The following is a 72,089-nucleotide window of genomic DNA, read 5'->3' on the forward strand; positions in this document are numbered from 1 at the left end:
CCCAAGGAAGTTGTCAATGCTCCATCCCTGGTGGTGTTCAAGGCCAGGTTGGACAGAGTCTTAGGTGATATGGTTTAGTGTGAGGTGTCCCTGCCCATGGGAGAGGGGTTGGAACTAGATGATCTTGAGATCTTTCCTACCCTAACTATTCTATGAGTCTATGGAAACTAATATTTTAATAAAATCTTTACCTACTTTCCCCCCCCCCTCCACTTTCTCAAAGGTTTTTCCTTCTGTTTTTCACAATTTCTTGAAATCATAATATCATTTTGGTTAGAAGGTGCCACAAAGAGTATCCAGTTCCAACCCCATTGCAATGGGCAGGGACACTTTCCACCAGACCAGGTTGCTCACATCCTTTTCCAACCTGGCCTTAAACACCTCCAGGACCTACAACGTCTCTGGTCAACCTGACCAGTGTCTGACCGCCCTTATAGCAAAGAATTTCTTCCTAATATCTAGTATAAGTCAACCCTCTTTCTGTTTAAAACCATTCCTCATTGCCCTGTCACTTGATAGCCTTGTAAAATGCCCCTCTCCAGATTTCTTTTAGGCTCCCTTTAGGTATTGGAAGACTGTCTCCTCAGATCCTTCTTTTCTCCAGGCTGAACAAGCCCAGTTCTCTCAGTGTGTCTTCACAGGAGAGGTTCTCCAGCCCTCTGATCATCTTTGTGGCCCTCCACCAGGCTTGCTCAAGCAGATTCATGTTCATCTTGTGCTGGGGGACCCAGAGCTGAGCAAAGCACTTCAGGTGGGGTATCACAAGAGAGGGGTAAAGGGGGAGAGCCACCTCCCTCAGCCTGCTGGCCACTCTCCATTTGATGTAGCCCAGTTTGGCTTTCTGGGCTGTAAGTGCACACTGAAGCCTGCTCATCTTGAGCTTCTCATTGATAAACACCCCCGGGTCCTTCTCCTCAGGGCTGCTCTCAATCCATTCTTTGCCCAGCCTGTAGTTGTCCTTGGGATTGCCTCAACCCAGGTACAGGACCTTGAACCTGGCCTTGTTGAACTTCATTAAGTCCACACTGGCCCACCTCTTAAGCCTGTCCAGGTCTCTCTGGAAGGCATCCCTGCCCTCCAGCATGTTGACTGCACCACACAGGTTAGTGGGACTGACTGGTCTGTAGCTCCCCGGGTCTTCCTTGTTTTCCTTTTTTAAGATGGGGTTATATTTATCTGTTTCCAGCTGTCATTTTTTGAGTTAGCAAACATTTCTTGTTTTGCTTCACATTGTGAAACATCTGAATAGAAGAGGGATGTCTTTGGTGGCCTTATTGGCTACATTTTGATTCCACTTGATTCTTGGTATGTTTTTATATAGGAACATTAAATATACTCCATAGTCATTTGGAGCCTTGTACATGTGTACATGACAAGACATTGACCCAGTAGTCCAAATATTGTCTTCTGAAATAGAGACATTATGTGTTGCATTACCAATTGAGGTGCTTTACACTCAGAATTTCAACCTCAGCTACATGAAAAAAATACCAAACACAACATAACATCCCTCCAAATATATAAATATATTAATTATCCTTAAAAATATGTAACAAAGGGTATTATCAAAAATCACAGAAGTTACTAAGGGAAGAGATGTTACATTTTCAGGGAAAATTATTCATTAATTGTTGATGTAAGTCTCCGACAGAAGAATTTGCTGATCTTGATTGTAATTCAAGGATTATTTCTATTTAAAATCTGTTTGCTTTAAAACTAAAACAGCGTCTTTGAGGTCCTGCCCTGCAAGACCCATGAAATATACCTTATTATTGCTGGGTTGCTGCTTCCTGGTAAGGGAGTTTCAGGACTATGGTGAGTAGTTGAGATTCAAGAATTCTGGGTTCAGTTTTCAGCCGTTTCATATGCTTCATATGCCTGCACCAGTATATGCACACCTTCACTTTTCTCATGTAACTTTAAAGATTTTATCTACATTTTCTATATAGATTCCTGTAATGATGGGAGTATCCCACCCTAATATTGTAGAAATTGCCCTCTGAAAGTGCTTCACATCCTTTCTGCAATAAAGTTTAGAAGCATCTTAGACATCTAGGCTGAAGACCCAAATTTAGGCAATAAAAGTACATTCCTCAAAATATATTATTTACTGATGAAGCCTATGTTCTAATCTAGTCATGGCATCTACTTTCTTCTTAAATGCTAAAACTATCTGAGAAGAGTACAAATCATAATGTCTTTGTGGCATAGTTTTCAATTTTTAAATGCTTTTCTTCCAGCCATGTCTATTTTTCTTATTTAGCATTATTATTTACACATATCATATATGTGACTATTATTTCTATGTGTATTCCTTGTGTTTGTATTATTTATATTATTGGTAATTGTTTGTATTATTTTTTGCTCAACACCATCTGTCTGTCAGTATCCATCTGCTGTCTCTTGTTTTAGGCTTAGATTGCAAGCTTTGGAGCATGATTCGTTTTTATTTTCTTGACCTATTACAAGTTACCCTTGGGTACTACAGTGCCTAGGAAATAAAGCTCCACCACAAAAGGTGGTCTACAAACAAAGAATAAAACAATAAGCCATGCTCCAGTGAGGTGGGATAACAAGTAAATACAGACAGACAGATGGCAGAGTACAGGAAGGCAATGAGACAAAGTCAGTCAGCATGGTAGGCACTCCGTTACATCAACCTTCTCATTTTCAATGTCTTTTGTAGACACCATGAGAAAAAAAAAGATGATATTACAGGAAACTCCTTTCAGTGAGGAGCATGTCTCTGAACAAGAAAAAAGGTGCTTACTAAAAAATTCAGTGAGTTGGGAAGTGAACTTGAGATAAGAAATGGGAGTAAGAAGATTATAGAAAATGGAAAAGGTCATAGAAAGCTTTCAAAACTGAAAAAAGTAACATAATTTGGTGCCATAAAGGAGCACTAAGAAAACAGTGCAAAACTGAGCAGGAAGATGGGCAAAGCAATGAGATACAAAAATTGTATTTGCAGCAAAATTTTCAATGGCTGTGAGCTGGCCAAGACAACAGGGACTGCAGTCAGAGAGGTGGAAGGTACAGTCACTAAGATAGGAGACAAAGGTAACTGGAAATGCCTTGGACATTTAACTATGCTCTTAATACCCAGAACAAACTGCAATTGCAGAAATAGTAGGTGTATGTAAACAAGATAAGCTTCTTGAAAAATCTACATAATTTGTCACGTTTAAGCACTGTTAATAGAAGACATTAATGATGTAAGAATAATTCTGCTCTAAATGCAGGGGTTTGGTACAGAAGTACATGGTGAAATAAACAGCTTGTACGCATCCCCAGCAGTCTGATGACCATGTCTTGATCCTAATTCTTTCATGGACAGACCACACAAAAGTGTCAGTCTGAATTCCTCAGATTATCTTCTCTGTCCCAGTGTCTTCGGTAATTTATAACATTTTCCATCACTGCCATGCATTATTTAAATCTGTGAATCATTTTGAGATAAAGACAGAAACTGAGTGAGAGGTTGAACAGAGCCTTGGTAAAAAATATAGTTTCACTGTACTCACATGACATGTCTGCTCTTCCTCACTACATTTATTTATGATGGAGAACATATGAGAATTGTTTCTGTATGTCACAGATTCACTTCTTCATGGTTCCCTTGTTCAGATGCAGTGTGCTTCCTGAATAACTGGATCTGCAAAGGAGAGAGTTCAGAGTCAGTTTACAATAGTTACAGAATTGTTCATTAATCAAAAATGAATGGCTACTCTTGCTATGTTTCAACTGGCAACTCATTATCCTAAACCAACCTTTTTTAAAAATTATTTTTATATGGATTCCTAAAGAAAAATGTATCCAAGTGTAATCTAAAGGGATTGGACTGAGGAATATTCTGTATCTCTAGTGCACAATATGTTAAGTTCCCATACATGTTTAAAAGCAGAAGGCACAAGGTTAGGGACTTGGCTGTATTGAATACACATTCAGGACAAGGTATCTCTAATGTATACTACAAAATCACAGAATAGTTGAAGTTGAAAGGGACCTCAGAAGGTCATTTCAACCAGCCTCCTCCCCAGTCAAGTTGGGCCACCTGGAGTGTGTTGCCCAGGACCGTGTACAAGCAGCTTCTGAATATCTCAAAGGATGTAGACTCAAGAAACTTGGGAATCCATGCCATTGCTCCTTCACGGTGAAAAAGCATTTCCTGTTCAGACAGAACCTCCTGTGTTTCAGTTTGTGCTCCTTGCCTCTGGTCCTGTCACTAGGCATACGGAAAAGAGCCTGTCTCCCTCACCTTTGCACCCTCCTTTCAGGTATTTATATACATTATGTAAATACATACATTAATAAGATTGCCAATGAGCCTTCTCCTCTCTAGGGTAAACAGTCCTAGCTCTCTCAGACTTTTCACACATGAGAGATGCTTAAGTCCCTTAATCAGCTTCATGGCCCTTCACTGGACTCTCTCCACTATGTCCACGTCCCTTGTACTGAGCAGCTCAAAACTGGACACAAAAGTCCACATATGGCCTCACCAGTGATGAGTAGAGGGGAAGAATCTCCTTCCTTGACATGCTAGGAACACTCCTAATGCAGCCCAGGTTACCAGTATCCTTTGTTGCGTGAAAGGCCCACTTTTGGCTCATGTTCAAGTTGGTGTCCAACAGGAACCACAGGTTCTTTTCTGCCAAGCTGCTTTCCAGCTAGGTGGACCCGGCTTGTACTGGTACACAGAGCAGCTCTCCTTAAGGTGCAGGACTTGGCACTTCCCCAGAGCTCCATGATCCCAACAAGATCATAGCTCTGCGAGTACACACAGCTGTCTATGTCAGAATATTTATTCCATTACTATGTACTTGAGGCTGAAGAGGCACCTCAGCATGCTGAGATCCTGAAGAGGCCTGGGGGGATTTCTCTATGACTATGCCTTGTAAACACTTTCTAGCTCACATGTGAGTGCTGGAGATAACCTAGCTGCTTAAGCCCTATTTTATCAACTGTGTGATCTCTTCCCACCACACTACCCAGTGTTGTTCCCTACAAATCCTTTCCATCTCTCTCTTTACAGGACTACTTGTGTCTCTCCCCTCTCATTATCAGCTTAAAGCCCTTCTTATGAGGTAAGACATGATATTAGAATCATAGAATCATAGAATAATTAGGGTTGGAAAGGACCTTACGATCATTTAGTTCCAACCCCCCTGCTGTGGGCAGGGACACCTCACACTAAACCATCTCACCCAAGTCCTCGTCCAACCTGGTCTTGAGCACTGCCAGGGGTGGAGCATTCACAGCCTCCCTGGGCAACCTATTCCAGTGCCTCACCACCCTAACAGGAAAGAATTTCCGCCTTATATCCAATCTAAACTTCCCCTGTTTAAGTTTTAACCCGTTACCCCTTGTCCTGTCACTACAGTCTCTAATGAAGAGTCCCTCCCCAGCATCCCTCTGGGCCCCCTTCAGATACTGGAAAGCTGCCCTGAGGTCTCCACGCAGCCTTCTCTTCTCCAGGCTGAACAGCCCCAACTTTCTCAGCCTATCTTCATACGGGAGGTGCTCCAGTCCCCTGATCATCCTCGTGGCCCTTCTCTGGACTTGTTCCAACAGTCCCATGTCCTTTTTATGTTGAGGAAACCACAACTGCATGCAATAGTCCAGGTGAGGTCTCACAAGAGAAGAGTAGAGGGGCAGGATCACCTCCTTCGACCTGCTGGTCACGCTCCTTTTGATGCAGCCCAGGATACGGTTGGCTTTCTGGGCTGTGAGTGCACACTGAAGCCGGCTCATGTTCATTTTCTCATTGACCAATAGCCTCCCAGGTCTTTCTTAGCAGGACTGCTCTGAATCTCTTCTTTGCCCAACCTGTAGCTGTGCCTGGAATTGCTCCCACCCAGGTGTAGGACCTTGCACTTGGCATGGTTAAACTTCATGAGGTTGGCATCAGCCCACCTCACAAGCATGCCAAGGTCCCTCTGGATGGCATTCCTTCCCTCCAGGGTATCAACCGAACCACGCAGCTTGATGTCATCGGCAAACTTGCTGAGGGCGCACTCAATCCCACTGTCCATGTCACCGACAAAGATGTTAAACAAGACCAGTCCCAACACCAATCCCTGAGGGACGCCACTCATTACTGGGCTCCAGCCGGACATTGAGCCATTGACGACAACTCTTTGCGTGTGGCCATGACTCTTTGTGTGCTGCTAATGAAGTGGATTGCACCTCTCCCAAGCAGATATTGATCTGCAAACAGATGTCCCATGATCATAGATCCCAAAACCCTGCAGCTAATTACTGACTTCCTTTATTAGTGCTCAGCGTTTCTCTTCACTGGCAGGATTGAGGAAAACACCACCTGGGCCCAACCCCATAATTCTGTAATCACTTTTGACAGTGTCCAGGTTTCCCCTGGCAGAATCTTTTGTGCCCACACAAAATAAGTGCAGAGGGTGTGGTAGTCAAGAGGCAAGGTAATCCCTCTACAGTGTCTTAGATCCTGTCCTGGCAAGCAGTAAACCTCTCAAGTTAACTGGTTGTGTTGACAAATAGGTGCCTTCATCTCCCTTAGCAGGGAGTTGTGTGTCCTGATGACTTGCCGTTTCCTCCTGGTAGTCTTACCCAATTCAGAGTTAGGTGACCAGGTTCTTTTCCTGTAGGCACATCTGGCTTCTCTTCAACTTTGAGGACAGTGACCTTATTCTGCAGTTGTAATCAGTTAGGTGGGGCAGGATTTCTCTTCTTTGTTCCAGCTTCTATCCTTCCCCTTTTCCAGAATTTTCATTTAAACTGATGTAGGGGTAGACACTACCTGCTTCTGTTCTACTGATGGAGTGTGGGGCTTTTCAAGCTGCTGAGTGTCAGAGAATATCCTGTCTGTTTACATTTCATCTTATCTGACAGTCATTTCTTCCCTTAGTTCCTGCATTTGGCATACCAGTTCCTCCATGGCGATGCACCTCCTGCAGTCCAGAGATGCATCTCTCCTGGTCTCTTAGACAGGCCCCAGGCATTCCTTCCAGCCTGGGATGTGTAGGGCTGCATTTTATGCCTGAGGCTCAGTCTCTGTAGTCTCTACCCTTGTGGGACAGGTGCTTCAGCATCTACTGAGGACACTGCCCTGTGGCATGTTACCACCACAGTATGAGACTACTACAGCAGCACAGTTTCACTTGAGACCCCCTTCAGCACCCCTTTCTTCAAATACTTCCAAGCAAACTGCAGTGTCTGTTGGCTGCCTCTGTTAGCAGTGCTCACAGCACATTAAACTTACATATTCCAAATTTAAGAGCATCAAGGGATATGGTTGTTCCAAGTATAACTCAAAATAGAACTTGATATTCTCAGAAAAGTTAAAGAAAACCTTGCTGCTTAGCTTCTTACAGGTCTCTTTCTGTTTCCATAACTAGACCTTGTAAAAGGAAAGAGTTCCTTCTTTGTAACTATGTCTGAAAGTCCACTGAGGAGGTGCTCAATTACTTTGGTGCTTAGAACATAGATAAGACTGAATTTTCACACCTATACATCAGTAAGTTAGCAAGAAAGGTGAGAATTCCCTCATTCCAGTTATGTTTAAGTTCATTTGAAGAAACGCACAAAGGAAAACCTCAAATAGAAATTTTGTTGAAAGGGAATTGATGTAGAGGATAAACAAAAACGGCTACTAAAAGCACAGGAAGAAACAGTAAAAGATAGGGATACTAAGGGAAATAAAAATGCAAATTAAGTCACAATAAAATGTCATAACAAACTGAGTTATGGTATAGCCTCTAAGAAAGCTAAACATCTGGAAAACATTGTTCACAAACTTAGTTATCCTTACTTCTGTAGATTTATGACTCTTTGCAGCAAAAAAAAAAAAAACCCAGATTGTGTGAATCGTTAATTCATTTTCAAATCAAGGGACATTTTTCTCTATATAGATAATAAAACATACAGATAGGCTCCTTCAGTTGAAGTGGGGGGACACCCGTGAATTCTTCAGTGCTACCTCAAGATATGACAGCAACTTCCAGATGTTTTTCTTCCAATAGAATATTCATCATGCAAATGATCATAGAATCATAGAAAAGAATCATAGAATAGTTAGGGTTGGAAAGGACCTTAAGATCATCAAGTTCCAATCCCCCTGCCATGGGCAGGGACACCTCACATTAAACCATGCCACCCAAGGCTCTGTCCAACCTGGCCTTGAACAACACCAGGGATGGAGCATTCACAACCTCCCTGGGCAACCCATTCCAGTGCCTCACCACCCTTACAGCAAAGAACTTCTTCCTTTTCTTCAGTCTAAACTTCCCCTGTTGAAGTTTTAACCTGTTACCCCTTGTCCTGTCACTACAGTCTCTAATGAAGAGTCCCTCCCCAGCATCCCTCTGGGCCCCCTTCAGATACTGGAAGGCTGCCACGAGGTCTCCACACAGCCTTCTCTTCTCCAGGCTGAACAGCCCCAACTTTCTCAACCTTTCTCAACCTCATACAGGAGGTGCTCCAGTCCCCTAATCATCCTCATGGCCCTTCTCTGGACTTGTTCCAACAGTTCCCTGTCCTTTTGATGTTGAGGACACCAGAACTGCACACAATACTCCAGGTGAGATCTCACAAGAACAGAGTATAGGGGCAGGATCACCTCCTTCGACCTGCTGGTCACGCTCCTTTTGATGTAGCCCAGGATACAGTTGGCTTTCTGGGCTGCGAGTGCACACTGAAACCGGCTCATGTTCATTTTCTCATCAACCAACACCCCCAAGTCCTTCTCCACAGGGCTGCTCTGAATCTCTTCTCTGCCCAACCTGTAGCTGTGCCTGGGATTGCTCCCCCCCAAGTGTAGGATTTTGCACTTGTCATGGTTAAACTTCATGAGGTTGGCATCAGCCCACCTCACAAGAGTGTCGAGGTCCCTCTGGATGACATTCCTTCCCTCCATCATATCAACCAAACTACACAGGTTGGTGTCATCAGCAAATTTGCTGTGGGTGCATTCAATCCCATTGTCCATGTTACTGACAAAGATGTTGAACAAGACTGGTCCCAACACTGATCCCTGAGGGACACCACTTGTTACTGGTCTCCAGCTGGACATTGAGCCATTGACCAGGGCTCTGCGTGTGGCCATCCAACCAGTTCTTTATCCACCGAGTGGTCCATCCATCAAATTGATGTCTTTCCAATTTAGAAACAAGGATGTCATGTGGGACAGTGTCGAACACTTAGCACAAGTCCAGGTGGATGACATCAACTGCTCTACCCCTGTCCATCAGTTCTGTAGCCCCATCATAGAAGGCCACCAAATTGGTCAGGCAGGATTTCCCCTTAGTGAAGCCATGCTGGCTGTCACCAAGCACCTTGTTGATTTTCATGTGCCTTAGCATGCCTTCGAGGAGAATCTGCTCCAAGATTTTGCCAGGCACAGAGGTGAGACTGACTGGTCTGCAATTCTCTGAGTCATCCATTTCCCCCTTCTTGAAAATAGGGATTATATTTCCCTTTTTCCAGTTGTTGGGAACTTCACCTGACTGCGATGATTTCTCAAATATGATGGCCAGCAGCTTAGCAACTTCATTTACCAGCTTCTTCAGAACCCGCGGATGGATTTCATCTGGTCCCATGGACTTGTCTACATTCAGGTTCTTAAGACGGTCTTGAAAGAGATCCTCTCCTACAGTAGGCCTAGGGTCTTCATTCTCACAGTCCCTGCATCTGCCTTCCAAGACTTGCGTGGTGTGGTCAGAGCATTTGCCAGTGAAGACCAAGGCAAAGACGTCATTAAGAACCTCAGCCTTCTCCAAATCCTGTGTAGCCAGTTCTCCTGATAGCTTCCGGAGAGGGCCCACGTTGTCCCTAAACTGTTTTTTATTTGCAATGTAATTATAAAATACCTTCCTTATCTTTGACATCCTTAGCCAAGTTTAACTCTAACTGGGCCTTAGCTTTCCTAACCTGATCCCTAGCTTCCCGGACAACATCCCTGTATTCTTCCCAGGCTGCCTGTCCTTGCTTCCTTTTAGAAGCCTCTTTTTTCATTTGAATTTTCCTCAGCAGCTCCTTATCCATCCAAGGAGGTCTCCTGACACTCCTGCTGTACTTCCTTCTAGTTGGGATGCGACATTCCTGAGCTTGTAGCTTTAATATCTACCAAGAGTCTTGGGCCCCCCTGCCCTCAGGGGCTATATCTGATGGAAACTTACTAATGAGCAGGAGCACTTTCCACTAGACCAAGTTACGCAAAGCCTTGTCCAGCCTGGCCTTGAACACTGCCAGGGGCATCTGATAGAATACCTCTTATGGGGGGTGTTCTTAGGAGACAGATGTAAATATGTCTTTGTGGGTATGTGATTTTGTGCGAATTTCAATACAATGCATGTGGTAGCCTGAAGTACCCCCCAAATCATCTCATATTTAAACTCTTTTAATTTTACTTCTATTTTCTTCATTTTCTTCATTTTTTTCCCCATAAAATTTTTACTACTAACATCTACCTTTCTCTACTATTTAAATGAGAGTCTGTGCTCCTCTGAGGGTCAGCTGGGAGGTTCAGATTTCCCAGATGGTCAACTGGGTGTGGTTTTTGTCTTGACACCACATAGGTTCCAGAAAGTCTACACATGGAAATGGTTATAATACAGGCTTTACAGGAGATTTACACCTTTCTGAACTGGCAACTGGAGGACAATCAGGCTCATTTGAAATAACTCAAATGGCACTGGATGCCTATGTTCAGCTATCTGAGTTAAGTTATAAAGCCGGCAAGAATTCAGCTATAGCTCTAGATTCTTAATGGTGGGGTTTTGCATATGATGCAGGTAGGTTTCCTAAATTCTCATTACGATTCATTCACCTTTAACTATCTGTATCTGTTGCCACTGGGCATCATAAGTTGAGCTCCTACTTCTAGTGAGATGAGCATGCATCTCAGCTCTCATTTCCATTCTGCTTACTTTTAAGAACCTATTAAACTCCTGTGCCAGAAAAATAAACGATAGGGATGAGGCATACACACCTGGAAGTATGGAAAATCAGTAACATAGAAAAACAGTGTTTAGGCAGCTTTCTGTATTGCCAAATAGGTGCAATTTGTTAGCCTAAGGTAAGCACTTACAATCAGAAGGACATATACGGGCTGTTATTGTGAACCTGGGTAATGACTGGCACATGAAATTGTAAACCTAAACCCTCTGGTAGGCTGTAGTTATCTCTGTGTCTATTACGTTTGTTGTTCCCTTCATGTCTTCAGCACAGTTGCATTTGGTTCAACTTTCACTTTACTTTGCTTTTACAAAGTAATCTAACAAGCCTTATGATTCACTACGGAACCAGGCGAGCTACCTTCATGACATGAAGTTACATGACATGGACTCTTATGGTCATTCTCATGTGGGATTTACTATAGCATAGAATCTCGCTGCTCTAAGAGACTAATTTAATTGCTGTCATGACATATCTTGATCACACCAGGACAAACAGTATTAATATAACTAATGTCTTTGTTTTGATTACAGAATAATGTTTGTTCCAATATATTATCTAATACATATAAAAAACACAAAGAAACCAATCTTGTAATTTTATTTCCTATTGTTTTATTGGTAAGAATGGCATGAAATCTGCAGTTTCCTTCAGATTCAGAAACTGAAAGAAGACAGAGTGAAAGTAAAAACTGTAGTTCAGTTGTGGTACATGGTGGGAGCTGAACTCTAAAGCAACCAATTAAGAATCACTGGTAGCTTGTAGGGGGAAATTATGTGATTAGCAGGACAAACCCCTTAATAAACCATTTAATTTGTTCTTTCCTCCACTAAAGGAACATTTTCTAGAATGTGGATGTATATTAAAGCAAACATATTATAAATATAAGGAATGTACTTGTGTATGTGCATGCACATGCATGCATACTTGTTTATATTTTATATGCAACCATAATAACCTATCTTATAATTACATCTAAATGAATTATTTATATATTTATAAATTTATGTATTTAAATATAAGCTTCAGTTTATGTATATTTCTGTGTTCTATAATGAAAAGATATTATGTCTCTTGGCTAAGTATTTATAATAGATAAAGTTTAGTTTGGTAGCATTGATGGATCTCAACATGGCCTTACTTGACTGTGGATTATGCAATATAAAACCAGCAGAACCCCTCTTGAAAGGCTTATGATCTCAATAATCAAGGCAGATAAAAATTCTAGCAAGTTAATAAGAATTTTTATAGGAAAGAACAAGAGAAATAGTGTACAGTGTGTCCTTATTTACTTTTCACGTTGTAACCTCACCGCTCACTCTCCTTTGTCTTGCTGCCTCACCAAGTCTGCTGCACTTGATTTATGACAAGTTCTCTCTGGTTTTATTACCAGCCATGAAGCACCACTGCCTGTCTTTGAACACTGGATGTTCTAAAAAAAAGTAAAAAGCAACTTAACTTACTATATTTGCCCTACAGTAAGTTCCCAGCCCTTTCTACCCCCTAACAATGGGAGAATTTCTCTTGTGCGCCTTATAGACTCTTTCTATAGCTGCATTTTTTTATACCTATGTACTTGGTCACAAAGTATTGCTATTCTGCACAAATGGTAAGGCTACAAACCACATGATTCCAGTATGTTTTGCTATAAAATAGATTTATTAAATACAGACTATCCTTTTCATTACTAGACATTTAGCCTGTGAAGCAGTCCTTGAAAGGGAAGAGAAAACATATGACAACTATTAATTTGCAAGAGCTGGATCTGCTTCAGTGAACAATAGCATTACCTGAGATAGTCTCAAAGTCCAATAGTGAGCTCATAGGTCAGACAATACCAGACCTCCTTCAAATAAGCGAATGGTTTTTCTCAGGCACTTTGTATTTCTGTAAAAGTCTAGTCTGTGTGTTGTCTTGCTCAAACAAATAAGGAAGGCAGGAATTCTAGAGAATGAGAAACCTGTGGAAAAATAAAATAGAAGAAAAAGAAATCATATAAATTTCTCTGGACCTAAACTGATGTCTCCAGTTTAAGTAAATTGTTAGTAATTTACTGCACTAAGAGAAATAGCTGAGTTCACAGAGATGTGATAAAGATTTAAGATCATAAGTGCCTAAGTGCAATGTAAAATCTAGTGGGAAAACTCTTCAAAGGCAAATCAGTTACAAAAACTCCCTATTGCATTTAATAGATAATAAATCGGATTCCTCTGAGTTAACCTTTCACCTGTATATTTCAGGGAAATGCAAGGATTTTTTTTCAGAAGACTTGCATAGGAAGGAATAAGAACTAGAAGAATGATAGTTTAAATTATTCTACAAGTTATGACATGGATATAATGACATACTGTGGAGAGTTCTAACTTCACCATGCAGATATTTTGTGTATGTAACACAAAAGGTCAAGGGGTCCTTTAACATTAAAATTAAGAAAAAAATGAAGCAGTCTTGACGTATGGCTTTTATAATGAAAATGTACTTGTTATACCTTTATTAATTATAGATCCCTTTATTAATACAGTGAGAACACTTAGTAGAAGCATGATGATAAGAAACACACTGTCATTGTAAACTAATCATACAGAAAAAAAAATCATACAGTGCTAAAAAGAATTATCTGTTCCCCTGCAAAGACAGTTTGTTGAAACTTACTTAGTTTCTATCACACTTGAAGAATTTCCAGCAAATCTCTGAATGCTAACATTTGTACTTCTGCAATCTGAATCTTCTAAAAATGAAATATTTTCTGAAAATGATTTTCAAATACTATCTCAGTTTTACTTTCAATATTTTTGTGGGGTTTTTCTAATGCAATTTTTTTTTTTTCTACTAGTCAAGGCAAAATTAAATTCTAAGTGTTTTACAGACTTTGTTACAAGAGCACTAACTTTGCTGGTTGTATGCCAATATGTTGTAACAATTTGCAGATCAAATTTAATTACTGAGATAAAAAAATCATATGGATCAGACTTTAATTCCCCAAATTGCTCCTGGACATCTTTCAAGAAAAAAAAAAAAAGGCAAAATTTGGCTTATCTGTTATTTGTAAGATCTTTTTTGCATAGCTATGTTTCTCAGCAAGCAGATAAACATCACATCTCTCTAGTATGGAACATATGACAACAAGCATTTCCATCTCCAGATGGAAAGGATAGGATTTCAACAGCTTATATTTCCAGCTTGCTGCCTTATAATTTTGTAGACCCTGATTCAGGCATGCACGTAAATTTATCTTTAAGCATCTGCCTTCATCTCATTAAGCACATGTTGAAGTCTTTAAGTCTTTTCTTGAAAAGGGATGCTTTCCGGAAAAGAGATCTTGAGTGATGCTATTCTCTGCTTCTGACACTGAATTTAGTCAATGGGTCTTACAAGCTGCAATTTAGAAAAAAAGTTTCTTAATTTCATATTAGCTTACTACATCTGGTGAATTTTCTCTTGTTTTTTTTTTTTGGGGGGGAGAGGGCTTTTTGGTTTTTTTTTTGGTTGTTTTGTTTTGTTGGTTTTGTTTGGTTTTTTTTAAGGGATGAAATGAATTCATGATGCTTGCAATTCTGTCTCACATGCTTCCTTCTGTATTCTCCTCTTCTATTGTTCTAATGCTTCCGCTAAGCACACAGGCTTTGAATGTTATTGATTCCCTCAGATTTTAAAAACAGAAAGAGTTTAGTGAGAACAGCTAGTTTTCTTCCTCATATTATACATTCACAGAAATTCTCTTGCTTTTTATTGCAGTTGTTGGGTCATAACACCACCTTTTTTTGGTGTAACCATCACAAGGAGAAAATAGGTCATGTTATAGTAAACATCAGATCATTTGCAGCTGCTGAAAGTGTTTAATAAGGTAGAAGTACATAGGCAACAATAAGGACAAACATCTGTTCTAGTTTATATCTAACTCAGTGGCAGAACTGCAGCTTGTAAGACTTCATTGACTAAATTCACTACTAGTAGCCCAGCTGCCTGTAATCTTTAAAGGGATCTTTGATACTAAGAGTCACCTGATTTGACAGTATCAAATTTTGGCAAATTTTATATAGCATATAAGCAGTAAGATGAATAAGAAAGACTACAGATGTGATATTTAAGGTAAGTTTGACCTAAAAGGCTATTCTTCTTAGAATGAGGCTGTTATATTGTTTCCCACTGTAGGAGAGGATCAGGTTCAAGATCATTTGAGGGACCTGAATATATGTAAAATCCATGGGTCCTAATAAGGTGCACACCAGCATCCTGAGGAAATTGACTGAGGTAGTTGGTAAGCCACTCTCCACCATATTTGAGAAATCATGGCAGTCTGGCAGTCCACAGTGAGTGGATAAAGGGAAACATACCCTATTTTTAAAAGAATAAAAAAAAGAGGACCCTAGGAAATGCTGATCTGTCAGCCTCACCTCTCTGAACAATAAAATCACAGACCAGATCCTCCTCAAAAACATGTCAAAGCACACAGAGGACAGAGAGGTGATTAGAGATAGCCAGCATGGCTTCACTAAGGGCAAATCATGCCTGACTAATCTAGAGGGCTTCTATGGTAGAGTGACTGCATCAGTGGACAGGGGAACAGCTGTAGATGTTTTCTATGTAGATACCTGTGAGACCTTTGATACGATTCCCCATAACTTGCCACTATATTGTAGAGATACTGGTTTGATCAATGGACTGTTAGATGGGTAAGGAATTGACTGGATGACCACATCCAAAGAGTTATCATCAATGACTCAATGTCCAAGTGGAAACCGGTAATGAATTAAGTCTCTCAAGGGTCCATACTGGGACTAATATTATTTCATATCTTCATCAATGACATGGACAGTGGGATTGAGTGCACCCTCAGCAAGTTTGCCAATGCCACCAAGCTGAGTGAAGCAGTTGTTTAGTTAGAGGAAAGCAATGCCATCAAGAGGAACCTTGACAGGCTTCAGGAGTAGGACCATGAGAACTTCATGAAGGTCAATAAGGCCAAGTGCAAGGTCTTGCACCTGATAGGACAAGACCCAGTACCAGTAAGACTGGGGGATATATAGATTGAGAGCAGCCCTGCAAGGAAAGATTTGGGGATATTGGTGGATGAAAAACTGGGCATGAGCTTGCAATGTGCCCATGTGTGCCGTATCCTGGGCTGCGTAAAAAGAAACATGGCCAGCAGGTTGATTCTCACCTTCTGCTCCACTTCCATAAAAGCCCACGTAGGGTATTGTATCCAGTTCTGGGCTCCCCAACAAAACACATGGACCTGTTAGAGCAGGTCCAAAGGAGGGCCATGAAAATGGCCAGAGGGCTGGAACACCTCTCTTATGAAGAAAGGTTGAGACATATGGGGGTGTTCAGCCTGGATAACGCCCTGGGGAGTCATACTGCAGCCTTCCTATATATAAAAGGGGCTTATAAGAAAGATTAAGACTTTTTACCAAGGCCTGTGGTGACAGGACAAGAAACAATTGTTTTAAACTTAAAGAGGTTAGGCTTATACTGAACATAAGGAAGAAATTTTTTTATCATGTGCATGGTGAGACCCTAGAATAGGTTGCCCAGAGAAGCTGGATGTCCCATCACTGAGTGTGGTGATGGTCAGTTTGGACAAGTCTTTGAGTAACCTTATCTAGTGAAAGATATCCCTGCCCATGCCAGGGAGTTGGACTAGGTGATTGTTAAACACCCTTTCCAACTCAAACCATTCTATGATTTTATGGTTCTATTAAATGAAAAGAAAAAAAAAAAAAAAGGAATGTAAGAAGCCAACCGCTTACCAGTTCCATACTTATTTCTGATACTGAATATGAGTTTAAAGCATAAATGTGATACTGCGAACAAATCTCTTAATCCTCATTGATACAGAGCAGCTTGAATCTTGGCAGCACGAGCAATATCACAGGTTTTGAGAAGCACTGCATGCATCAGTGCTACCGTTCAAGATATTAATTCCTCTTACTTATTCTTGAAGACATATTGTGCAGTGAAAGTGACATCACCTGCTAAAAAGCAGCCCACCTGTATGAAAACATAATACATTAAAATAAAATCAATCCAAACCCTGTAACACTAAAACTGGTAAAACATCTGGACAACTAACTACAATTGTGGGGTAAAGGATATGAAACCTAGTTTCAGGATAGTCAGGATGAGCCTGATTAAATGATAAAGGACACACACAAATGGAGTTCTAATCTCTACTTCGCAAATCGCACTTCGACACTCTCATTTATATACTTTGCATTATCAATAATCTATCTTAGCATTTTATCTCTCTACTGCATCCCCTTTCAAGTCTATTACTTTTGAATTACAATATCATCAGGCAACACAATGCCTGCTAGTGTGTATATGCTTTGTCAATAGAGAATGAAGATGATGTCACTCTAAAGTCAAGAGACATCTCCTCTCTATAATCTCTGCAGCTGGCAGTCTCAGACCATTCAGGAGAGCTACTGATCTGCATGGAACTCTCCCTCTGATTGAAGCATGCCTGATTATACTTGAAGTCCTCTGATTTTCTGGAATATTTAATCTGAGGTTTGGCTATGATCCAACATGACTTCCTGAAATATGATGTATGAAGATCAAATGATCACACTAAAATTAAATTTGTGAGCTTCTTCAAACAGCACTGATCCTGTGCTAGTGTTGACATATTTGCAGTTTTGAAGAGGTTTGGTCCTGAATGGTTCTGTTCCTTGCATAGGCTAAAAGTGAAAAATATGTATACCAAACTTCAAAATGTTAATTCCCTCAAGAGGGGAAATTGCAAAGGGCTTCACTCTCTTTTTTATTTATTAAGTAAATTGGATACACAAGTTTGTTATGAGAGCCATTCAAGAAATATGAGCTACAGGACCTTCATTCTGCGAAACCAAAGACCATTATCACTTACCTGGAAGGTGTTGGTTCTTTATAACCTGTTCTTTATTACATCTGTGAATCACTATCAAAGTTTACACAGTTTGAAAGAAATACAGCTACATACATCAGTGAAATAATTTGATCACTGATTGTATATTTCCTTTTCTAAATAGTTTATGAATGGTTAATAAACACTTAGAGTTTATGTATATGTGCATATAATAATATTTACCTTCTGCCATTTGTGTATTTTATATATATAAAACTTAAGTCCTTAATTAACACCCTTCACTGTTGTATTTGAGTGTCTTTGCATATACTGAATAGAAACAGAAGGCTTTGTGAATTTGCTGGTGCACTGATATTGCCGAGGTCAAAATCCAGCTAGGCTATTGTATTTTTAATTGCTATTTGGTACTGGCTCAGGAAAAATATATTTTTGGCACTTGTGAAATGAATTTTATAATTCAAGGTTATTTACCTTTTGGATGATGTAGCAAAAGTTACTCACTGATTTAAGCATTCTTAATCATTTCTTAATCAGTTCTGCAGTATGGAAATTTCCCTCCAAATTTAAAGTAGATTTAAATTCTAGTTGGAGTAATATTGAAAGAGCAAATTCACCTCTAGTTACCATACTGTAAAGGAGTGTTCTTTATTTTAGATCAGCTCATAATGAATTGATTCAAATCAGTGATTAAATGCCTTGTTAGCACTAACTTACACAAATATGAAACTTAGAATTTATTAAGATGTAGCCTTAAAACAATACAGAGTTGGATACAGGACTCTGTTCATGTTCACATAGAGATAAATACATATGTACTGCAGAACTAAATGTTTAACAGAATTATATAAATTTTCTTGTGTATCTTTATTGCCTCATCTGTTCTGCTGCTGGTGTCCCATCAAACCCAAGTTTTATTTCAACATTCTTAATTCTTCAGTTGCTCCAAGTTGATTCTTTTGTTGTTCTTGTTGTTAAATCAAATTGCCATTAAAATGTTTCCTCCTTCTCCTTACAGATTTGGCATTTCTTCTCTGAAGCAGTTGGGCTTGAGGCCAAAGCTGTGGAAGAATCAGTACTGAATCAGAGTTTTTAAACACAAACATCCTGTGATTTTAAAATCTATTATAACATTTCTTAGCAGAGCTAGAAATGGGAGCTTGCTTTCTTGCCCATTTTCCCATTGGGGTGCCCAATGGCAGCTGGGTTAGAAAACTTCATTCTTTACAATTTTTTAAAATTTTTTTTACAAATTGGACTTCTTTTTTTTTTTTTTTTTAATAAATTTCAGTTAGCAGGTAATGCAATATTTCAGTAGGGATGTTAGTGGTAATCGAGATAACTTTTTAATAAGCCTTCATCATTATTCAGTTCTTTTTATTATTACTGGATATTTCCGTAGTGACTGTGCACCTGGGAAATGGGAGAGAATTTCCATCTCTTGAAGCCTGACAAAGGACAGCTACAGTTTGCCAGAAATGATTACAGTGTGCTATGAATTTGTGCCATTTATGTTTTCATTTTGTTTTACTATAAAAAAAAAAAAATTCTCTGTGGAAAATATATGTATGTTTATGTTACTATAAAACAATATAAAACACTTATTGCAGTTTAGCTGACTTTATATTTTTACAGAAAATAGACACTTTGCTTTTCCTAACTTTCTCAGCCAAGCTATACTACATTACTCTAACATAGCTTTTCATGTTTAATATCCTTGTGGGGGAGGCTGAATGAAAAGAAGGAAAAATTGCCCATGCTTAGTAATCTTAGCATTTAAGTTGTCCCACTAGATCTTAAAATTTACACTTCATTAAAGCAGAGGCTGTGCTTGAAGGACAGATTGTAAGGAGGTAGGAATAGGAGAAGCAATGAACACACCTTACTGAGGTTAAAATGGGGTAAAACAGCTGAGTTTTGCTCTTTAGAGTCTGATTTTTTAAAAATATTTTTTAGCTTGTTGTATCCCACAAAGCAAGAATGAGCTTTGAAATGGAGCCTGAATCCTCATTAAAAGACAACAGTATTTAAGTGCTTTGTTTAAGAATTAGTGGGTTTGAGTGATGGCTTCCAGCATGGTTGAATTAATATGACATCAGTATTTTATTAATAGTTTGAGGGTTTTATCTTAGTTCAGAGATTAATAAAATAAAGAAGGCACAGTTGATATTTAACAAGCAACTTGAATTCCCTTTGGTAATTAATCTAAATGCTTTTACAGGGACTTCGTCTAAAAACCCTCCCATTACTACTTAATATTTCCACATCATCTTCACATACAGCAGTAGGTAGTCAGCACCTGAAAGCCTGATCATTTCTAGTGAGAGATCTAAATAAAATTTTTATGTATACTTGATTTGCTTGCCTAGGCATAGAGATCTGAGGTGCCCTAGTGTCTGAGACACTGAGGCTATAAGCTAGAATCAAGCCTTGTCCTCAAAGTGGCAAAAATACAAACACACACTAGACTCCTGTGTGTAACCAACTGAAACTCCTTAGTGTATTCCAGTAAAGCCAGTTAAGTTTTTTACAATGTCTATTATTTACCCTCCACACAGAGGTCAATTGAATCTTGGGCTGCATCCAAAAGAGCATGGCCAGGATGCCAATGAAGGTGATCTGCCCCTCTACTCTGCTCTGGAGAGACCCACCTGGAGTACTGCATTCAGCTCTGGAGTCCTCAGTACAGGAAAGACATGGACCTGTTGGAGAGGGCCACAGAAATGATCAGAGGTATGGGACACCTCTCCTACAAGGAAAGGCTGAGAGATTTGGGGTTGTTCAGCCTGGAGAAGACTCCATGGAGACCATATTGTAGTCTTTCAGTTCTTATAAGGGGCTTATAAGAAAGATGGGAAAGACTTTTTAACAGGGTCTGTTATGATAGGACAAGGGGTAATGGTTTTAACCTAAAAGAGGGAAGATTCAGGCTGGACGTGAGGAAAAATTTTTCACAATGACGGTGGTAATGTACTGGCACAGGTTGCCCAGACAGGTGGTGAATGTGCCATCCCTGGAGACACTCAAGGCCAGGCTGGATATGGTTCTGAGTAACCACATCTAGTTAAAGATATCGCTGCTTATTGTAGAGAGATAGGTCTAGAAGACCTTTGAAGGTCCCTTCCAACCCAAACTATTCTATGATTCACGTTTGTGCCTGAAGTAGGTGTGGACTGATTGCCAGATGAGCAATGCTCATTTAAAGCTAAGTTGCAATAGCGCATAGGCTGGCTGTACATCATTGTGCCTGTATGGGATTGTCTTCACTTTTCTCCATTTATTTAGTAAATACAGACTCCACTTAAGGGATTTGGATGGCTAATACATCATCCTTTTTATAATATGCATCAATTCATTCTCTAAAATGGCCTGAGCTTTTGACTCCTTGCTAACTATATTATTAATTTATCTATCTGCTACACCCTCGTTACAGGAAGGGAGTAGGCAAATGGAGAATCCGTTGACATATTGTTTTCCTTTTCTAAACAGAGTGAAGATAAATACTTGGTAGTTAATGCTACTTCTAACCCTGAGACATGGTTCAAGGCCAAGTTTTCATGCACTAATTGAGCCATTTCAGAAAAGCTTGCCTCCTGGAAGCCACTTTCTGTTCACTGGAGTGGCCAAATAAACACAGTCTGTATGATTTGGCTCCCTTGACTAAATTATCTCTTTTGGATGCTTTGACTACCCGACCAATCCAGCTTTCTTAAAACAAAGCAAACATGACAGTATGGACTGTGTTTGGGTAGAGAAAAAGGTCCACTTTAGAATAAAATTCTTGGAAAATCGAAGTTGAAAGGCTTGGTCCTGTGTAATTTTTTTTTATCTTGTGGTGATTGTTTGAGAAAAACAGACTTTTGAAGGCTCTCCTCTGAGCAACACCACTGGAAGGGGATGGATGGAGGTGAAAAATATTAAAGAAACTCTGGGTTTTGCTGTTGGAAAAAAAAAAAAAAGGCACCAGAAGGAATGCATTTAATTTCTTCACAGTGACAGATTGGGTATATTTCCAGGGTTTGTTTTTTGTTTTTTGTTTTTTTTTCTGACTTCATACTGTATAAATAGGGAGAATCTTTACAGATCTTTTAAACTGGAGAGCTGGGGACATAAAAGTTTTCTGCAAGTCATTATTTGTGAGTAATCACTTTTTATTCATGTTCTTTATTGGGTTCTTGCTTTCTTACTATGATTGTACAATAATGCTGGATCTGTGCTGTACCTAACAGAGGTCTAGGTCCTAGGCAAGCTTCCTTAGGAGTAGTTCCTAGCTTCCAGACTGGGCTGACACGAACTTGACATGAACTTCCAGAAGTTCATTCTGCCTTACAGTTGACCATTTTTTAAGTTATCTGGCTATGTTTCCACCAGGTAATATTGGGAGTCTGGTACTGGGCAAGGGATTTAACTATAGTGTAGATAAGTACACCCTGAGGGAAATTCTTCTTGCTGATCTCTTCTGGCTATTTTTTGTCAGGAGTATTTCCAGACAGTTCAAAGCCAGCCCCTAAACCACTTTTAGAGATAAAGGATATGTATAATAGCTCTTATATACTTTAAATCATTGTTGCAGTTCAATTTCTACAGCAGCATAAGAGCAGCCAACATGCTCATTTAAAACAAGATATATACAAGTGTTCTTAAAATATCCTTACTATATTATATTTTTCAAGTATAGCTTTTTGAAAATCACAAGGGATCAAATAGTTTCTTATTAAATTTCTTATTAAATTTTTAAAGTGACTCAATGAATGGATGTTACTCCAGTTATAGAACACATATTTCACGTGACCAGTATGTTGCATGCCTCTCACAATTTCTTTCATGACCTTTTCCACAAACTAGACATTCACTGAAATGATGTCAAATCAGAAAGCATAAACTCTGGATTCAGATGGTTTTATTCTGTTAAAAAATATGTCAGAACTTCATTTTAACTTTCTAGTATCTGACCCTTGGATAACTGAATAATCCATTCCCTCTGGGTTGGAATTAATACTGGAAGAAATGTGAAAATAAGCATTTTCTTTGAAGACATTCAATGTGATTAGAGCAAAGAAGTTATCTCTGTTATTAGGACACATGACGCATTCATATTCCCCTGTTTCCAGAAATAAACATTATGGAAAACATGTAAGGCACCTAAGTCATCTATATGGCTAAACTTAAATGGTTCCTCTTTTTTTGCCTGAAACAATGGAAACATTTAAATTTTGGGAAAGCAATGAATTCGCTTCTCCAGGGCTGATATGAAATTACTGAGTTCTCTGTAGTTATAAAAAAATGTATCATCTGGTATCAACGTAGATCAGACAACAGAAGAAAATATATTGTGAGAGGAATTCTTAGCATACTTTCCTCATTGGCTTTCTAGTGATTGAACTTGCTAAATCACTATTCACTTCTTCAGGCAGTCCTTTGCCATTTCTTACTGTCTTTGGACCAAATCCTACCTTCATCTTTATCTGTGTGCAAATGCAAAGACAACAGATCTACCCACATACAGACAAAAGGAATTTTAGCCACGTAGGACCTAGTGAATGCCTACAGTTAGACATGTTTTTAGCAATGTTCTGATTACCTTTACAGAGCAGCAGAAGAAAATATTTTGGACAATGATGAGTACTGGATTTTATTTCCTGTAATAAATCAGGATAAGGCTAGAGACAAGCATATGGCTAATACTCAATGCTCAATATCTAATGCTCCTGTCATAGAATCATAGAATCATAGAATCAACTAGGTTGGAAAGGACCTTTAAGATCAAGTCCAGCCATTACCCTGTGACTGCCAAGATCACCACTAAACCATATCACTAAAGGCCTCATCTAGACGGATTATGAACACTTCCAAGGATGATGATTCCACCACTTCCTTGGGCAGCCTGTTCCAATGCCTGATCACCTTCTCTGTGAAGAATTTTTTCCTAATATCCAATCTAAACCTCTGCTGGTAGGGAGAAAAATGCAGGAAATAGGGCAAAAGAAGCAGCATTAAAAGCAATTGCTGCACAGAAATTGCATGGGGGGGGGGGGGGAATAAATAAATGTTTGAATAGCAAATGTAAAAAAATTAGCAAGAGCAAAAATCCAGTCTTCACTTGTCGAAGAGACCCCAGCTACAATATCCACAGTGAACCTGGCTTTCAGGCAGACAGCCCCTGCAGGAAGAAGTTCTTACAATGACTGTCTTTCAAAGGGAGTGCTCAAGGAGTCAGGATTCCCTTCCCAGTGTTTCTAAAACAAGGTCTTTGCTCTTTAGACACACACAAAAAATAAATAAATAAAATGGTAGCTTTATGTCCCCCTAATGGGTTGCACATTATTAAAAAAGTTCCCTTAAATATACACACCGCCTCCTTTTAAACTTCTCTACTCGATTACTATGGTATCTTTTTGTCTTGTATTTGGGAAAAGCTAATAGTATCCCTGGACTTCTGATCTATGTATATTCAAACATCCTCCTCTTAAAGTCAGGGGAAATTTTCAACATACAAGAAATATGAGATTAAATTCACTGGTTGGTAAGTCTTCTAATTATTAAAAAACTCCTCAATTATTCAAACTCTAATTATTCAAAAACTCCTCAACTCAGACTATATCACTGTTGTAATCTTGGATACCTGTGCCAAAAGTTAATTTCTGAAAACAAATTAATATTAGACAAAAATGCATTCAAAAGAAATTATTGTGTGCTTTGTTCTTTTAGCACATTTTGTCTTGGTTGATGTATCTTTTTAGAACAATCTTCTGTAGAATTATCAGGGGAAGTAATCCTCCCTCCCCAGCTGATCACTGTATAGGTGGTCCTTTCATGAATTTTTATTTGACACATTTTCCATTTTGCCATCTTGTTCTTACTGTGCAAAATGAAAAGCTTTTACATCTCAGAGAAAGTTTCAATGACAAGTACAAAAGACTAACAAGAGGAAAAAACCCTGCATATAACAATCCAAAGGAACCCCTTGTAGCATAATGTCCACAGTGATGTCAGCTTCAAAACATCCTCCATTCTGAAGAGAGGAAAAAGCCAATTAGACAAGTTATCCCAAAGCAATGTCAAAAGCCTACAAATTACAGTAGCTATAAAACCCAACAGACTTCTACAAACATGTAAATTAATGCCATTGAAAAGCAATGTAATCAGGTCTCATTTATCATTATAATATCTCCTGATACTATAATTTCTGCTGAGACCCGATAGCAACCTATGTACATCATAGGCAGTTTATTTAAAGAGATAACAACTGCTACTCAAGTGGCTCCAAATGCAGTTGTTTTAATTGCCCCAAAAGTAAGCAAGAAAACTGAAATTCAAAAAGTGACCTATTGCACTATTTGCTCAGGCTAAACTAGCATCAACTGTTTTCATTTCCAAGGTGTGTGGAATAGACTAAAGAGCAAGAAACTTTGCTTTTCCAAAATTACCGCAGGTTTTAAGTCTCATCTGAATCTAGCTTAATACAGGAAACATCTGAAAACTCACAGATAGTGTGCTTCGAATATTTCTGAGGTAAGAGATCATAAATTAAATATTACACTTCAGTCAGGGCATACTCCTGCCCTATGCTAAAACTGTTACTTCCAAGTGCAGCCATCTATTGTGCTCTTTCTGAACTATTCATGATAGATAGAAGTCATGGTTGAGATTTTTGGCTGCAACAACCTCTAAATCCTAGGGGCTCTCTAAGGGTGAAACAATATTATTTTTTTCAACACTATTTCAAAAAAGTGTTGAAAGAGAAGCCTGAAATATCTGAATGAATTCAAAAAGACTGAGCTGTCAGAATCCTTACTTTGTTTTTCTGATTATTCCCTACATCCCTCTGTATAAGTTTCAAAACCAGACAACACTGTCTTACTGCAAGTCTCTGCCAGTGAAGAGCAGGGAGTAAAGCAGAGGAGAAATAAGAATGACTCATCTTAGCTCCAGTAGATTTTGTTTCCTTACTGGCAAACAAAGCAAAATCAATCTCATCTTTGCCTTTAAAGCATTCAGACCCTATTTTTCCTTATCAAGCATTTGGATCTGCTTGTTTTCCTTCTGTGGAAATCATTGGTAGCAAAGGTATGTGGCTTAACTTTTGAGGCTCTGTCAGATAAGCACTCAGTGTAGCTCATCCACACTTTTCACAGAGACTTCTACTCTGCATGCATAAATACCTGTGCCTAAGCCTCTGTTTCTGCAGTTTGTTGAGTGGCATGTTAAAGGAAACCTATTTTCACTATAAATCAAGCTTGAATACTGGATCAAATATTGAAATACCTGATGTGCCAGGGTAGAGAGCAGTAGGGAGGATGTCTGGGGGCAGTTCCAGTGTTGACAAACTGGATTTGCCATAGCCATCTTTGAGTTTATTGGTAAAAATTATAATTAGTGCATTATTCCAGACTAAATACATATATATATATATATATATGCATCTTAAGATCTTGTAAGAGGTATGAGAGAGAGAGATTAACAGTGTTTTACATAAACATAAAACATTTAAAATTTGATTTCTAAAAACTGGATCCTGCAGATATAACAGATTCTAAAATCAGTAGCAATTTCTTTTAAAGACAGCTAAGACATTTGGGACTTATACTGCTGTTTTAGAACAAATGCCTTGAAAAGCTGTTTTGTAGAACACTGGTCTGTTTTAATTTTATGCCACTTGGTGCTAAGTAAACTGGGGTCAGATTGGTGATGTCAACTTTTCTTATTCCAAATCCCAATTTGCTTTGCAGATTTGGTATTCAAAATTTTATCTTACTGTAGCTTTCTCAGGATTATCTGATTGAGTTTTAAGCTTTGGCACAAATATTCTCTGAGAGCAGTGAAGAGATGGAACATATGCTTCCAAAAATACCTTAGGAATAGACAGAACATGTTAAGAGGCCATAATTACTCACAGCCAGAAATCTTTGCCTCTGGGGAAAATAAGCTTCCTGAATCTCATTCAGTGACAAATATTGACAAGCTCAGTGCCACACTCTGCTTTTCTGACACAGTTTTGTCTAGGAGGCAGAATTGAATAACATCAAATCAAGGGCAACTTGGATAATGCTGTGGTTTGGGAAGGAAAATCTTTCATTAAGTTCCTGGTAAATGAGAGACAAATGCAGTGCACATCATCTTGTAGACAGCTTAGTCAGGCTTTATCAGTGCACCTGGTGGGCTCCTTCACGCCTCTAAAGCACAGTTAAAAAAAAAAAAGCAGGAGCACACCCTATGGGTGCAATCTCTGTTGCTTCTTGTGTGAGATGAACAGTGGGGCAAGGCTTTCTGCACACCCCTCCTGGCCCATTTCTCACCATCTTTACAGGCTCTGATTAGACTCTTTTAAAGGCATCCTGCTGGCAAGGGCTCACATGTGGTGCTTATAGAGAGGAAGTGAGAGACAGTACAGGGGGTGAGGGGGTGAGGGCAAAAGGCCATGAGCTGTGGAGAGGGAAGTGATCTGGGTTCTTGGTATTGCAAAGGGGGAAAGCACACTGGGATCTGAAGCTTTTTGAAAGATATTTTCCTGTGTTGAAAGCTATAAATATCTGGCCCTTTAGTGCTAAAACATTTTAGCAGCAGTGGACTGTCTTGACTTCTGTAATGATTGACTGTTTTTTTTTAGGCTGGATAAATTGGATATCACTGTTTTGTTAACTGAAATAGATACCCCAAGACATAGAAGGTAGCTTTGCACAAGTCAGTTCATCTTTCCATTCCTGTATTTTCTTGTTTGATTTGTCCAGTCAGATTACAAGCTCTAGATATATTCATGTATATGCATATCTGGATTCCTCATATTATCAGACTGCACTCCTCACTGGCATTTCTACAAACTATCCAAATACAGACAATTCCTGCCTTTTATTTCATAGACTTGTTTCCCAGACCCAGGGTATTTGGGTCTTTTTCCAGTTCATCTACAATCATAGAAACATAGAATCAGAGAATAGTTTGGGTTAGAAGGTCCCTTAAAGGTCATTGAGTCCAACCTGCCTGCTTAAGTGAGCAGGAACAAATTCATTTTACTTGTACTAAGCTGCCAAGTGGTCCAAGAATTAGAGGTTTCTGATTTTGTTTTACTTTATTCAGCAGCGATGGCCTTGGTTTTATCTTCCCTATTTCGAGGTGCCAACATAATCTTCCTTCATGTAGGTGAGGGTCTCTAAGTCGAAAAGAATTATGTTTTTTCCACCTGCCTACATGTGTGGCTATATAAAACCTTGCTAAAATTTACTACCTCTATCAGTCTCTGAATATTGATGGCAGTATGTCAGCTTGTGAGTAAAGCCACCCTGATATGGGTGAATTAAACCACTTTCTCTAATCTGGTATTTTGCATTTTGTTTGTCGGGGCAACCCCCTGGTATACAATGGGTGGTTTTCATCAGGGTCCAAAGCTTTTGCTATTTTATTTTACCTCAAAGCATATTAAAATCTTATTCAGTAACAGGATATTTATGAATATCAGAAATGGCTATTTTTTATTAATAAATAAATAAAAGTAAATCCTATGCAATTTGGAAGAGCTTCATTCCTGAGTCATGGCTATAAGTACTCAGTAGGATGAGACATAAAACATCTTCTAATATTTTATAATATTTGGCTGAAAAATCCATCTGATCCTGGTGCCTATCTAAAGCTCAGAGATGGAATTTCTTCAATTTCAGATATGAAAATGACTGCATGTATACTCTATTTTCAGCTGAGTGCGTGTGTATGCCTTTGTGAGTGAGACAGAGACTGACAGAGTTTTAAAGGCGCAGTATATATATTTACTATATATATGTGTCTGTTATGTACTTTAAGATGCACAGTATAAGCAGGATTCTGATTCAAAATATGAGGATCGGGAATATTGGCTCACATTGATAACTATCCATCCTTCTCAGTTTGTGCCTCCCTATATGAAACAGATGGTTTGATATTTTGTAGTGATATAGATAGTAAGCATTCCCTTGTCCCAGGCCAAATCTGCCATTGGCAAATTCATTACTGCTGTAAATTATAACTCAGTTGTCAAATTAAGAATGTGACTTTATAGGAGACCTTGTAGCACAAAGCAATAATTTACTCATCTTATGATTGTATCCTACTAATTTTTGTTGTGTCCTTCAGAGAGATGCCTTTCCCATGCTGCAAGGTTAAGAGACTTACTTCTCTCTGCTCCCATTTTTAACTTGTCTCTAAGTTCATTTACTCCTCCCTGGATTTATCTGTTCTCTGTGTTTTGTCAACCCCACTGAGAGTATCATCTTTCTGCCCTTGGAGTTAAGAAAAGCCACTGAACTTCTACTTCACAAAAAGAAGAAGAGAAATATACGATCCTGCTAAGATAACAAAATGGTTCTAATATATTATTCTTTACCTCTCAAAGACTATCGCTTACTGCTGTGCATAAAAATGAGACACAGATCTTTTCTAACAACAGCTATTAAATGAAAAGAATATCATAGGTACCACATTTAAATGCTGTCATACAGCTGTGGATGGGAGAAGAAAGTTACATGGTTCTATCTTTTAAGAAAGGGTTGTGACATTTTCTTTCTCTTTTTCCTCATTTACACTCTCAAAAATAAATAAATGTGGTATTTACAAATGGTCAGTCTGTTCAGAATGGAAATTTCTTACTAATTCCCTGCTTTCCTATAATAAATAAAAATTCAAACTGCTATTGTCAAAATTAGGGAGTTAGAAAGAAAAAAAGAATTCAAAAACTGTAAAGTAGAATAAGAAGATAACATATAAAATAAAATGATAAATTCTTGCCAAATAAAGAAACCATTTGGGAGTTTTAATGCTGAAATCTTCTCTGTCTTTAGTGGTAATAGTATATAGGTGTAAATGATGCTTTACACAACTAGTAAAAACCTACTGTGATAAAATACTGCATTAAAAAAATACAATAAATATTTGGTTTTAAGGGATTATTACCCATGGTTCCTGATCGAAAGGTATTAAAAAGTGATTTATGAGATGGAAAATATACAAATAACTACAGCGTTTCTATGATGTGCTCTCCAGAAATTCAAATATTTCCTATGGATATCTGTTTATATACAATGGGAAGAGGCTAGCCTGGACTTGGCTTATACCAGGCAAAAGAATATGAATAAAGGGTACATGGCTTTCAAACTCAAATTCTCCTAGCAGCAAATGTTACATCACAATCACATTAGCATGATTTTATCAAAGCACTGTATTAGAAGCTCAGGTTGAATTTTTATGTCCACTATGACCTTTTATCCTCCATCCAATTTTCATCATGACTAGTTTCTGTTCTCCTACCAAACAGCAGCAGGCTTCTCTTCACTGTCTTGGGAGGCTGGATCCCACTCCCAAAAGGCAATGAGAATAAGGTACACTTATGTTAGTTTCTCTACCCTACTGTGTTAAACGCCTACTCAAAAGCCTGTATTCTCAAGCACCCATATGCTATATCACATGAATCCTCAGTTGCATACTATAAAATCTCCCTGCTTGTAAGCCACAATAGCCCCACACATTACTGAAAAAAAAAAAAAAAAGAAAGAAATAATTACCTCTCTTATGAATCACAAAAGTCCCAGGGAGCTCCAGTATTAAGTGTGATGTAGTCTGCACAGTTTGCACATGGTCAGTTTGCTCCAGAAGTGTCAAATGTTAAACTATGTGAATATGTTGTTACTCTGCAACACCTGTTTTTAAAGCCATAGGTCAACGCCTACCTTTCTTTTATGAGTAACACAGGCATAGCTTGCGTAGTTGCATAGTTGTGTGGTAGAAGTGCCTCCCCACAAGAGAGATGCCAAATGAAGGGGAGTTGCCTTGCAGTGCCAGCAACCTCTCCCATAGCTTGATTCACTGTCAAACACCTCCAGGTCCACACGCCATATTATCATCTGTTCGTAGCCCAAAGCTGCTGTTCTGCCAATCCGTCTTTCCCAAACCCACATATTTCCTTCACTTTTACCTCAGCACTGAATTTTGGGGCGGAGTGATGCACATTTATCACTATGCCAGCTAAATCATTCAAGACACATGAAACCAGGAAAAAGATCCAAATATAGATATGGCCCTGCATTTATTGCTTAGGGAATTAGGTGAGACTCTATCAGCTGTAGCAACAAGTAGGAATAGAATCATAGAATTGTAGAATAGTTAGGGTTGGAATGGACCTGTAGATCTAGTTCCAACCCCCCTCCCATGGGCAGGGACACCTCAGACTACACCATTTCATCCAAGGCTCTGTCCAACTTGGCCTTGAACACTGCCAGGGATGGAGCATTCATAACTTCCCTGGGCAACCCATTCCAGTGCCTCACCATCCTCACAGTAAAGAACTTCCTCTTTATATCTAACCTAAACTTCCCCTGTGTAAGTTTGAACCTATTTCCCCTTATCCTATCACTACAGTCCCTGATGAAGAATCCCTCCCCAGCATCCCTATAGGTCCCCCTTCAGATACTGGAAGGCTGCCACGAGGTCTCCACACAGCCTTCTCTTCTCCAGGCTGAACAGCCCCAACTTTCTCAGCCTGTCTTCATACAGGAGGTGCTCCAGTCCCCTGATCATTCTCATGGCCCTCCTCTGGACTTTTTCCAACAGTTCCATGTCCTTTTTATGTCGAGGACACCAGAATTGCACACAATACTCCAGGTGAGGTCTCACAAGAGCAGAGTAGAGGGGCAAGATCACCTTCTTTGACCTGCTGGTCATGCTCCTTTTGATGCAGCCCGGGATACAGTTGGCTTTCTGGGCTGCGAGCGCACACTGAAGCTGGCTCATGTTCATTTTGTCATTGACCAACACCCCCATGTCCTTCTCCACAGGGCTGCTCTGAATCTCTTCTCTGCCCAGCCTGTAGCTGTGCCTGGGATTGCTCCTACCCAAGTGCAGGACTTTGCACTTGGCATGGTTAAACCTTAAAAGGTTGACATCAGCCATGTCAAGGTCCCTCTGGATGGCATTCCTTCCCTCCAGGGTATCAACAGAACCACATAGCTTGGTGTCATCGGCAAACTTGCTGAGGGCACACTCAATCCCGCTGTCCATGTCAGCCACCAAGATGTTGAACAAGACTGGTCCCAACACCGATTCCTGACGGGCTTCCTGGACAACATCCCTGTGCTCTTCCCAGGCTGCCTGTCCTTGCTTCCACCTTTCATAAGCCTCTTTCTTCCTTTGAGGTTTCCTCAGCAGCTCTTTATCCATCCAAGGAGGTCTCCTGGCCCTCCTGCTGCACTTCCTTCTAGTTGGGACACAACGCTATTGAGCTTGTAACAGGTGAAGATTGCCTTTTGCTTGCAGACTAGACATTTTTATGTTCTGTTCTGTTTGGAAACGTCTTTCACTGGCTTCATTTTTGTGTGGAGCACAGTACGCTTCATCAGGCGAGTACATACTGTAGAGACAGGTTTAGGTATACACTTGGTTTGGAGACCTAGCAATTAAGCTTGAGTGGCATCTGACCCCTGACACTTTTAAACACTAAATTCTCAAATGAAACAGGAGGGAAAACACACTCAAAAGCACAAGTGAAGCACGGAGTGCTTTTCTGCAATTCTTCTTATAGGGTTAAGCAACAGGATATCAATAACATGATGATGTGATTGAGTTTTATGGAACCTTTACATCTTTTTTGTTTTATTTTGTTTTAGTTTAGTTTTGGATTTAGCAAAACTACTGGGAATTTCATGAGACTTTCTGTTTCCTCTTAACTTGAACCACTGATTTTTCAAGGGAATTGTAATAGAAAATGTGCATTTCTGACTAAATGAAAGCCTATGCTATGCAAATAATAATGAGTCCATTGACTTGAAAGTCATTCTTGCCCTGCTTTTAAGATTATCAGGGGAATAACATTTAAAAAGAAACAGAACAGAGGAAAGAAAAAACCAAAAAAGAAAAAAAGATCTATGAGTAACAGCGAGGTGATAACTCAAACTTCACTAAGACTCAAATAGAATAAGTATGTTAGAAGTTTTGGATCCTCAGTCTAAGCATACTTAAGGTTGAATAATAAAATACTATTCATCTATTAATAGTCCTGTACTGTTGAACTCAAAGCAACATTTGTCAGCTGTCTCTTGTATAGAACTGCTGCATTTTACTTCCTACAATGAAAATTTTCTTTATTTGTAGTATAAGAGTCACTTTTCTGTAATTTAACAGGAAGATGTTAGTTATTTTTCTTTGTATTTTAATTACAGCTAAATCAGATTTATTTTTATTTCATGCCATTTAAAATAAATACTAAAAATATACAATCTTGAAGTGTGTTTTTGACAGCATGGCTGAATAGCAGCTTAAAACCATGGGCATGGCAAGCAAACCACAGCATCAGACACCTAAAACAGACAAGCAGTTGCAGCTCATATTCTTAATTAAACATGGATAATATATGGCATTTGTTACAATAAGACAAACATAAACAGCAAAGGTGATGGATGGACAAAACCAGACATAGAGTGTGAGTTTCCTCACCTTAAAGACTCTCACAAGATAGAGTGTATGGCTATTTAAAAGATTTCTGACTTCCTATTGACAACTGAGGAAACCTAGATGACATCCTTAGGTTTATTTTACTTTTAATAGCTATATAAGTAGCATAAACACCATTTAATTTTAAATGAATTGTCTCAATTCCCTCTATTATCCAAAATGTAAACATTTCAGCATGTTTGGAACAGGAACTGCTGACAATGAGCTAAAAAGGACATTTTAAAGGTTAAAATTTTACTTGTGTTCCAAATTCAGGCATGAAAAGAGCTACCCCTGAAGTAAAACACAGCGTGGAAAGCATCATTTTGTTTTCCAAGCTTTCTTTTCATGTTGACAATAAGTAGCAGATGTAATGTGCTGATTATGATCTATAAAGATTGGCAGAGATAGTGTTGATTGAAGCTGTACAAAATGGCCTCTATCCCACCTCATTTTAGTATATTATCTCCCATTACAAGAAGCAATCCTTCTAAAGTAAATGCTGACATTGTCCATATGGGAAAAAGGATGTGTTTGAAGGCATGTCCCCAGAGGATGAGTCTGTTTGTCTTTTTTTGGGTGTTTCTAACCTCAGGGAAGTAACCAGCATCATCCACAATTGTTATAGGAACATGAAACTGAATAGCCTTTGGCTTCTGAAGTAGAAATTGTTTATCCCAGGCTACAGCAAAGAATATAAAATCAGATGTTGATTCCTAAAGTAGCTCATTTCAGTTCAAATGTACTTATCACTGTGACAAGCTCTGCCACTTCTGCTGAAGTGTAATAATAAAGAACAAACAAACCTAAAGACCTTGGTGTTTGCCAGAGGTAGATGCAATACGTCAAACATCCACTTGTGATAAGACTTTTCTGAAACAGTGCTGCTTGCATGATAACAATTGGAGACAGAATATTCCCATTTTGCTCCACGATAAAAATGCCTGCACTTTCTCCCCCTTGTCTTAAATATCACAGCCTCACAGCACATCATTTTCACAGTGCATAGACGATGTCCTGTCTCATTTGCTGCATCTAATCTTCTGAAAAGCTCATGTGATTTTCAGCTTTGTCCAAGCATTTTCTGAAAGTGTCTAATTTTGTCTTGATGAAAATGTAATTTCTTAGTTCACTAATACAATCATTCACTTTAGCCATCCCTTCTCTAATTTTAAAGATTATGTCTTCTTTTGATCTCATTATTATTACACTTGTCATTCAAAATGAGAGGAGGAGGGAAAGAATTGGAATTATGACTCCCTGATGAATTCCATCTGTGCTATGGAAACTGGGGATGTGATGCTCATTTTGAAGTGCCACTACAGCAAAAATAGAAGTCAATTCAAGAACAATAAAATACTTAAATTTAGAAGGCCAACACCTTGACAGTGAGAGGCATATATTTTTCTTATTATCTGCAGGTACTTCTATAACACCTAAGAATCATAATCAGAGCAAAAACACAGGGAAATAAAAACTAAAAAGTCACAAAAAAATCCACAATATAGCATCAGCAGACACATTCCTATTTTTTGTTTCTTTCACACAACTGCGTATAATTTTCACTACTAGTTATACTATTTTCAATTTTTAATTCATTTTATAGATCCCATCTGTAAAGGGATACAGAATAGGATTTTGCATCAAATACAATACAGTAACTCTTGAAACAAACAGCAAGTCACAATAAGATGGACAGTTTTCAATTTGTTCTCAGAGCAAGGGGAATTCAGAAAACCTATGTCTTCTAAGTTGCGAAGTTTAATCCATCTACATAGGTCTTGGTTCTTATAATGGTACTTGAAGACCAAAAACAAAGTCTGCCAATGGTCAACACCATCACTTCTATCCTCCAGTAATGAAAGAGCTTTGATTTCTGCAATAAAATAGTTCACTGAGAGAGAAGGGACTTTAATATTTTTTTTTATTTTTTTAGCTTTTCTATCCTACGATCTCACTCAGACATGCACATACACATATGCACACAAGAAAAAAGACAAATTAGCATAAGAAGAAAATGGCACATACTTCCCAACAGCTGTATGCCTCAGGCCTTCAAAACAGATTTTTTTTCTAGCCCGTTCTGTTTTTGAATGGGTATTTCCAAATCATTAAATATAAAACTTGATTTTAAAAAAAAAAAAAAAAGTTATTCTAAGTTGTCTGCTTACTACTGTGAGAACTGAGGTCCAGCAAAACTGGAAGAATATTCACTTTAATCTTCTACTTAGGGAAGGCAGAAAGTCAATACTGGATCCAGCTTTATGATAATGAATGTACAAGTAGATAGTCATAATACTTATAGCAATACAAGGTTGGGTGAAGCTGCTAAGACATCTTTTGACTCCAGTTCAGAAATAAATTCTAGGTTAATAATACCATCAGCCATAGCTCTTTAGCCAGTTGGGCCATAAAATTTCTTAATGTTGCCTACCTCTGGAAAAAAAATAGAGCAGTTATCTAAACAGAAGTGTTTTATAATAAGCAATGAAGTAAGCACAATAGGGCCAAGCGCATAGAAACTTCAGAAAAGGATTGCCACCACAAGGCTTATGGTAACATATAATCAGAACTGTTATTCCCTTCTACTTTATAATGTGTGACATCAATCTCTATCTTTGACTTTTATATTGGCCCTATTTGCTTTTGGGAGAATGCACCTATGTAGCCCTTTCCTTACAAATTTCATTACGGAGGCCAATACCAATCCATAGAAAATTCCATGGCTGTGGACTTAGCAAAGACATGGCTAATCAGGCTACAAGTAGAATGAAATTTTGTAAAGGGCTGTTTGCCTTCCCGTGACATAAGGTCCCTGTAAAGATCTATATTTCCTGGGCTCTGACCAAACAGTCCTGACAATTGTGCTATCTGAAGACCTGGCAGAGTTGAGTTTTGTTAGCCACCAGTAACACAAAAGACTCAGCAACACATGCAATGATTATGGGAACAAAAAACACGGCAGGCCTCTACCATTGTAAGTTCACTGTCACCTAATTTAGTAAGTCAAATTACCTGGGAGCATATCAAGGCATATATTGTAAACCCATTCTTTCCTGCTGAATAAACATGCCTATGTTCACATACCAAAAATCAGACTTTACAATCTGAAGAATTTTTCTGGAAGAAGCAGAAGTCAGAATATAATTTGGAAAAATAAAAGATCATATATATGGTATGTGGTGTATATATTAAAAATTCCTTCCCTGTGTTACCACAGGGAATATAGAATATAGTATACTAGAATATTGAATTTGAAAGGCTGTTTTTTTAAGTTTCATGTTGATTTTCTACCTTACCCTCTGCACCGACAAAGAAAATAGACCACTCAGTTGCAGTTTTGTTTACGAGTATTTACCTGAATTCAATGAGACTGCAGTCACTAAGCTAACACACATCTGTTCTCTTGGTTCGGAATGACTTTTTTTTGTTACCTAAATAACTGCAAGGTAGTTACATCAAATAAGTGGCTTTTGCAATCCCATAAGCACACCAAATACAAAGTGCACCTCTGCAAACTTTTCAGTTTCTTCGGTTAATGAGGAATACCAGTGCCTTATATAACATCTAAAATACCAACAAAAAGCTATGCCGTTGGACTAAGGAATGAGCACTGCAGAGAGACTTAACTCAAACTGCCTTAATCTATCAGTTACATTTAGAAAAACTGTCCTATCCAGTTTGACAGACTAACCTCAGGAAAGGAGCAAAAGAAGTTATTGCTCTTCCATACAGAAATTTTTGCCTAAAAAAAAAAAAAAGAAAAGCAACAGAAAAAAAAACAAAACCAAAACAAAGTAAAACAAAAACCAGAACAAACAAAAAAATTTAAAAAAAGAAAAAAAAAAAAAACACCCCCCCACCCCAAAAAAAGAAACAATAAAGGAAACACACACCCCCCCAAAAAAAAAAAAAAAACGAACAAAACAAAACAGAAGAAAAAAAAAACAGCACTGTGGTTTGTTTGCATGGTTGTTTCACTATACAGTAACCCTCTGGTTAGAAGTAAAAGGGCACTACTTCAGAGAAGCAGGAAAACCCAAGCATTGAATCACTGCTTTGACATGACACAGTGGACAGCTGAAGAACAAGGGAATCAGAAAGCCAGACAAAAGTACAAAGACCCAAATTATGAGGAAAGTACTTAAACCTGTACTTGACATTTAGCAGTGTTTGAGTGTTGTTGACTGTAATTGATGCATGTGCATATCTAAGAAGCACATATTTCAAAGACATTCCTAAATAAGAATATTTTTGATCTAATGGGTGTTGTTACAGCCCCGAAGATTGAGGCATATGAATGAATCAAGGATTTCAGGGAGAGATAATACCTGATACAACTGAGAAAAATCAGTCTTTTAATATACAAGCCTCCTCTGTTTTGGAAACAACTCTGAAAGATTATCTGCTTTGTCTAACTGTATCAACTGTTTTTTATAAGAGATATCTCTCTACAAACTATTCTGTAATGGGACTTCAGAGTTTCATTCTGTTCTGAAAAGTGACTCTGTACAAAAACATTCATACTCCAGAAATCTCTACATTGTGTGTACACATATCATTTCTACCAAGAGGATGTTTATCCTTCAAGAGCAAGTATATCTGGATCTCCTGTTATTGTTTTTCCCCTGACATAGTTAAAACAACATTACACTTTTTAAAGAAGATGAGAGTTTAACCATGTGCATTGTACTAAAGTTTTAGTAAGGTTCAACAGCAGTGCTAGTATTTCTGAGGATAAAAATATCAATGGGAGCATAAGCTGGGTTCTACTCCCTGTTGTGTACTGAGCTACATGGCTAGCTGTGTTTCCATTGCAACAGCAAATTCTACTCTCAAGATTTTATTTTTACTTTTTAATCAAATTCACTCTCAGGATGGTATTTTACACAGCAGTAGTAATAATTCAAGAATTCAAATGAAAGAACAAAGTACTTTGAGGCTTCATGGAAAATTTTTATATCAATTTTATATATCCTTCTTTTTATTTTCATAAATTAATACAGTTATGCCTTAAACAGTTAAACAATATTGCACATGTGGCTTTTGAGGAGCATTAACATCAAACCCTGTGAAAGTGAGAAAATGTTACTGTAGGTACATAATTGATACACAGTGTCACAAGCTTCAGTACAATGTGCATTTTAGCATTAAAGCATCTTCTCTGAATCATACACTGCAAAATACTGCAGTCCATTCAATGAATTTTGGGAAGCTCTTAATCCTTTTGGGTTTTTACTTTTCTTTTTTCCTTTTTTTTTTTTTTCCTGAAACATTTGTAGGCAGTTTTACGATATGCAGATAGTGATTATAAATTGTTATTGTTCACTGTAACAGTTTCAATGTGGCTTGTATATATATAATTATAATTACAGAAAATATTCAGTTTAGCTTAAAATCGAGATATTTAAATGATTAACACAAAAATGGACTGATTTATTCCTATTCAGCTTTGATTCCATCAATTATGTACCTCGTGTACATGAGAACAGAGCCCAAAAGAAGTACTTGTGGCACTCCTCACATAATGAAACGAGCCCCTTTTTTATCTTAATATTTCTCATTTTATATCTTTTGTTTTCTTGGTGTGCATAATCACATGGAGTTGCACAAATTCTGTGGACAACCTGGAGTAATCTCTGCTTTCTAATACCTGGCTTCTTTCATTCTCTTTTATCAAAACATAAAGCATGAGTTCAGAAAAGACATGTATGATGCAATGCCTATTTAAAATTACTAATCCAGGAGAGCTAGAAATGTATACCAACAAAACAACATTGGAAAAGCTGCTCCAAAATTAAAATGATAATAATATAATAAGCATAAATCCAAATGTGTATAATAGCGCTGTTACTCCATCAGTCATAAATCAGGAAAGCAAATAATGAATGATTTAATGTTACCACAGGAGACTAAAATCTCAACCAGCAATTAATTATAGGTATACTAGTGGCTGGCTCAGAAAGCCAAGTTGTACATTTATTTTTCCTATATTTTTGTAAGTTGGGCTTTTGGTTTGAAAAAAACATGGGAAGGCATGAAACCAGATTCATTGTAAATTTGGACAGAATCCCTTGGGTTTTTTCCAGTTCTACAAAAGGTGAACTGAAGTGTATTCAATTTCACAAAGCTGTACAAGTCATGTTTTGATGTTGAAGGCAAACATGGTGTTCTTAGGTAAGGTATCTTCTACTCTCTATCCTTAAATTCGATCCCCTGTTTCTGTGCCCATACAGCTAAATAAAAAAGGGTTACATAAGTCACTGTCCACACAGCCAAGTGACTTGTACCAGGTCAAGGCTTATGCTCCTCATTGAAGGATCATTCTGGAGAGAAAGTTGGCTTCAGGGGACCACAGCAGAGCCAGGGAGGAAGATGACAGTTCAGCAGTGTGGGTAACCAGGGGTGTAGTACTTGAGTTTGTTTCCTTCCCTTCTCTGCAGGTGTTCTCAGAGTCATGGAATCCAAGAGTGGGTGAAAGGGGAGCTGCCTCCAGTCTTGTAAGAAGCAACAGGACCGAACCCAATCTTTAGATATTTCCAATAAGACATTTGCATTCATGCTGCTGATGAATCCCTTTACAGTCACAGGCAGTTCTAGGATATGATTCAATCATGCTTAAGTAGCTGTTTACAATAAGAAAAATATTTATGTTCTTTCTAGAATTAATGGGAAGAAGGATGACAATTAAGGAGACAGTCCTCTTTACACTTTGCTTTCATCTTTTGTGCAATCAGAAATTTAGACAGTCATCTAATCACAAAATTATGTAAGCTGGAAGGGCCCTACAGAGGTTTCCAGTCCAGCCTCCAGCTCAAAGTAAGTCCAAATAGAAGAGGTTGCTCAGGATTATGCTTGACTGATTTTTTAATATACAGTACAGAGACTCTGCAGCCTCTCTAGGCAACCTGTTACATGATGCACATGGTAAAAGAAAAAATTCCCATATACTTAATTTAAATAATTTCTTGTGTTCCAGTGTGTGGAACGTCTTATCCTTTCATATTCACCTCTCATAAAAGTCAGGTTTCATCTTCTCTACACCCTCCTCTGGGCAGCCATGGACAGAATAAGATCTCCCATTAACTGTTCTCTTCTTAAGGCTGAATGGACTGAGTTCTCCCAGCCTCTCTTCATAGCCCATATGCTCCAGCCCCCTGACCTTCTTGTAGTTCCTCCAGCAGAATTACTCCAGTATATCAAATGGTTTTCCTCTGCTGAGAGGCCCACAGCTGGTCACAGTACTCCAGATGTGATTTCACAGGTGCTGAATAGAAGGAGAAATCCATTTCCTTGACCTTCTGACTACACTTTTCCCAATACAGCCTAGTAGATGGTAAGCCTTCTTTTATGCAAGGGCAGACAGCCGACTCATGGTCAGCTTGCTGTTCATCAAGACCCTAAGCCAACAAAGCAAAACTGCTTTCTAACTTGTTGATCCCAGCGTGTGCTGCTGCACAAGGTCATTCCACCCCAAATGCAAACAGAGAATGAATCTTCAAACAGATCTAAGAAAACAGACTCTATCTCCCTCCCTGATTTCTAGCACATGTTAAAATTAGTTAAACTAGCTCCATCCTGTATTTCTACAGGCCAACTGGTTCAGTAGAGCTGTACATAGTCAGAAGCTCATCACAATACCTGGCTTTGCATCTTCATTTCACTGGAACTAATAGAGCAAGTTATGGGTGTTAAATAGGTTTCACTAACAGGAAATCCATGCATATGGTGTGCCCATGCAGTGTGGCACAGTACCCACAGGGTACCCATAGGATCTGGAAACATACCTGCTTATACCTCAGACTGTCCCATTATGAAACATTTTGATTCAATGTTCAATGAAGTCAGTATGCCCAGAACTGTGCTCTTTCAAGCCATGATTCAGCTGACAGTACGAATGATGTTTTACTATGTGGGGAAGGAAAAATAACTTCAGAAGCGCCTGCAGCACCAGTGTAACAAGCAATGGTTGATGACAGAGGCTTTAGGAATACAGGCTAAGGATGCAGAGGTAACAAGGGCATAAACCACCTGAAAATGCATGCAGCCTTGCAAACAGGTAGAATCAGTTTTAGAACATAATAAACAGAAGAAGAAGCATGTACACAACAGAACTAAAACATCCTATGCAAAGAGAAAATACAAAGCAGATAACAGGAAGATAGAAAATATTGTCACAGGAATTCCCGTGTAAGAATGGTAAAAAAAAAACACTGCTTATGTACAACATTTTTCTTCTGTGACTGAGCAATCACACGTGAAGTGTTAGGCTTAACTTTGCCATTGGGTTAAGCATGTTAGAATTTTAAAGAACAATTTGTGCTTGTGCTTGTGTTTGCACGTGTGTTTTCTGCTCCAGCCTTCCCATACAAGAAGGTGGTTAATACATCAGCATGAGCCAGTCAACTCATATGGCAAGTGTCTGCACACATATGGGACTGCAACATACTGGAATATTCCATAGCGCATTGCAGGGTAGTATATTTTAGTATAACAAATTTACCTTCAGAAATTATGATGATTACAGTAGTGACATAGTGGAAAGACATCTGTCAATATAGCAGCAATGCCTTTGCTGCTTTTTCTAACATTAACAAGGCACCTGAGCACTCTGTTATCAGGAATTAATTTGCTTTTGGTAACCTTTTTAAGAGCAGCTATATTTCAAATATAAACAGATCCATAAAAGAGACAGCTGGACAAAGAGATGAAGAGAGGTGAATTAAAATGCTTAGGCTTTGACTGAGCTTACCCTTATTCCTACAGAAAATCTGTAGCACAAAAAATGCTGGTACGTTAAAAAAAAAAACAAACAAAATAAAACCAAACACCAATAGGCAACAACAAAACAAGCAAACAAGCAAATAAACAAATAACTTGGCTCCTAAAATGTATTTGAAGCAAGAATGGAGGTTCAAGAGAGTGAATTAAAATCTTAATGTCTTAGGTAGCTGACATTCTTCATTAGTGCTTATTATACCCAGGGCAGACCAGAGTGGGGACGTTGCTCTATATTTATGCCATGGGAAATTCCACAGAAGAGTTAACTTCTTGTCTGGGCTTGGGCATCTCCTGAATTTGGACTCTGAAAGTGGGGTGTCCCCATATCTTGTTTGTTAGGTGTACACAGGGGATGCCAAACACACTGAAAATCTAGCTCTGATCTAAGGACAGTGATATCAGATATCTCAGTTGAAAAAGAGAGGCTTATTTAAACAGAATTTAGAGAAAAATCATAACCCTGGCTTTGCTTTGGCTTTCCCTAATGGAAGACACCTTTCCTTTCTGAATGTAAGAGGAAAGGATAGCCAGCCTTCCTTTGCTTATATCAGCCATTGAGAATACCACCTTAAATCTCCTTTTATATATTGCTATAAATCCATTAGACCACCTTTCTGAAAGAGGAACTTGTAAGAACTTAACATTTTTTTCTATGTGTAAATCTTGATTTAAAGCTGTTTTCCATATTTCCAAAACCTTTTTGTTTCCCCAGTACATTCTATCCCTCTTCCCCCTGCTACTTTTAAATCATAGTTGTTTTCTGAAGCTTTCCATAGTGCTTATTCATGACTGCACTGGCTTTCAACTTTCCCTTGATATTGAAATGGCTAAATTGTGTGTTTATAATGTATGATTTAGATTTAGATTTTTTTCTTTCTTAAATGGAGAGTAAAGCTTAAGGAAGTGCACAGCTGCAGGAAGTATTATTGAAACCCTGAGTACTTTGTCATTTTAAAATCACCCTCCAATTGCGACACATATACATAATAAAATCTGATGCTGTGCTGTCATATTTATTGTTTGACTGAATTTTTAACATCATTCTCATTACTGATGTCATTACTAACAGAATCATAGTAATCTGTAAGTAACATGATAAACTCTCCTGAGCACAATAAATAAAAATAAAGATAACCATCTTACAAGCATGAAAGGTAAAATGATAGGAATAGAGGTAGCTAGAAATGTAAGCCGGGAGAGTGGGGATGCTACAGGCTGTTATTCACGTTTATTATCTTTCATAAAGCCTCCACATTCATTATGCCCTTAAAGGTAAGAATGATCAAGGTATGTGAGATGAAAATAGATTAGCAGAGGACAGGAATATTTGCAGTGCCTTCCTCACGTATTTTAATTTCCTCCTCTTCAACCTATCCTTACAGATAGGTAAATGTTAGTACTGATACAAGTTTGGAGGGCTCTGTGATGGAAGAGTCAGGATTACCGTCATCTGTTGTTAAGCAACAGTTGTTAAGCAACAGTACATAATAAAGCCGCTCTGCTGCAGAAACGTAGTATACCAGACATACTGTCTGTTATTAAATGGCTTCTTAATATTAGAAGGAACATCAGGCTTGATTCCGTGTTCTGCTGTATTGGTATAATTCTAGCAAATCAGTACACTTACACTATAAAAATAAAGTGCACAAACAGGAGATTCAAGTCCCAAAATTACAGAAAGGTAAGATATACTGTGCAATATACAGGTAAGCAATGACTTTGTAGAAGTATATGTGGTTTTTCTTTTTGGTTTTGCAGGGTTTTTTAAGTCTTTTCTCAACATAAATTAATATTTCACGTTACTCAGTTTTGCTAAAACTCCCAATTTTTTAATATACTAGTTGTCTCCCTCCAAATACAGTTTCTGGCTAGGAGACAGGAAAAATCAAATTAAAATTAAACATTTTGAAATTCATATTTAATAAAAATAGGTCCTGTCTAAGCAGATGGGACATAGGATAGCTTTTTTTTCTTTTTAGTCTTTTTCTCCCACTCTGGGAATTCTGGCTAATGGTAGGCTATTATAGAGAAAATTCAGTAAACGCTCTGTATCAATTCACACCGCATATAAATAAGCCATTTCAATCCATAAATCAACTTATTATAAATGATTTTGTATGGAGCATGCTGAAATATAGTTCACAGTGAAAATGTGCTGCAGGATATTTTAGAACAACCTACTCAATAGTGCTCAGGTTGTTCAAGATTAAAATTAAAACAATAAACTTCGCTCTGGATGTGTCTTCATTACTAAAGCACTGGATCATTTACTTTAACAATGTCAACCTGTTCTCACTATCACATTCAATTTAATTAGAAAAGGAAGTAATATGCAAGAGCACACCTCATGGTGTTTCATTACCTTGGAGGAAACTGCTATCAACTTCCAGAAATAAAAGATATCATTGCCCTCTTATAGCCCTCCTTCCCTGTCTGTTGTGGGAACTATATTCTGGAATGGGGAGAGGAAAACAATAGCATATCAGAAAACCACCTAAAAACAGAGCCTTCAGAAGGGGAGGTGTGTGGTGGGAAATAAAAGAAGCTCAAGCAGCTCTTGGTTCGCCCCTTTAGGTTTAGTGAGCATTTGATGTTGACATCTTCGGGAACGAAAAAGGACCTGTTTATATTCTTCTCTTTTCCAACTGAAGGATGAAAAGATAAGGCCCCTTTGTCTCTAACACAAGCCATGCAGTGGCATTGATGCATGCTGTATTTTCACCTGCCAGTGGTCTACGAGCCAGAAGTCAGATCTCTGACAATAATATCTAGCTCTGGGTTCATTTTTTCTTCTAGAGTCAGTTAGAGAAAGGAGTAGATAAATTGCTAAATATTCTGTCAAGTCTACATAGCTTAAAAGACCCTCAGTTTCCAAAAATATTTTCTGTTATAAATTGCTTCCATTAAGAATAACAGGCTGTCCGTCCTACAGTCATTCCTTCTTACTCTCTCTGTAGATCAAAACCAGAGTCCTTACTCAGCTTACATTTTGTCCTTATTCATGCAACACTTCTGCTGACTCTGAACTGATCAAGGGAGGAAAACCTGAGTCAGGAATTGGCTGCAAATTAAGGAAGATGAGGCAGCTATTTCCTAGTTTAATGGCTAAAAGCACAACAATATATTTCTATGCTTTCCCATTTAGAGAGCTAATCAGTACATTTACACAGCTGGTGTTAGATTTGTGTGGTTGTTTTTTGGTTTATTTGTTTTGTTTTATTTTGCATTTAGCTGTAATGGAAAAGGTGTACATATGCATATTTGTCTTACGTACTTCACAAATCTCTGAGGGTAATAAATGTGCCTATCAAAAGCCTCTGCTGCATTAAGCCAGTGGCACATGGCAGCAAAATTTGCAGTTAAGAATCATCCTTTTGTTACAGTTCTCTGTCCTTACCTCCTGTTCTGGAGTTGGACATGAGAATAGCATAACAGCTTCAACAGGATCTCTGTACCAGCCAAAAATCTTTCAAGACAGAGGGACAGTACAACTGACACATTAGATTAGAGTCAAGGTCTATCTACTTCAGTGGTCAGAACCAAAAGGAGGTCAGCAACCAACAGATGTGAGATAATATAGCCATACATAGCCTCTTTTGGGACATTAAACTGGCAGATAAAACTCAGTTATAGGGTAAGCAAGTTTTAGGTCAGCTCTGTTTCACAACAGGTCATCAAAAATTACTGTAGCTCAACTAAGGATTTGAACAAGTGAATGGAGTGTTATGGGGGAGAAGAGAGAGGAAATCCTACCCCCCAGGCAAGAACTAGATAAGCTGGTATGAACAGTTAAAGAAAAAATATGATCTGACAAAAAAAATAAATAAATCTGAATTCACTTAAACTGAACCTCTAATCAGACAATCCAGATCTACATTTTATGATTCTATGATTCCATGATTCTACATATTTTCTCTTAAACTGGCATAACATAACCCACATTGCCACCAAAACATACAAATACAAACCTTCCAAAGCTTCATCAAAAGCAAATAAAAAAAAAATTAAAAAACAGTCAAACAGTCCAAATTAACTTCTGCATGGTCATTGGAGGTTCCTTACAGCTGTTTTTATTTTGTCATTGGTGACTGCTTCATACAGCTTCACAGAATCTTTATCTATGCTAATATAAACTCTTCTTCATTTTGCAGCTCTCCTGAGGCTATCATCCCTATCTTCCTTATATTCTACAGCCCAGCAATAAAAATAACCTCAAGAAAGGTGGAAAAGACAGATCTTTCTCATGGTTATCACAAATGATGCTCTAGTCTGTAAGTAAGCTCTAGTACTGTTGCATCTGTGAGATTTGAGCTGCCAGACAGAATACACATGCACATACCCCACACATGCAGAAGCAAGCACACAAGTTAGCAATGCAGATAAACCTGTGCCATCAAGGTGAACTATCAGCTGAAGCTCTTTATGAACCTCTGAAAATGCTCCCTGCTGCGTTAATCTGATTTATCCCACATGGTTTGTTCAGCTGCAGAAATGACCATGCCAAATAGGCTGGTGGGGATAGGACCAGGAATGACCTCATTAGCATTTAGCACCATCACCATAAAATGGACAAGATAATCAGAAACAGGAGGAGGGAAGATAAAAGGAACAAAGTTTAAAAGAGAAAAAAGGTTTTTTATTTTTTTTTTTCATTGTGCTATTAGACTTTGATGTATCCCTACTGTCAAATTAGTGTAATTTGTGTAGATCAATGCTTTTAGTTAAACTCCAGTCCATGGTGTCCCATCATCTAATTTATCTACACAGAATTTTTTTCTTTTGTAAAGAAAGGAGCATAAGGTTGCTCTCAAGCACTTTTATTGGTGTTTTTTTTTTTCTGTCTGGGCAGCTCAAATGAACTGTAAAGCTCAAATATTTAATGGGCACTTTAGCCAGTATTCTTTGTCTGTAGGTGAAATATGTCTGATAATGATTGGGAAGATCTTGTTTCAGCACTTTCCATTAAGAATCAGCACTTACCTAGGCTGTCGTTGACGGGACTGCATATTCCAGTAAGCTCCCAAATATAAATTCCAAATATTTCTAAACAGCTATCTGTATTTCTCCAACTCCTTATCTCTTCTTCTTTCACCTACACATGCATACACACACTTCCAAATTATCAGAGCTCATGAGTTCTGCCCTTTGTAGCTCTAAAGTACTTGACTATCACATGCTTCCTCATGGTCTCAGTGGCTACTCCTTCTGCCTTCTCCCTTGCACCTTGTGCTGTTCAACAGTTATGCTTAGGATACCAAATAACCTCCGTTTTTCTGTTCCTTTCCTTCTCAAATCCCTACTGATGAGCATGACTGACTAAAGAGACCACCATTAGTAAATATTCTCCTGCACTGACATGTGAAGTACTTTCTTACCTCTGAAGGTAAGAAACATCAGTTTCAGATGGTCTAGAAAAGGCACTAAGCAAAAGTACGGTATAAGCGATTTTAGGGGAATTGCTAGGCATTCCATGAGAGCTTCAAATATAGATGAAAAATTCCCCTTGATAATGGAATTGAATGTGTCCTTTTACAGCCCAAAGTGAGATTTTCTTTTTTAATTCTAGTTTTTATTTTAATATTTTGATTATAATACACAACAATTTCTAGTAGTCACTAATGTCCAGTACTTCTTGTACCTTTCAAAAGCTTTGAAATATTTTGGCTTTCATTACTTGAAGTTATGACACTTTTAAAAGCATTTTAGAGCATATGAAGAAGGTAGACTCTGAAATCAAGAACCATGTATGGTGACTATACTTATGTACTTTTTTATTCTTGTATGCTTACAGGTATAAAACATATATAATTCCATAATTTTCTATAACCATGAAGAAGCAAAACAAGCTATCAGCTGGCTGCTTTTGTTAGCTAGAAGATCTGAAGTTCGCTTTTCTTTTATATTTTAATCAAGAATGTCAAAGTCCTTAAAGAATTCTGCCTAGAAATGACAGTTTGGTGAGCCTTGGGGAACACCCTGCTTTAGATGTGTTTTCATCCAATGGAAATTATTTGACCCATATTCCTATGAAGTTCTTTCTTTACATGAGAATGCACATTCTCTGCAAAAACTAAATTTTACATAATATGCTCCTTTTATCTTTGTATCATACAGACATTTACTTAGCTGAATTCTTACTCTCTTTCATTTTCTGTGATTTCTTTATTGCCAGTTATTGTCTGATTTTCTTGAATCATATTTTTCCTGTAACTAAAAAAAAAACCAAAACCCACAAAATCTTCAACTGTAAATCTTCTGTAAACTGTAAAACTGTACATCTTCAAACTGTAAAACTGTACATCTTCAAACTGTAAAACTGTACAGCACTTTCTATTGAAAAGTGAATATGACTTCCATGTATTTTCATTGCATTTTCGGTCATACAATTAATTTTATTTTGTGACCTTATTGCAAACAGAAGTAATTCAGAGAGAATTACTTTGTAACTAATAGCATCTTTGATCTTTGACTTTCAACTTTCCATTTTCTCTTTATTTAACTTCATGCATTGATCTGGCCTTCACTTGTCAGCACTCTCTTGCAACAACTACTGCAAATATAAGTTCCAGCAACATGTACATTCCAACATTTGCAAAATTCTTCTATCTTTCTGTTTCGAAGAAGAGGAATTGCTTCCCTCATACCATCTCCCCTGGTGTAGTCCTTCCTATATTTTATTTTAAACTCTAATTTTCAGTACTTTCTCTAACAGATCTTCTCTCTTACAAGTCATCTTCTCTACTTCTTAGCAGAGCCACAACATAGGTAGAGTTAGTCTGCTTTCCCACAGTTCTACCCATTTGAAACATCTTACTTTATCTCTCAGAACAATTGATTCTCCAGCTCTCTTCAGGCTATGGCTCAAGTCCCGAGCTGATATTGATGCAAAAAAACCCAACAATAACCTTATTGCCTCAGTTACCTGAACATTTTAATGTCTTGAAATTAAACTTTAATAAAACTTCATGATATATCTGAAGAGTCTTTAATTTTTGAAAGCATTGTAAACATAAACAATTACTTCCAATAAAAAATATTTCAAAAATGTACAGTAGATCTTAAGTCTTATAGACTGACTATAATTCATCACACTAGAAAAATGCATTTAAGATTGACTTTCATTGGGTATATGTTTTGCACTAAAGTTGCAGAGCAGAACATCACAATGTATTACAACTTGCACTGGCTCCCTAGGGCTACACCTTCAATAAATCAGGTGGTATCTACACAGTCAATATTTTTCAGTCAGTTTCTGAACAAGGCGATTAGTAAAACTTCTATCCAGCATATCTGCAATTGTGTTTTAATTCCACAGCACTATTTGCAAGAGTAGCAATTTTAGTACTGGTGGATTGGCCAAATTCAAATTGAGGATTTGCATTTTGCATACCTACTTTGCCCCTGCAGTTCAATTTGATATGTTTTGGCTCATCACTTCCCACTTTAATACGTTGTAGCCCAATGCCAAGTATTGTTTAACAGCTGCTGTACTTCCCCTGAGAGGATTTCAGTAACATGTGACAAATTCCTACAGATATATTGAAATAAAAGGTGCTGCAGTGAATTGTATAGAGTGTCTGAGGACTCAAAAGGGACTTTTATATCCCTAGTGCCTCATTTTCACTGCTTTCTTAGGAAGGAAAGAAGGAATTATCTACATATTGATATAAGATGCATCTAAAGGACCTAGGTATCAAGGGGAAATCCTTGCATAACATAGGAAAGTAAAAAAATTAAAAATCTTACCTATTATAAAGCAAAGAGTTGAAGAACTGTTAATATAGATAAAGACCTGTAGGGGCTTCTTCCTTGCCACTCCCATGAAGACATTTGATAGGTTGATTACTTTCCCATTTCCTTTAAAATAACAGAGCTTCTGCAGATTTATGATGTCTGGGTGGAAACTGAGAACTAACCACAGTATTACCCAGGGGTATAAAATAATGCCTTATCTTCAAGTAATATTTTACTGCATTTTATTAACAATATGCTACTAAAAATAATTGTTACTAGTTAATAACTTTATTCTCTTCAAATTTTAGTTACCTGTTCTCAGCACTACTGCTCTCAGTGTTTACTGGAACCAACACCAAAAAAAACAGTAGGTAAAACTAATGTTATTGGATCTGTACTCAAGATAAAACTAATGGAACTTCCTCATTTTAGGATACTCTTCGTTTTCTTCCCTGCAGTGTGAGAAAGGACACAGCATACCACTATCAAAAAATAATACATAATAACTACAAGCTCTACCAGGAAATGGAGATCCATACATGTTTTTTCTGCAGTGCTTGTAAAATGATATCTCATTAGTTTTATTTTCTTGAATTTGAATATCTAAATAAAGACCATGCAAATCTTTGCAGGTTACAGAACAGAGGATGTTTATATGAGCATAAACGTAAGAGAAGCAAGAAAGGGAAAACACTAGGACTACAAAGAAAAGCTCATGACTGTTTCTTTGTAGGTCAGTACTGGAAACGCTATCCTCCTAAGTGTACCCTTACACACCAATGAAGTCAGTGGGACTTCGAACTAGTGATTAATGCTGTACTCCTGCTCAACAGCTGCCCTAAATATTGCCCAACAGTATTAAATGGAAGTTGGTGCTTGCTGGTTTCACGGCTCATAAGAAGGAAAGCTGAAGCAGGGATAAAATTGTGAATAGACCTATCAGGTTGGCAGGTCGGTTGAGCACAGCTGTTGGTATCTTAACTGGGCACTAACTCCTTGTGCTATCTTCTGACATAAGAGTTGTGTAATCTTGTTTTCAGATTCTAGGGCAACTTTGAGTCAGGTGTCAATCATCGCTGTGTACGTTTTCTTGATCCTGCCTTTACATTCACATATGCAACGTTGCACATTTACATTGCAGAATGAAGCTGTAAACTCTGCAGTCCAGTAGACCTATTCAGGATTTAACAATATGTTTGAGAGAAGAATATGCCCCATTATCAATATCCCACTGACTTATCAGTGCTGGTATTTACCCCTTAACCAGGATTATAAAACAATGAGAAGTATTTATATGCTTTGCAGGTTAAATATAACCAAGACAGATTGACTTTAACACCATATACTAGCAGAAAGTACTAGCAATTAATATTGCAGACAAGACATGATTAACAGCCTTTAAACATTGAATTGCTTTCAAAAATTAATGACAAATTATATTATGCACTTTAAAAACTTTTGGAAAAAAGTTTTTAATGCATCATTAATTGGATGTTCTTGAAATATATATATTTTATTCAAAGACAGGCCTTACAATATGCAAAATGAAACAGTGGAAATGAGATTAATAATGGTTTTGATTATGTAGGATTGCATCTCTTTATAAAATATCATTAACATTGAAAATAGCACAGGAAACGTCAAAAAATGAAACACTAGGTAGATGTTTAAAATTACATAAGCAGCGTTTACTGTATCCTAGGGACTGTCAGTGTACTGGCTACAAATGAGGTTTTCTGGCTAGACATCATGTGTGTAACAGAGATTCTGGTATGGAAAAGGCAATCTCACCATCTCTGTTCTGTTTGTACTAACTGAAGGCCATATGTTTAACAGTGTGCACATTTTATATCCACATCTGCTGCTGCCATCTTTCTTTTGTCCCTGTTTCTCACCAAGAGACAAAACGCGTTGCAAACAAGAACAAAGGACATTCTGCCAATGGTGAGTCCAGGCCAGTAACAACTAACTTGATTTCTTCAAGTATTAACTTTGTCTACAATGCTATTACTGATTCCTGTCAGGTTTTGTACACTTAAACTTTATACAAAGAAAGACTCATTAGTGTCTGCATCTGTCAGAAAATTTCAAATTTGGAAATCTGAATTTGTCCCAGCTTTCCTAAGATCCCTTAGCTTTAATTAGTATTCTATAAGCTTAATAGATGAGTCTCTTATAAGGAGGAAGGAAAGTAAAATAGTAAAATATTACAGTTATAGTAAAATAAAAAAAAATCCATAATAATGGAAACGCATTTCTTCTTTGATCCTAAAGTCTAGTGAACAACAAAGCATCTTATTTTTAATTTTTTCTTTCTTAAACGGGCGGAAGAACATATTATCCTGTAGCAAACCTCCGTGTTTATTAAAATATATTGTAAATTAGGAAGTTCTATTGATTAACTGAACTAATACACCTCACTCTTCACATAACAATTGAAATCTATTTTCTGAAATAGTACATCTTCTCAATGTCTATTCACAGAGAATGTTGTGAGTCTTGAGGAAATGAAGGTTTATCAAAGGGCTCCTATTAATTCAGTCTGATTACCATTGCATCTTATAATCAGCCTCATATTAATATGAATAACATGCAATTTCAAAGCCTGTGAAACAGCATTTGGTTTGTACATCTTTATCAACATCAATCCAAGCTGGAAGTTACTTATTAAACAGTAAAATTTGGTTTAAATACATTGTGAAATGTAAATGTAATGTGAATGTAAAATGTGAAATTCTCATTTCTGTATTCTAGCTAATTTGATTTTCAGATAAACTATAATTTTGAGAATTTGTAAATATTGGAAATATGGAGGGACTCTCATTGTGAATTGATCCTGCCACTTAAAAATGGTCTGTGAGCAAGAGTGTGAAGGTGGTTGTTCCTTTTTTCCATATCTTCTTACATATCATAACTACATTGGTATAATGTGTAATTCTCATTTCTGTATTCTAGCTAATTTGATTTTCAGATAAACTATAATTTTGAGAATTTGTAAATATTGGAAATATGGAGGGACTCTCATTGTGAATTGATCCTGCCACTTAAAAATGGTCTGTGAGCAAGAGTGTGAAGGTGGTTGTTCCTTTTTTCCATATCTTCTTACATATCATAACTACATTGGTATAATGTGTATCTTCTGTAGGATAATATGTTAAAGCTACTGTACATCTTTAAGAGGCTGTTAGACACTGATTTCCCATAGACTGCCATCAGGTCTTTGAAATTGTAGTGTTTGTGACAGAATGAACTCCATTAACTTGTTTTATTAGTACTGTGTGCAGTCAGGAGGAGCAATGCTGCAGAACACGATGAAATGACTAACAGTCTTCATCAGTGTACAGCAGAATGTTTTCTCCTTACACAGAATATATAATTATTGCTTAGATAAATAGGTAGATATTTTTCCCCTCATTTCTCAGGTAACACTGGGAAATCTACGACTCTCATTCATGAGAAGAATAAAAAATAAATTAAGCTTCCTCCTTCTTCGGTCCAATTTGTTACCATGCTGCTGCTGTAAATTTTGCCTATCTTATAGAGAATGATCCATAAAATAAAAAACAATTTTAATTCAATTGGTTACTATAATGACAGAGCAGTTCCCCAGAGCCAAAGGAGCTTGAGAAAGGAAAGGTTTACGGACCAACTGACTCCCAGAGGCCCATTAGTCAAATTTTGACAGATTGTACACAAGGTAAGCTGCCAAGCAGTGTAAGTGAAAGCAGAATGAATCCAGAAGAAAGTAGTTTATCTTATGTAAGTAAATATAAGACAGATACTGCAGAATCACTTCTGTATTTCAGAAGCAGATATTCTATACTGCAGATAGCACAGCTGCCAGTACTTATCTGAAGACAGAGGTATTCTCTTCCAGAATAACTCTTACAGCATTAGCCACTTCAGAAATATAAATTACTTTTTCTCTTCTTTGCCACCATTTTCTGCTGGCTTTTTGCTTTACCTGTTAAAGATGAAAGCCAGATTCTGAGCTAACTTGCTGTGTGGGACTCCCAGTATAAACTTCAAGCATATTACATTTTAGCTTAATAAAATTTAGGAAACATGAGCAATCATAAAGGAAATGATTGAAAGGAAGAGTCAGTACAGATGTAGAATGATCACAAGCAAGGAAAAAAACATTAAAATCTGATGCAGTCTAATTTTTGCTAGCAGAAAAAAATGAGTTTATGATTTGCAGATTGAATATAACTAAAGAGAAAGGTATTTTTCACAACAATGATTTATCAATTCACTTTTCTAGTGGATGAGAATTCCTTTTATGTTATAGCAGTGTCTTTTCTTGCTATTATAGTTAAGGAGCTATTAGCATTTTCATTATATAAACCACTATATTCAGGGGCTTGTAATTTGGCCATAAAAATTCACAGCATGTTGAAACTTGAAATAAGATTTTAGTCTGACAGTGTATTCTAAAAAAATATAAAATCATTAGTCTGATTTTAAACTAATAGAAAAATGAAAATTTGCATGTTTGGTCATTCAGCTTGTCTGTGGTATATTATATTCCTTTCAATATCATATTATAGGGTTGGGGGTTTTACAGCATATATACCTGTATTCCTGAGTAATAATAAAAAATTCACTGATGTAGATAAAATAAATAAATAAAAATCACAAGCACCATACATGTTTAGCAGCTACTTATTCTAATTGTAGGTAGATATTTCAGGCTGTGGATCTATAATATGCAAATGCATATATTAATGCTACTATTCCGAAGGTCAGAAGGAAGCATAAGTTAAACCTACAAAGGTCAGAAATTGTTATGGCTGAAACTCTGTCCTAAAAGGGCAAAAACGTCCATTTCTCTTGGCACAATATTGTGAAAGTTCAGAAAGTAAAGAACGAACCTTGCTCACCAAGCATAAACTCTGAAAAGCATTTGAAAATTATGCTTTCAGAGCCACATTTCTGGAAGAGGGCTTCTTGCTGCAAAATGAGATCTTTGTAGTGCTGTTAACATGGGAAAGAAGCACAACATATTAGATGTTAACCTATGTTAATATATAATAATTATACTTCTGACAAAGAGAACATCTAACCTTCCTTCCTCTGAAAAAAAAGTAAAAAATATGTTCCCACCTACTTAAGTCTTCCTTCTGTTTTTCTGAAGTGCCTCAGTGTTTTCCACCACTGTTAAACCTCTCACTTGCTTCTTACTGCTGTTGGCAAAACATGACCCTCAATTCTTTGCTATCATTTTGAATTCTCATAGTCACAAAATTTTTAAAATTGCTCATGACCAAAATTTCCTTTGTCTTCAGTCAGTGTATCCTAGCTGTTAGAAACCATACTGAGAATCTATTTAAAATTACTTATTGATGACAATTTTTCTAGTAATAGGGATGATTTAGGGAAGACTGACACAGTAATAGACACACCCTTACAGGGAAAGTACCCTGTTTCAGCTGGTTTGAATGCTTCAGGTGACATATATGTAACTTACTAGTAAGAAACACTAGAAATCTTTGAAAAGAAAATAATGGTGAATGTAACTTCTGCACCCAACAGGGGTTTGAAAGAGACCACCAATCTGTAAGTTTGAGAACATTCCCACATGAATGGCAGATCTGGGTGGAAATATCTCATTTTTAAAAGTCTGATTAGGAACAAAAATAGATGAAAAAAAAAAAATCAAGCTACTGATAGCTCATGTTAAAAATCAGCACTGATTCTTTTGCTGCACTTGATTTAGTTCATCCAAAAGTTACGCAATAGTAGGCACAGTGACTGCCTTACCTGCATTTATGCACATTATTGAGCAACACTTTAATGTGTAGTTTTGAATTGTATATGTCTTATTTTTTTCTTGTGGCTCCCTGTCCCAAACCTGCTCTCAAACTGCATTAAGATGATCTATGAGGATCATGTCTGATTTTGTTAGTGATCCTTTGCACCATCTTTTCTGGACATCACCCCACTTCCTCCCTACTGCAACTGTGTAATAAGTGGTATTGGTCCAGCTGGAAGACTTGCTACTCAGTGGAGAAGCTAACTTATTATAGTGCACTTTAGAGACAAAAAAATTCCTCTTAATCTCTGAGATCTTGTTGTGTAAATCTGGAAATCATTCAATTCACAAGCAGAGCCACATCCATCATGATGCTTGTGCCAGTTCTACCAACATTTCCACCCAAGCCTTTCTTGAGAAGGTGGAATGTTTTGTGTTTTGCCTAGTGGGACAGCTCTTTCTCAGAGCTGTTTTTGGGCTGTCTCTTCTCAAAACCTTTAGTGTGCTGGACCTGACAGTGTATAGGGTTACTGGGAATAGATCTCTACCCACGTGCAGTAGTGTTGGCCTGAGATGTCAAGAACTGTAGAGCTGCAAAATGCTTGAGGTTGGAATGGACATCTGTAGTTTTCTGATGCTTCTTCTCCAAGCAGGACTAGTATAATGTCAACTTGCTCACTGTCATGTGTAGTTGAGTTTTGAGTATCTGCAAGAATGGAGATTCCTTTGACCCTCTGAGCATCATGTTCCGTTCTCTGGCTTCTCTGACTGTGAAAAATATTTTCTTTACATTCATGGAAACTTAGAAGAAATTTTTGCGTGTTGTATTTTGTCCTTTTGTTAGGCACTTCTATGAAGAGTATGGCTACTTTGATGAAAGGTCACACTGCATCATTGTACTCTCCCATTAGATCCTTGGAGACCACACTTACATTATTCTTAATGCTAGACAAACCCCAGGTCCCCCAGATTCTTTTCTTCAGCTCCTTAACTACCCCCATATTTTAGTGGAATCTCCCAATTTAATTTCTTCATTTTACTGGAAATAGTGTTTTACATCTACTTCTTTATATAATGTGGTTGGGTGTCTTGGATATCCTGATTCCAGGAGTACAGTGCAGAAACCTAGGCTGCTGGAAGGCACTGGCTCTAGACCAGCAGAGCTATTTCATTTGAATCGTCTCCTCACTTCCTGTAATGCAATTCATGCTTCAATCGACAATACCTCCTGCCTTAAACAATGAACAGTAGAGAAGAGATTCACATTGCAAAAGAAATAAGGCAACTGCTGCTGACCTCTGTGTGAAACATTTTGAGGCCAAATGTCAGATTGATTGATGGCTTGGCTTCGCAATCGAGGATTTGGGAAGGGCTTTAACCACGCTTACTACAAGCATGATGACCAAGGGCATGTGGGATATGCAAATCTGGTTGGAAAAAAGGGTGCTTAGGCAATCAGGGAGTGTCTGACCAGGACTGTCATCTCCTGTGCAGTTTCAAGTTACCCACACCCTGGTCCACCCACATGCAAGGTTGGATCTGCAGCTTCCCATGCACCTTGTCACCTGCCATTTCAACCCTCTCCTGTCCATACAGACAAGTGAGAGTGAGCCCTTCCGGCCTTCGCAGTGGATTTTTTAGGTGAGGCGTAGCTTGTGCAGAACTGGCCCCACCCTTTACACCTGAGGTTTAACTACCACAGCCTAGCTAACTAGGATGGTGACAGCAAAGTCCACAGGTCGTAGGTTTTGTAAGAGCGTCCTAATGTCAGATTACATATTAGCTGACAGTACCAATACTGATCTTCAGGTTGTACGCAGTGGAATATTCATGGTGAAATTCTTGAGATAAAAATGTTGAGTTCCGTCCAGCTTACTGTAAGTGTCAGCTAACATAATTTACTCAGTCTCTCCCCCTCATATGATATTCTGCTGCAAATTCACAGAATTAAAAAGTACACATATAAATAATCTGCCTGTTTATCTAGGGTTATGAGGAGTTCTAAAAAAAAAATGAAAAAAATCACAACTGCTTTCAGAGGAAACTTTGGCTTAGTTCCCCATGTTAGAATTCACTAGTCATAGTGAGGCTTCCATGCTATTAAATGGATGACTGAATGTTTCGCTATCACTACCTGATGCCTTGATGACATGCTGTTTCATTTCCTGTACAGTATACACAAGGATTTCTCAGCTACAGGTCCTGAATAACCAGAGGTGCCACATGAATGCACAGATGCAGTAACAGAGTTAATAGAGCTGAGTGTGTTTGCAGAGTAATTTCTGGAACTACATGGATGGAATAGAAGGATCTTGACTGATCTGAACTTTTTCGGAAGTCTCTCTCTTTTAAATGGCAAGGTACTATCTTTTGTAACAGCTGAAACAGCTGAAATCTGAAGACAAATGTCATGGCCATCCTATAGACTGTACTACATTATGACTATTTTAGGGAACTTTAGAACTTAAATGTTTGTCACATCAACTCTTGGTATTTGTTTACTCTTGTAGAATGGTACTGTATTTCAGTGACCACCATCTGTAACAGAAATAATCTTTCTTCAGAACAAAAGATAAAAATAAATAAAATATTGCATTTGATGTTGCCAATGAAATGTTCAGTGTTGCCACATGCAGTGTGGCATGGCAAATCACCTTCACATGAATGTTATCCAGATTTATTTTAAATCCTTCAAGATCAGACATTGAACTACTACAGTACTAAGAAAGTTTCTTAAGTTACCAACTTCAAATAAAATGTCAGTGCTACTAGGATCAGAAAGATTAGGTATGATAGGATTGAAAATGCAAAAGTACATGATCACTGCACTCAGAATTTTCGCTTACTTTAAAAATGAGTAATTTGTGAAAAATTAAGAATAAAATGCTGCAGGAATACTCTGTAGATGAATAGTTCACCAGTTTCCAGGTCAGTGGTAGAACTTAGAGGTCTAGTCCCCCATGATCGTCATAACTGTAAGACACTGTAATAATTTAATTTACTAAAAATAACTGAATTAAATAATTGTGAATCTTGTAATATTACCCCATAATAACGGAAGAAGACAAATATGAAATCACTGTAATGACCTCCAAAGAATGTTGGTTATGTTATGGTAAATATCTTTTATTTGCAGAGGTATTGATTACACTGCCAAAATAAATTGCATTTCATGAATACATTCTGGGAAACAAGAATTTAAATTTCTATCTAGATCTTCAGCTGATGAATATGGATAAAAGCTCATTGATTGCATCTAATTCTCATCAGCTAAGGCTTTGACTATCTATATTAACTGCAGCAAAGATAAAATTTTCTATTTTGAAAAAAAAAAAATGGATAGAAATTAAAAAAGAAAAAGAAGAAAGAGACTCTGGCACAGATTCCAACTTTTTTTTTTTTCTTTTTTGTATGTTTAATCAAAATCAAGGTCAAATACAAATTGAAAGACACTCACATAGTATTGCAGATACAAGCATAGAGGCTAATTTGGAATGATGATTAATTTCAGTTGATTTCTGATTCCATTGTTTCAATCCACATCTACAAAACAGAAAATGTGATTTAGTGTAGCACCTCTATGGCCAAGAAATTTAGCCAGTTATTAATCAAAGATTTGATTCTGTGGCTTCTTTTTCTGTTGAGTAATACCTTCTTAATTGAGTAATCCAATTATACTTAATAGAAGAAAGTTAGTCAACTGAACTAAAGATGGAAGGAATTGACTCTTATTACTTGAGTAAACTGTCCTATGTATTACTAATGCATCATAATTGCAGACAAATGCAGCTGTTGGTAGTTGTTTGATGATGACTCATACAACTATGGATAGCAAAGCCCTTTTTACCAAAATCAACAAAGACCCACCAAGGCTAGAAATAACATCTGTCTGTGTTTCTATGTATTTTGGACTATAGCTATTATAGGAATTTTTCTGAAGTTGAAATTTCCTCATAAAAAACTTTATCCTTATATTCATCTTAAAAATCTGGTAAGGCATATATTTCTCATATAAGAAAATTCAATCCACCATATTGAGGCAGACCCCCTGTGACACTTCTAGCAAATGCTATATTTCTTTAGAGTTCAAAAGAACACTTGTGAGGAAAAGACACTTATCTGTGTAATTTGAATCCCAGGTTTCTTTCCCTGTAAACAAGCTTCCAGACTTGGTCTGCTATTAGGATACAATGTGTTTCCTTGAAACAGTCATATAGCATTTCTAATACAGGGCCAGATGCAAATATGGAGTTGGGTACTTTATGTAAAACTAAGGCGTGATGAAGATACCTAAAATGTAAAAAGCAGACAGCTAATCCTGTTCTAGAAACCTGCATTTTCACAAGATTGATTCGAGTAGTCTATGTTTTCCTACCAACATGTCTAAATTTTTTCCCCTTATTTGAAAGATACATTTTCTATCCAGCTACCTTGTTGTTCACTTTCATACCTAAGACCTTCTGGCATCGCTTAATTTGTTAGACTTACTCAGAGCTTGCCTAATATAGCAACAGCATTTATCAACTTTATCCAGGCAGTTTTATACAGGCAGGGAACGGCCATCCTTTCAGGTAAATGCTTACAGATTGTACCACTTGTACAAGGAGTGAAAGGCAGGTGTTTCAGCCCTTTTTAAATAGAGACAGTTCAAAACTATGCTGTCCAGCCTAGAATAAAGGACACAGCTATTTGAAGAGGCGAGATTGAAGTGGTGGTATGTCTTCTCTGGTTCTGCTGGCTCAAGAGACTATGTACTTCGTGTCAGGAATATGAATTTCATGTGTCTGGAGAAGCACTGAGGTGACAGGATATGAGATGGTGAAGGGAAAATTATCCTCTATCCTGTTAAAATGGGCAATCAACAGGGCTGGAAAAATAACAAACATATTTTGGCTTCCACTCCAAGGACTTTTTATGACTGCAGTATAGGATAATTGTATGTAGAGAAAGTGCTATCAGTGCAGTCAACAGTTTTCTCAGTTTCTCTCAGTCCTGACATCAAATGCAAAGTGGCCTCTAGTTAGCACTTTCTAGTCAATTAATCTTACACTTTCACATGATGCCACACTTTCAAGGCAGGGGGAAGTAAGTGGCCCAAGCATTTCAGAGAAATCATGGTCCTACAGAGAAACGCAGAGAGCATCCCAGGATGTCTGAAGGTGACTGCAACATGAAAGATATGTGAAATATCCTTCAGTTTTATGAGGACCCAATAATCCAAATGGAGAACTTATGGTCACACCAGAAGTCAGAAAACATATGAACCAATTGAAAAACTTCTGGGGAGGAGAAACTGAGGAGCACAGAAATCATCAGACAGTTAAAAACACATGACCTGTAGTGAAAGGTTGAAATTGTTTCTGAAACGAGGCAGATATGAGAATAGGCCAAAAGACAATGGGTTTAATTTTAGCTGGGGAGATACAGGTTAGAATTAAGGAAAAAAAAACTGTAAATGCCAGGATAATTTAGCACTAGAACACATTGCCTGGGAAGTTGTAGGATGTCCGTCATGAAAGACTTTTCAAAAGTGAATTAGACAAAAGTTTTAGGTATATTTGACATCACCTGTGAGGAAGAAGGGTTACATGACTTAACGATGTTCATTCTGGATCAATTTATATGATTTTTCATTAGATGTGATCTAAATTTGATTAGGAACTGAGTTAAAAATGGCTGGGTTTTTTGGTTGGTTTTTTTTTTATGAGTAAACTGAGGCTTGCCTTAAGGCCCAAATATGAAGATGGACATATCTAAACCATGCAATCAATATTTGAAAGGTTTTCTATTTCTAATCTGGCATTTTGTTACTGGCACGTATAGATACAGAAAAAATAAGAAGCATAACTCTATTTTCTTTGCTTTTCTATAGAATTTCCCTGTCCATTGAAAAGAAATAAATATTCACACTTCTTATAGAATATCCACAGTATGTTGTAGAGGTTAAAATTTACAATTATTTTCTGCACCAAATCTGCAGAGATGTTTACTTCCTCTGTTGCCAGCACAATCCAATAAAGCAAACAAGTAATATTCAAGCAAAGGCAAACAAAATAAATGAGTCAGGTAATTATAAAAAGAACATTTACCTATTAAAAATTGGTCTGATCTTCAAGAATTTTCAGCATAGCAGTAGTAATGTTATTAAAAATAGAAGAATCATGACAAGCACTCATTAGAATTTGCATATATTAGTAAGAATGCACTTAATTACAAATCACATTCTGCAAATTATCTAGAAGCTGTAATTCAAAGCAAAAAAAGAAGAAAGATTTAGGGAGTAAGGGTTCTGAAGAATTTTCAAATGCAAATGTTCCTAACAACAACAGATTGGAGACGTTGCAAGATCTTTCCAAAACCAAATGATTTAAAAGAACAAAGTTCATAAATACTAGTGTTTGACATCTAGGCATTTAACGTAGTAGGCATTAATGGAATATTATCTCAATTAGATCAGAATGGATTTTTATATATAGAAATACATGTGTTAAAATATTGTGTCACTTGAAGCCAAAATAGTGTATGCAAATGAGGAAGTCAACTAGAAAACTGCAGGTGTAATAAATTTCATGGATTGTGCAGATAATTTTTTCAGCTGCAATCAGCACTGTTGTTTAAATACTTGTGCAAAGCTGCCCCTACTTCGCCATGCTGAGTCAGCACCCCCGGGTGTTTTGTCTCACTGCTAACCCAAATGAGCTGAAGGAGCTCATCATCTCACTGAAATCCCGTCACCCTCCATCTGGGCAGTAGATGGGGTGGAGGCAGCGGTGCAGGAGAGAACTGGAAGAAGGAGTGGCAGGTAAAGGGAGAAGCATGAATCCAGAATCATAGAATAGAATCATAGAATAGCCAGATTAGTTACTTTATATTATTATTAACTATTAGTCAATAGTTAGAAGATGTGTAAAGTGCTAAATACAGGGAGTAGGAGACCAGAATGGGTATAGGGGTTTGAGAGGATGGAGAAAGGAAGGTGATAGACACAAGAGCAAGGAGGGGATTCTCTGATGCAGCTGGTTAACTTCAGCTTCCCTTTAGTACAGAGGAACTAATAGGCACTTCATGGAGCATGCACTTCCCAGGTGCAAACCAAACAATATATAGAAGAATGATCAAAGTCAACATTTAGGAAGGTGACTAGAAAGACAACTGATAAACAGCTATTAAAAAAAAAAGCCAGATGGGATGGGGTGGGGATGGCACATGGACAAGAACAACCACCAAATTAAAATCCAGAGAATTTTGTTGTTTTGTTTTGTATTGTTTTGAAGCAAAGAAGGCTCATTCCCTCGTAGAAGGTAGAATCTCTCAATTTCCTTGATCATGTTAGGGAACAAGAAAAGCAATTCTTTCACCACCACCACTGTCTCCAGTTTGTATATAGAGTGCAAGATTTTTGAGTGGCAGCCTGAGACTTAAGGGTACTTTATTCTGTAACTGCTGCACTCACAAATGCCATGGAGTATTGCTTGACTGCATGAACATTTATTGTTTATCATTATAGACAACTACCCAAATATTGACTCTGTCCAGAAAGGACTCCTCAGATTAAAATTTAGTTAACATCTTAAGGTAGAGGCAGTAGACATTTACCTAAAGATAAGTAAATGGGACAATTTGACTTGTGTTACTATGGAAACAAGATGACAAATTATGCGATTATTGCTCCTTAATGATAAATATTTTCTGTATTTCTCAGTACTTGTTCTTTGATATTTTTCTACACTACCTGACTGGAGGAAAATTCAGAGCCCAGACACATACTATGATATTTCTATTACTTATTACTGTTACCAGCAGTAAAACAAGATGTCCACGTTACACTTTACTTGCAAAGTTTTCAGAACTGATCCTGCAAGGCAGGTACATAGAGCAGTAACATTCGGATGAAGCCAGGAGAAATATTAGTTTAGCATTTTCTCCGGGATCTGTGGTTCTCTTACTATAGCGCATGCACAACCTCAAGGGTATTCTTGAATGTTATCTCTGCAGCTGAGTGATTTTTGGAGGTCTCACCAAATACAAGGGTCACAACCTAGATTCCATTCTTATCTGTTTTAATAAAACTGACAGTGAACTGTGCAATCCTCCATTGTCCCCTGAAGCAAAATGAAGGTGAATGTCACTTCTGTCTGTACAGACAATTCTAATTGCAATATTAGGGTCTAAAGCATGAAAATTCACTCCATCAAGGGTTTTAACTAAGTCTGTGGAAGTGCTGCAGTTCAATTTGCACAATCCCAGCTTTACTGGATTTTATCAAAACCAGCAAGGAGATTTTAGCTGTTACAAAGTGGACTGTGCATACTACTTACAGAACAGCTCATTCAAACAGTGATTTATTTCCATACAACAAAAGTTCTTTTTGTCCAGCTCTCAGGGTAACACAAATACCTTGCAGAGTATGTGATATACGGAATGATGGGACCAAGTACACCTTCAGCAAGTTTACACGCAGCAGAAATTTGGAAGGACTGGTTGATATACTAGTTTTGCTGTCCTTCATAATGGTCTTTCAAAGAGACCTTAACAGGCTGGAGAAACAGCAGACAGGAGCCTCATGAAGATAAGCATAGGAAACTGACAAGTCCTGTCCTGAGGAAGAATAACTCCATGCTGCCTGACATTACAAAATTAACCACCCACTCTTCCCATCAAGTGACATTTTATGGGCAGGTAGCTTCTGTATGACAGTTATACTAATGCGTCCTCAATTTAACAGTTACTTCTTCCAACCCTTCAGCTGTGGGGAACAAACAATCCTTGTGATCAAACTAAGAACTATGAAAATTACTTTTTTGGAGAGAAGTCTGTACCTATTCACATTAAGTTTCTGCAAGAACTCTTAAGCAGACTCTACCTTGAGTTGCCACTTCTTACAGAGTTTAGAGAGCTGTGATTAATGGGGTGCCAAGATCTCCATCGTTGTCCCAACTGAGATCAGTATGCTTTCTAATCTGCTGCTGATCTGATGTCAGCTGAAATTTACACTGAACTTGCCTTTAGGAAGAACTTTGGCTCCCAGATCCCTCTGGTCTCAGGACTGTGTCAAACCCTGGGGATGCTGTAAAACTGCACATGCCATTACTCCAACCACAAAAATAGGCAAGAGCACCAGGAAAGCAAACCTTGTAGGATGTGACTGTAAACTGCCAAGAAGGGTCTTAATACTCTGTTGGCAGTTTAAGTAAGTGCAAAGAGGAAAGCTCTAGAGATCCAGATATTACTCCCAGGCCTATTTTCTTTTTTACCTCCCTTCCTCCCTTCCTCCCTTCCTTCCTTGCTCCCTCCCTCCATCTCTCCCTCCCTCTCTCTGTGCCTGCCTGCCTGCCTCTCTTTTTAATCTATGAACAGACTAGTGTGAAATGCACACACACTCTGGGACATTAGGTCTGTCCTATATATGTAATACTTCTTCCCTGCTTTTCTTCTGATTCCAGGATTTAATCTCAGTATAAAGCATTGCTTGATGCAGCTGGAAGAGTTCATGTATCAAGGTGTTCGAGCTCCCTCACTATCTCTCTTAATATGACAGCTGCACCCATTAATATTCTTTTGACATGTAAGAGAAAAGACCTTAGGCTCTCCCTGGATGAACAAAACTTTATATACAGGTCTTTTACTCTCTGGGTGATTAAAATACAAGGGAGGTACACTGCAACCATAATATTTGATTAGTTCGTTCCTTGGTTAGTTATTAAGAAAGCCATTTAAAAAAGAATATTAAAAATCTATACAAGCTGATGAAGTTAGCTTTAGTTAGGTGCAGTTAAGAATGCGTTTCAGGAAAAAAAATGGATGTGTTAAGAACTTCCAGAGAGTGTTTCATGACATATGGAGAAAGATATACTCTTGTTGATATAAATATCTGATAAAAGCTTAGACAATCTGGAAACTAACACAGTGAAGAGAATTCTTCAGCTTGAGATGATTTTTTTTACTTCAAGCTTCTTTATTTTGAAAATATCCAACCTTGTCTTGATTGACTAAAGTTCAAAAACTAAAAATACTTTGCTTGTCTGTAGCTTCACATTCTATAAACGTCCCACCTTTATAATCAGCAATTCAAATACATAAAATAGTGGAAAAAGAATAGACAACTATTCTCTAACTTTGCTCAGTCTCATTTGTTAACCCAAGAGAAGGAAATTAAATCCAAAAAGCATTTTAAAAAGTTAATTGAGCTTGTTGTCAAGTAGAAAGAAAATCAAGTACCAGCACATTGCTACTGGAGAAATTGTGTGCTACAAGTAAATGGAAAAAGACAAACCTTTTAAAGGTGCTTGAAAAACGGGCAACAAAGACTTTGCATTTATTCTGCTTGATGATTCTTTAATGGCTGCAATCCTGCAGGAACCAGGAAACAGAGAAGAGTGTCAGTCTTTTGTCTGACAATTACTGTGTAAGTGGTTAAAGAGATAAAGAGTATAGTAAGCAGACACATTGCAATCCATTATTTATAAGAATAATTTGGTCCTTATTTTCTGGGATCTTGATTCCATAGGAAAGGAAAAACAAAAACAACAACAACAAACAAACAAAAAAACCAACCAAACAAACAAAAACCAAAAACAAAAACCAACCCAGACTTTGCTTTCTCCTGTAAGTTTAAAAAACAGACAAAACAGAAAGTAAAATTTCCCCATCCATTGAGCTGTAGGAAGCTTCATTGGCGTTACACCTCTCCTCTTTTCTCAATGGCATATTAGTCCCTATATTTTCATAATGCCAATTTATAAACTTTGAGCCAATCTTCCAAAATGTGTTAAAGCCAATACTGGGGGATGTTTAGATGGACCTCTTTTAAGCCTAATGTTCAAAGTAGTGATTAAACATAAGTGATAAATTGTGGAAGATTCTTTGGCAAAAGGCTTTTGAAAATGCAGGTTTCAGTAAGAGTACTGAAAAGTGCTTTTACCTGATGCTTTACCCATTTGGTTAAAACCCTCATTTAAGAGAAAGGAAAACAGACAGTCACACTGTTTAAAGTTTAGGTCAATAAGAAAGAATTTAGGTGCCTAAATCTTGCCACATTATTGCAAGATAGAGGGTTTTTTGGCTCCTTCAGAGACAATGGAGGTTAAAATGGGAATGGTTTGATTTTACCTAACTTCAGACTCATGACACTGGCTTCATTAAGTTCTAGGTGGGATGAATTGCCTTTTGAACATGTGTGTTTCATTGATTAAGAAGGGAGTCTAGTTACAAAAGGCAACTTTAGCCCTTCAGTCAGATGTTTCAAGGTAGTTGGGATGATTAGACCTGGATGCATTCATAATTTAATGGTGAAAATGGTGCTATAGAAAAGTGAGCCAGACAGAGCGCAGGACCCACACTGCTTCACTAGGAGCTGAGCTAAGACCCACCACTTGATCTATTTTGGACTGCTCCAGCTATCTGCCTCCAACTAGCTAGGGTGATCCAGCATTAACGGCACAGACTATGAGTCAGCTGATGCTACCTGGCCTCAGAACTGATCAGTCAAGCCCCTAACCCCGTTTTAATCAGCACAAAGACTAAAACACAGGCAGTTTAAGAGTTTAATTAGTCAGATTTGGAAGTAGCTTTTTTTTTAATCCTTTTTATAGCATCTGTTCATCTCAGTTGAGAGGCCAGGGACCTTGAGAAGCAAGCTTCTAACCTACGATCTTAGTTCAGCATCTGAAGTTGGTAATACTGGTAACACCCTGTCCTGATGTGACTGCAGCTCCTGAGGGCATCTAAATGTTAGATTTTAACTAGGTATCACATACAGTATAACTGCTGTAAAGTATAGAAGGGTAGCAGACTTCAGACTGGAAGCAAGATAAGTGCTTGAGCACACTTTGTAAAACTCTGCTTTACAGTCAGTTTAAATTTAGGGCAGGGATGTCCCCACAGCCATGGCAGCAGTACCGATGTACCTTAAATTTCAATACTCTGTTTTACGCAAGCAGCAGCTGAAGTGCACAGAATTCAGCCAAATAGAGAGACAAGAACTGAATTCAGAAACCCTTAGTCTGCACCTTAGTCTACGCTGTGTATTTCCTGAGATATGGCTTTGTGACAGGTGGAAAAGAGATATCATTTTCATTTACAAGTGACTGTAATCAGAGGCCATCGCGAATAGCCAGGCATGCTGTTTACACACCGAGTGCTCCCGTGTCATTGCAGTCACTGTCAAACTATGCTATTTGTATTTCAAAAAGAGGAAAATTGAAAGATGAAAAAAATAACATCGGATATCCAAGGACAGAAGGGTTCTCATGCTTTGTTCCAAAATCATACAGCAGCTCTACCCCCAAGTGGAAGGGGGCAGGGAAGAGAAGGAAGCTTAGTGTTAACTTTGCGTAGTGCTCACCTTGGGTCTTTTCCAGATGAAAGCATATGTACCCAATGCAGATGATGTTTAATGTTGTTCCTATGTGTTTAAAACGGAAAATATCACCTGGGCATAATATTTTTATTATCAATCAGATTCTTTTGACAATTTTCAATTACATTCCTGAATTTTTATTATATGCTAATGGAGTATATTAATTAAAGCAGACTGCAATGCACTAATAACAATTAATTCAACACAGAGTGCAATAAAGTGAGATTTTATGGGAGCTGAAATTCTCAGTGGATCTCTAATTTACATTTGTAACACAGGGAACTGTACTTCTGGACTCTTCTACTTGGCATTCTCACCCAAGCCAACACACAAGCATGGAGCTGGGTTGCGAAAGGTGATGAGAGATGAAGGTGAAAATCAGCAATGTCCTGAGGTGTTAAGAGAGGCACAAGCTTTCACTGGTCTCATTGGATTAACACATGTAACCCCACCTGATAATATATACGTTTTTTTAGAAAGAAGAATACAAAATCTAACAGAATGTGCAACCAGTCATTAGTGAAGAGCATTAGCTCAGTAATAAACACACTATGAGCATACGTAGTCCTCGTGGGTAATAGTGTCTCATGTTAGTCTTTTTGTCATTCATGAGTAATATGTATTTAACAGAAATCTTAGAACAGGAAATGAAAAACTGCAGATGATAAATGGTTTTCACTTAGACAATAATCATATAACACTGTGGTCACTCTAATTTATAGACACCATTCCCCTGGAAATCTTAGGTGCAAAAATTTAAAAAAAAGAAAAGGGCATGGCAGGGAGACGCTGAGTAAAAAGATAAAGTGTGGTACAAGGCATCTCTTACCCAACGCAACAGGCAAATGAAAGTAAAACATTAATTTAGATTTCACTGCTGCAAAGCAGTATTTACACTAGCCGGACAGGAGTTTTTCAGGGGCTCCCCCTCAGTTCCCTGCTGGAAGCTCCACACTGAAGTGTGAATTGCTCATATTTAACCTCTCTGCCCCTCCGTTTATTTTTTTTTTATTTTTTTTTCCAAAGAGACGGAACACTTTTACATACTTGTGGCCACAAGAGATTACTAATCCATAAACGTGTGTTTGGTCTCTTGAAGCTTTCCAACCTGTGGCAATAATTATAATGGCTGACGCATACTTGTAAGAATCTTAAAATGGAATTAAAACTGCTCTTCCTACCTGCTAATACTGTTTGGATAATATTCTTCTCCTTGTGGTAGCTACCACTCCATATCATACTTAAATGTCCTGCAAATCCTCCAGTAATTAACAACATCTAAGATCTGATTTCCTTAAAAAAATGTATTTTGTAGCTCAGGGTGAAGAATACAGTATTTACTTTGCATTGGAAAGATCAAGTACAACTATCAGTTGTCTATGGTTTTTATTCCTTCTTTATGACTAACTCACTTGTAAACAGCTTAGACTAGCTTTTCTGATTAGTTTTATGTAAGACCTAGATACATACATGAGGTAAAGGAGAAATATTTCTGACCTGTGCTGTTGGCATATTGACACTTTGTATACTTTGTGTACACAAGGATTACAAAATATGCACTGAATTGGTACAGCCAAAATTAGTTAGCCCACTTTAAGAAAAAACAAAATAAAACAAAACAAACCAGCAAATAAAGAACAAAAGACCCCCAAAAACAAAACTGAAAACCCAAAACATACAAAAAAGCCAACAAATCCATCCTACTTCCCTCCCCCCTCAAAAAAAAAAAAAACACAACCAAACAGTGACTGGTGCGAAGGAAATATTTTTCTTTTCCTTTTTTGGAAAACATATTTTTAGAAGTTTGTAGATCAAGTTTTTAACATTTTTGTTCAATGTTAGGAATGGTGAACTTGGATCTTCTCTGCAATGATCAAATAAAGTTTATGCAAAACAGATTGTCTACAAAAAATTCCATACATTTCTTTGGTGTTCTATAATTGGCTAAAAAGAAATTAGATTCAAGCTGTAAATTCATAGGAAGTGATTTATTCTTGAAGAACTAATGAAATTTGAATTATATATATACGTATACATACTCTACATGATTTAATTTGAGATTAAAAAATTGTAATATGTTATGTATTCTAGATATAGCTAGGTAGCTAGATGCAACAGTCTTGCTCTCTTGCTAAGGTTGTGATACCATGTTTTAAACAAAATTCTTCCACAACTGAAAGGCTCCTATATCCCTATAAGTTCTATGGATATTCAAGAAACATGACAGCACAAAATATATTGCAGGTTCATTTTGTGAAGTATGGCATACTCCTTTGTGCATCTTAAAACATCACTGAAATCTATACCTACTAGGGTCCAGACCTGGCAGAGAATCTAAATCGAATAATTTGTCAGAAGTCTCTTAATTACTAGCCAATATAACAATTCAAGAGGAGGATTTATGGAAATCAAACTTAGGTCTACACAATATAATTAGCTTATGCAAACATTTTATTTTGTAATTTCTGTAATTTATAAGAAGCTTTATAGTCATATTTTATTCTTTAGCTGGCTTCTTAGCTTACTAGCAAAGCTCCTTGATAGTTCTAAACAAGACAGCATTTTCTTCAAGCAAGTAATCAAGAAAATAGTTTTCAACAAATCTCAGTCTTCACTCTTCCTCACAACTCCTTTACTTTTTAATTTTTTTGCTTCTTCATTTTTTTTTTCTCTCTAAAACTATTTCTGTACAAGGATAATAAAAGCTTGTATGCAGACACTCTGAAATTGTGATCTACTGCTGCATAACATGGAGGCATATTACAGCTACTATAATTCACAAGCAAAAGGGGGATCCACAATAAAGTCATGTTGACTTTGAGGTCAATGAACTGATTTACACAACTGAAATTATACAGACATAAGGAAGCATTCCTTTTTTTACCATAAAATTGCTTGGGTAGAGTGAGATCTCCTGAGAGATTTATGCAGAACCATATCTCTAGCAAGATGAAAAGAGCATGCTGTCCTCAGAATCAAAGCCAAGGCAAAAGAAAAAAAAAATAAGCAGGAGAAAGGACAAAACACCCCATCATTCATGCAAGTACTATGTGCTGAAAGGTATTTCCAGAGCTTTCAGCAAGATCTGTAACACATACATAAATAAATAGATAAGTATATTCTGAGCCATACCATTTTCCAGCTTATTTAAATCAAGTCTATTTTTTCTTTTTTTTTATTCTAAAATATATTATAATGTTTAAAATCTTCTTGAACATAGTTTGTTGGCATCATAATCCTGTAACCGATTATGAAACAATATACTACAGCAGGAATACAAGTTCTTATTTCAAGCTGTAATTTAATTGAACGTTGTCATTTGCCACAATGTTTTGAGAACAACACTTCTTAAAAGCTTGTACAGAACCTTGTCAGAAACTCTGGTAAAGGACTAGCTTTTAGAGTTGTGTGCTAGGGCCTTGAGATTTCTTTTCATAAAAAGGAAAAGCAGGAGTGCAAAGAAGTAAGATAAAAGCACCCCACCAAAGCATTCATAATATGTTGACGTAGTTTTACAGATCTGTACTGCACCTTTCATTATATTTTATTTTGTATAAAATTAATTTTTTTCCCCCTCTACCTGGTATTTCTTGACAGCTTATATGAGGAATGAATTTTTGGAAGTCTGATCTTCCTTTGTATCTCAATTTCAGCAGTCACAAGATCTGCACTTCAAGGTGCTTAATGGCAACTATAAATCAGATCATTTGAGCTGCAAATTCCCTGACTTGCACCACCAATGTGTTTGGAAGCACAAAAATGCAAGTGCAAATTCAAAGGAGTAAAAAGACAGGTCTCAGCTTTTTAGAAGATGTGTCAGAGAGAATAAGTGTATAATTCCTTTTGTATGACACACAACAATACATACTGCTGGCACACTTTAGGGTATCATCCTTTAAAATTCATCTTCTGATAACCTACTGGTAACCTAGTAGAAATAAACCACACAAAAGCAGAGTCAGGGAGAAAGAGGGATGTTTTGGAATTAAATTGCTCTTCGTGCTATCTGCTTAAGTGTATAATTACCACTTCTGTCAGATGAGGATTTTTGGATCTTGGTTAGGTATTCCTGGGTTTTGTTTTGTTTGGTTTTCTGCAGGTTACGCACATGCAAATGTGTAATTATAGAAGGATATAAATACAGTAATTAAGTTTAGTGGATGAAATTCAGCTTGAGGTAGCGGGCTTTCTGCACCAGTTAATACTCATGTAAGAGCAATGACAGAAGACACTAATGGCATGTG

The sequence above is a fragment of the Pezoporus occidentalis genome, unplaced genomic scaffold, assembly GCF_034315485.1.
Source record: "Pezoporus occidentalis ecotype Australia unplaced genomic scaffold, CSIRO_AGI_Poc_V1 ctg5, whole genome shotgun sequence".
Taxonomy (NCBI): domain Eukaryota; kingdom Metazoa; phylum Chordata; class Aves; order Psittaciformes; family Psittacidae; genus Pezoporus; species Pezoporus occidentalis.